This window comes from Phodopus roborovskii, unplaced genomic scaffold (genome assembly GCF_943737965.1).
Source record: "Phodopus roborovskii unplaced genomic scaffold, PHOROB, whole genome shotgun sequence".
In the NCBI taxonomy this organism is placed as follows: Eukaryota; Metazoa; Chordata; class Mammalia; order Rodentia; family Cricetidae; genus Phodopus; species Phodopus roborovskii.
In genome coordinates, this window is record NW_026125489.1 from 1,661,597 (window position 1) to 1,722,544 (window position 60,948).

General features: G+C 49.9%; 3 protein-coding genes across 4 annotated transcripts; 1 reads left to right on the forward strand and 2 right to left on the reverse strand.

The window, feature by feature from the left end:
* Positions 1–6,365: 6,365 nt before the first annotated feature.
* On the reverse strand, positions 6,366–26,197 carry Nemp1 (nuclear envelope integral membrane protein 1). The gene is made up of 9 exons (XM_051176094.1): positions 26,065–26,197; positions 21,074–21,195; positions 20,114–20,333; positions 17,998–18,070; positions 10,133–10,226; positions 9,645–9,759; positions 8,688–8,913; positions 7,867–8,040; positions 6,366–7,110 (listed from the first exon to the last, which is right to left on the reverse strand). The coding sequence occupies exons 1-9, from the start codon at positions 26,189–26,191 to the stop codon at positions 6,939–6,941; spliced, it is 1,323 nt and encodes a 440-aa protein (XP_051032051.1). The 5' UTR covers positions 26,192–26,197; the 3' UTR covers positions 6,366–6,938.
* A 9,549-nt stretch (positions 26,198–35,746) lies between these two features.
* Positions 35,747–41,156, forward strand: Nab2 (NGFI-A binding protein 2). Of its 2 annotated transcripts, XM_051176096.1 has the most exons (7): positions 35,749–36,048; positions 37,361–38,234; positions 38,543–38,676; positions 38,957–39,008; positions 39,099–39,231; positions 39,434–39,625; positions 40,504–41,156. In XM_051176096.1, the coding sequence occupies exons 1-7, from the start codon at positions 35,966–35,968 to the stop codon at positions 40,611–40,613; spliced, it is 1,578 nt and encodes a 525-aa protein (XP_051032053.1). In that variant the 5' UTR covers positions 35,749–35,965; the 3' UTR covers positions 40,614–41,156. The 2 variants fall into 2 exon arrangements, with proteins under 2 accessions (XP_051032054.1, XP_051032053.1); XM_051176097.1 differs by lacking the exon at positions 39,434–39,625 and having other exon boundaries at positions 35,747–36,048.
* Stat6 (signal transducer and activator of transcription 6) lies at positions 41,096–59,114 on the reverse strand. The gene is made up of 23 exons (XM_051176095.1): positions 59,035–59,114; positions 58,376–58,676; positions 54,668–54,804; positions 54,258–54,396; positions 53,902–53,985; positions 51,465–51,603; positions 51,288–51,340; positions 51,030–51,178; positions 49,813–49,944; positions 49,522–49,710; positions 48,888–48,975; positions 48,628–48,750; positions 46,705–46,797; positions 46,255–46,461; positions 44,689–44,783; positions 44,452–44,588; positions 44,000–44,146; positions 43,730–43,793; positions 43,535–43,639; positions 43,355–43,438; positions 42,535–42,603; positions 42,323–42,451; positions 41,096–42,244 (listed from the first exon to the last, which is right to left on the reverse strand). The coding sequence occupies exons 3-23, from the start codon at positions 54,781–54,783 to the stop codon at positions 42,031–42,033; spliced, it is 2,556 nt and encodes an 851-aa protein (XP_051032052.1). The 5' UTR covers positions 54,784–54,804; positions 58,376–58,676; positions 59,035–59,114; the 3' UTR covers positions 41,096–42,030.
* Positions 59,115–60,948: the final 1,834 nt, after the last annotated feature.

Sequence of the window (60,948 nt, forward strand, 5' to 3'; positions counted from 1 at the left end):
CCTAGGTAGCCCAGCCTCCCTGCATTTAGGGAAAGGCTATCTGCCTGGCTTTTGTGGAGGGTCTCCAGCAAAGAAGACTTCACACCCCACTATACCAAGAACTTGGAAATGAGAGCAAAAGAAACGTTATTTGTAGCCAAGGAAAAAGATTTTCCAAGAAAGAGTTGGTGATTTTGCCATGGATGGGAGCCGGCTGTGTGTGTGTGTGTGTGGGGGGGTCCTCCCTAGCAGAGAAACAGGGTCTCCCTTAAAGCTGCCTTTTTATCTTCCTGGGAGCCTCAGAATCCTCAGACTGCCTGAAAGGCCAAGTGACAAAATTGCAAACTCTGTCCACTTCCCTTCCCGAGTGAGATCTCTTCGTGGAGATCCCCACAGATTAAAGTCTGAGCTACCGCCCACATCACGCACGAGCAGCCCCACCCTGTGAGGCAGGCAGCGCAGACTCTTCGTTCTGTGGGAAAATCTAGAGGCGGACACCATGCTTACATATGACACTTAAGCCCTAGTTCCACAGCTAGCACATCAGGAACCGGGCACAGGCACATACTTCCCAATCTTGTCTGCCAAAGTTCTGAGGTTTCTGTTTTAATCATGTCTCAGCGGTAGAATAGCAAATAAGACCCTGCAATGCTGTTTCCTGGGCATTAGTCCAGCGCAAAAAAACAGCTCCCCTGACACGTAAAAGCTTACAAAAATCCAATTTCCCAACATGCCTTCACCCACCCAGGAAAGTCCTTCAACGGCTCTACCTGCTCTCTTTTCTAGGAATTACACACAAAGAGAAAATTAAATAATCTTATCACTTAACAAAGCAGACTTGATTTTCCAACTCTCAGCTTTTGCTGCTCGGTTCAAGGTCCGTGCTCTATCACCCAAGCAGCACTCTGCACACGCCTGGTCCATCAGTTCCATTTCCAACCTGCCCTTAAATAATTTATTGATTTACTACATCTATTTGAAGGGAGGGAAGCAAGGCACAGAGAAAGCTGAGCAGAAGTGGTATCAAAACATAATCCCCCGTTACGGGGGTGGGGCGGGGCAGTGTAACTGTGTCGGAGCCAGGCTGACCGCTGCTGTGTGGAAGAGACAGATTAAGAAAACACTTTCCCAGGACCACACCACTGCCAACTCCCACAGCTGGCGCTGCAGCCTGGGTCTTACTTGCTAGGAGTCTGCAGACTTGGGGCTTGTCTTCCTCTACCCATTCACTTGCATATGTGCCTACTGCACACTTTAAAACAGGATGGCTCCTGCTACCATTCATGCTGGCCTGTCTGGCACCCTCAGTGGGCGCCTATATTCCTAGAGGTGTAAATCTAGGAGCTAAGATGCAGGACGTCCGTGGCTGGGTGTGGTAGCACACCTTTAACGCTGGCACCAGGAAGGCAGAGGCAGGTGGATCTAAGTTTGAAGCTGGTCTTCTGGGCTACATAGGGAGCTCCAGGCCAGCCAGTGCTGCATAGAGAGGCTCTGCCCTTCAACCTACAAAAAAAAAAAAAAAAAAAAAAAAGAGAGAGAGAGAGAGAGAGAGAGAGAGAGAGAGAGAGAGAGAGAGGAGACCCACGGGGAAATATAGAGTGGTTCCATCACTCATCACTCTGTTTTACAACATAGAAAACACACATGCAGTCAGCTAGGACTTCGGTGTCCACCATGCTAAAGTGGGGCAGGCTGGTACTGCAGTCACCAGCTTCCCAGACTAAGGTGACTCCTAATCACCTTCCTTTGTCCCTACCTACACCATGGACGAGGTATGGCTCAGTGCTAGTGGAGTCCCTGAGTATGATGCACTCTGAAAAAGGGAACAAGCCGACTCCATGCAATAGGTATTACGGCATGAACATGTGGGACTTGGGAATGGCTCATGACTGTAGTGGCTATGCAAATGACTCTGCCAAAACTCAGCCCAACTACACAGTAAATACAGGAAAGTTTACTGTCTGTGTAACTTGCACTCTGAAGCCGCCGACAAAGAGACAACGATGAACTCCTATCCTTTTGGCACTGGTTTCTGATAGCAGACGGCCACCTGACCACACTGATTCATGCAACAAGTCCCCCCGCCGCAGCAACTTTTAAACGATGCTAGGTGTGGAGGCTCGTGCCTGTGATCCCAGCACTGCAGAGGCTGAGTATGAGAAAAGGAGTTCAAGGCCAACCTGGGCCTCATGAGACACTGTCTCAAGGCTCCCATCCCCACCCCAGGCTCCACAAGAGTAAACCAGTACTCAGAACAAGGAGGTGTTCATAAAAAAGTGTGTGTGTGTGTGGGGGGGGGGTACATAATATGAAACTATGTATTAATTACCAATTATCTAAAGAATGCTCATTAAGAGATTCAGTGGTAAGAGCACTTGCCATCAAGGCTAATGACCTGAGTTGGATTCCGGGACCCACATGGTGGATAGAGAACCGAGTAACACAAGTTGTCCTCTGATGCCCATGTATGCCCAGCATGAGCACACTCACACACACATTCATATAAACACACAAACCAAATAGTCAAGCATTTTAATACAAAAAGACCACTTTACAGCATATAAAACTTTATTAAAATTAGGTTTACAAGCCATATAATAATAATAAAAAAATACAGGCATCATTTTTGCTTATACAAAGGTAGGGGAAGTTAAGACCCATGGCAAACAGCCATCCCGGGTAACTTTGTTCTTCCTGAACATTCATTAACATTTACTAAGTATAAACGACAAATACTTTATCTAAATAACACTAAGGCATTACGCATTACCCCCAGGCTAAAACTTAGCTAGTGGTTTCTTGGCCTTGTTATTTCAGCCTCGATCCCATAGACATGGAAACTGGCCCCTGTGGGTTTTAACAGGCTTTGAGGTTCACATTAGGGGCAATCTGTCACAGTGATGCTCAAAGTGCTACTTTCACCATTTTCAAGTTCTCATCAAAGTATGAAAGAGGAAGCTGGAGACGGCGCCTCACGCCTGTAATCCCAGCAATCAAAGACTGAGGCAACATACTCAGTTCCAGGCTACAGAGTGAGTTATACAGTGAGTTCCTGGGCTGTAGGGTGGCCTCCCGTTTAAATGACAAGGTGTGTCAGAGGAAAAGAAGGTATGTGGGACGTTTACGGGTCCGGAGGCCCATGTTTGAGACTATGTACCCGCTCCTGACCCTGCTGAGGACAGGGCTAACACTGGTGTTCATAATGCTTTCATGTCCACCGGGTTCGGGTCCTGCTGTGTAAAGCACCAAACACTATTTTGCGATGGGGGTGGGGGTCTCCTTTGCTGCCCCTACCAATTTAAAATACTCAAACTCAAGTGACCCTCTCACCTCAGCCTTACAAGCTCAGGTACACGCTATCAAGCCTGACTTGCAAACCACCTGTTCAAGGTGGTAAACGACATGGACTCCAACAGCAGCAAAATCTCGTTCAGTCACTAAGACACCAGTGGGTTATCACAATTGGGTAAGTTCCCCAAAGCAATCATTTCTACTACAAGTAAGGCTCAGGCAGACTTGTCATGAACAGCTGCTCTGTGTGAGTGCTCAGGGCCCAGCTAAAGTGAGAGCTCAATCTGCCCCCACTGTCCATCCCTGTGCTCTGATAAAATGCTTCATTCAATTACAGACGGTCGTCTCATATGCTAGACCTGAGTGTGAAGGACACTAGAAGGGTACACTTTCCAACCCTCCTCCTTCACCTTGTACCACTCAGTTCAGGAGTTCTAGGGACACAGCTCGGGACCATTCTAACACAGATGTCCATCTCAGCTCATCTTTTCTTTTCTGGAACAAAAGACTGAGGGTGACTACATAACCCATCCCCAAACCCTTCAGGGTTATCAAGGCCTAGGGGAATTCTCTGGCCTATTTGGGACCTTTCGTTCATCAAACCTCTATCATCTATGCCAAGTGGGGTAGGCTAAACAAAGGGAACACAATTAATAGAGGGCTATGCCCTAGGATAGGATATATTTATGGAAAACAGAACAGTAGGACCAAAGAGCCATCACCAGTAAAAATCACCATTGTCGACAGAAGAAAGCAGGTAGGGCAGAGAAACCAGTTACCAAAGGCTCCGAATCCCCCTTGGCTTTGGTCTCACATTCTATTGAGGAAAGCACACTGTGAGGGTTTATGCCAACTGCCCCTGTGCTCCCATTAATGGGAGCCATGCTCTATAAACTCAGGCCAGACCGGTTAGAAGCAATAGATTTCCAATGCTGAGACCCTGAGCCCTGGAACCAATCTCGGCTTGATAGCTGCTAAGCAACGACGCTGACACAGCAGCAGGCATAGCCCCAGCGTCCGGCTCACCCCCCCCCCCCCACCTCTCAGGGATTGACATCAGTCTGAGTGATGAGACAGAGCCATCAAGCAGCCTCTGGGCATTCAGAGGCTTGGAAGCAGACAGACAGACACACAGGCAAGCAGGGCAAGTCTGTCCTTCACTGTCTGAGAGCAGCTCTCACACACACCAGCACTCAGTTCTCCAACTACCAGATGGGTAAGAAAATGAGCTTGGTTTACTCACAGATTCAAACACAGATACAAACAAATGACCTTGAAACGAAACCCGCATTTCACGGAGCATTCCCCACACAGAAGAGCAAAGTCGTTCAGTGATTCCTCATGAAGATAAACATCTAGTCAGAAGCTCTCTCCCCCTAGCAAGCTGCCACCCCCAGGGAGTCATGTGGGCAAAGGCACCAAGGGCTCCCAAAACCTAACACCACTTGTACAGCTGAATTGTTTTTACACTTAAAATATATGGGATATCAATTTCTATAAAGGAGGTTCCAAAACCATGTGTTTAGCGGGCTTTTGTTGTTAGCAGTGGGTTTTGCTTCGTGGTGCCGGGCGCCTGCGGGACAAGCAGGAGTGAGCACCTCTGAGCTTCATGTCTTGTTTTCAGAAGCTCAGGGACACATTCTTACCATACTTAATTCACAAAGACATCTTGTACTCGGCAGCTTTAACCCATGGCACCTGCTCAGACACCACTCACTTCCTCGTCTTGTTCCCCTTTCTACCAGCTGAGGTAGTTGTCACTTTAGGACAATTTAAGGCTATGGGGACCACTGGTTGAAATAACTCACTGGCCACCTGCAGAGGTGTCAGCCAGCATTCTGAATGCTAGCAATAGGGCCCAGGGTCTTTCAAAATGAAATGCTGATAGCAGGCCTAAAGAAACCCAAGGGCTTCCTTCTTGATGACCCTAAGACAATGAGTCTGATGCTGTATACCTGAGTGAGCACCTACCCTCCTGGCTGAAGGAATCACAGAAGTCACACTTCCTCCAGTGTGACGGTGAAGATCACAATGAAAGAACCAAGCAAACGGCAGAAACCGGGGAGTGTGCCCCCTCATAAATGACCCCATTGGCTTCTAAGGGTCTCCACACGGCAAGGGATGGATGCTGAAGCTGACGTCACTATAGGAAGACAGCATCTCCGTCAGAAATGGAACTGTAAACGAGGACAGTAAATTCAGGGGGAATGTGTCTGATGCTGACAGCCAAGAGTGTTGGAGGCAGGAAAATCGCCTGAAGGTCTATTATCTGCCGCGCAGAGTGTTGCAGCATATAAAGACACTTAACAGATAGTTTCAGGACTCTCAATGGCCACATCTAGGAAGATGCAGATGGTGAGATGCACAAACAGGATGGGTACACAAGGAGACAGGGATAAGGAGGTAAGGTTGATTTTGTTTTGTTTTGTTGTGGTGCTAAAGTTCTGATCAGAGCCTGGCATGCCGGGCCAGTAAGCGCTCTACCACTGAGCTACATCCCAAACCCTGGGAGTTTCTTGATTGTGTAGTACTCAGAGATATGTGATTTGATGGGGGAACGAGGTAAACAAGACTTCTCTCTTCCTAGCTATCATATGAGAACCAAGAAAAAAGGATATATAAAAAAGAAGGCAAGTTTGGCACACCAGCTGTGGTGGCGCACGCCTTTGATCCCAGCACTCGGGAGGCAGAGGCAGGCAGAGCTCTGTGAGTTGGAGGTCAGCCTGGTCTACAATGAGTTCCAGGACAGCCAGGGACAACAGAGAAACCCTGTCTCAAAAAAAGAAAAAAGAAAAGGTTGGCACGGCAAAGGCTCAAGATGAGCCCAAGCTACACAGCAAGACCCTGAGCCAGAGAGGAAACTAAAACCAAAATGGTCGGAAGTAGAGGAACTGAATGGTACACACCCCGCAGGGAAGGAAAGAGACCTTTCGTGAGTGGAAAAGTTAGTGGTGAGAAAAGGCAAGAGAAAAATGCAAATGTTAAATAGAATAAAAACCTCAGGAAATATAAGTAAAACTCAAGACTATCAAATTTGTGACAATTCAAGGTTCAACACAACAGCTCCAGAGGTTTTCATGGACAGCCATACTAATAAATATCTGGGGATCAATAAAGAGTTTGTCACTGTGGAGCACTTATTAATTCTAAAACATGAATTTGCTGCATTTAAAAAAATAATTTGTTTAAAAAACAAGACAGGCAACAAATATTTTTTTCTTTGATAGATAAATCAAGGGTTATTCTAAACACCCACTGGAATAGAAGCAGACAGAAGTAAAAATGGTTCACATTTGTAAATTCCCCTTAGAAGAGGCAGCCTCTGGGCTGAATGCATTACTGCACTTAATACTCATTTCTGAGGGTTTGTCACAGTGACAGAGAAAGTCAGAGGACTTTCAAACAAGAGCTACAATATCACGCTGGCTGTGGCCAACCGGTTTCTTCAGGAACAGCAAAGTGGGCCAACAGCTCACCCGTCAGAAGCAAGCTATCACAGCACTCCCTACTTCCTCCACTCATCCCTCAGGGACCCTTGGAGACCAGGGGTAAGCCCCTCAGTCCCTTCATGTCAGTCGGAGAGCTTCCGTACCCTCGGAGACCACACAGCAGGTACACGTGTATCATCAAGGCACCACGCCAGTCTACGGGAAAACACCTGATCCCATCTAAGTCAGGAAGCTGTTCTGGGTGACAGCAGGGAACTCTGAACCCTCCTCCTCTGAGGACAGCTCCTCATCCTCATCATGGGCAATTATGCTCCCTAATCCATATTCCTGCTCGTGAACAGAGACTTCATTTGGCGTGAGGTGAAAAGAACCTTCCATAAAGTCAGCGAATCTGCAAAAGAGAGGGTTGCTCATTAGGAGGCTTCTTGTCCTTCCCAAATGGCTCTCTAAACAACAGACTGAAAGGCTCTGCATGCTTATAGTTCAAATTATACGCAATCTAACTACATTCCTGTCCTCGCTCTGCAGATACAGAGACTGGAAAAGGAAACAGCCAGGGAACAAGGAAGGACGGGCTCAGCGCCAACACGCTGGGCACTGTCATCCTACCTGACAGTGGCTATCCTGTCCTCTTAGTATGGAGTGCTAAGGTTCCTTGAGTCACCATATTCCTGATAAAGAGATTGGGGCATTACCGTTCTTTGCTTTTATGGCCCTATAAACTTCATGTTATCATGTTTCCAAATTAAAACTTCACATGCTCTTTGGTACAACCACTCCCAATCAAAGGGGGTTAGGGAGCAACTGGGGAGAGCCAGGACTACACAGACCATCACAACAACCTGAAATACGAAAAGTAAGTGCAACATCTTCATCAAACGTACAAGGGCCACACTGAAATATGGTACTGAAGTCTTCTCACTGAAGTCAATACTATAATCAAAACAAGAGGGTGGCTAGCTGCCTTGGGGAAACAGGAACTAGACTCTTGCTAATACATGACACAGATAACTTTCCCTTGACTTCTCCTAGGTTAGCAGTAACCAAAGGGCAAAATGTAACACAGTTATCTAGAAGTATGATCTCTGTTAAAATTCAAAGTCATTAGCGAACCATAAATACTTGGCTTATCAGGCCAAGAGTTTACCTTTTTGGAGACTGAATCCGAGATACAGTCTTCCAGGCAGAGCACTCTGGACTATTACAAAAGTCTCGGAGCTCCTGTAAAGCCTTTTGGGTTTCCACCTCTCCTTGTATCCGATACTCCTCTTCTGTCAGGAGGCGAGGGGGGACAGGCTTTGCTATTGTCACACACATCTTTCTGTGCTCACCAAAATAACAGCACACATCAGTGATCAGTAGCCCACATGCACCCTACCTGCACTTGTTCAGGAGACCCGGCACACACCGGGCAGACCAAACCCCGAGAGCCATCGCCCCCCTCCCTATACACACCCTTCCTTACAGCCAACCCCTGCCATGCCAAACTCTCTTATTTTCCTAAACGACAGACAAAGTATGTATTTTCCAGTAAGTGGGAAAGCAACACCACAATGGTGCTATAATGTGGTTCGTGAACTCCGTCCCTGAACTGAAGGCTCCACGTTGATTATCTGCAACGGAACAGCCATTGACATCCCACATTTACTTTTGCAAAGGTAACGTGCTATAAATGACCTCTCAACATAAGACTGGGATCTCTGGGGCAACCTGGCAGTGACAAGACCGGAGCCCTGAACCTGAGGCCTAGGGTTAAAAACTCTGCAGTCTGTACCACCTAGTGGTAACAGGGACACATGACACTTTACTGGATGCTTTTATTTTATAAAAAAAAAAAAGAAAGAAATAGACTCAACTCAGACACAACAAGAGTGGAGACTGCACAATCCTTCTCACTTACAAAGGTTCCTCTGCTGCAAAGTGTCCCACATCCCACATGTCAACACGAAGTCACACTGCCTTAGTCACCTGTAGGTGATGTACAGCCAATGGATTGGGTACTCCAGGTTCTTAGTACACAGAGCAATGATGACGAGAGCGAAAGCAATGTGTGGTATCTGAATGCTGGCATACATGGAGGCCAGGCCCAGCAGCTGCAGCGCCCAGGTCAGCAGGTTGATGCTGCGCTCGTTCTCCAAGGGCCCATACTTGTAGCACACTGCAAAACTCATGAATCCAACTGTGAGGACATAGCCTGGGGAGGGATCAACACAGCACACCCTTCTTCAGCTGTAGTGTGGGAAGCGGTAGTGAGCTCACTAGGCAGCATATACTGAACTAGGAGATCAGAGAAGACCCCTACTCCAGTCTTTACACATTCCACATACACATGGATCACTCTTATTTTTTTGTCACAAATGTATTTCGTTCAAATAACAAAGGGGTCAAGGAGATGGCGCAGAAGTTAAGAGTATCTATGCTGTTCCAGAGAACCCAAGTGCAGTTCTCAGGACCACATGACATCTCCAGAGGCTCTGACGTCGCTACCCCCATACATATATATAATGAAAAACTAAAATAGTCCACTTTAATCCCAAAATATAAAAATCTACATTAATGTTCTCAAATAATATATCAACTTCCTATCAAGAAAAAAAAGTTTCTATCTGTTTGACCAAAGGATTCACAGCAGTCTTACTTCTGAAGGTCCCCAAGCATATTTAAATTACCATTAATAACACCAATTTAAAGGTTTTTAAATTTTGCTTAATGTAGAAATAAACAACAGCAAATTAAAGTTCTATTCTTATCACCAGCATCTAAATTTAAAAGATGATGTTTAGGAGATACAGTATCAGAAATAAGTAGGAAATTAAAATTTTTACAATTAGCCCTCCTTGTTGTCAGGCAACATCTCCTCACAATCAAATTAACCAAACAGCCTAAAAAACATGCACAAAGAAAAGCCAAGTCAGCAATACTTACCTAGAAGATAATGCCAATAACACCTCCATATCTCTTGTAAATTCTTAAAAACTAGCTGAATGAGGTACAGAGAAAAGGACCAGCCTCCGACCAGGATGACGTAAATGGGGCTTCTCTAGACAAAGCAGAGATGAAAGCAAAAGTTATAAAAGAAGCAAAAGGGACTTTAAAAAAAAAAAAAAAAAAAAAAACACAACCTACTCAAAATGCATGGAAGCATCTCTCTTAAAAAGGTGCAGTTTGCAAGGAACACCGGGAAGATGAGATGCCAATAACTGGAAGGCCTAAGTGTGCAACCAGAGAACACAAAGTGGCTCTCAGTTCCCACTGAGCGAATGGTTTCAAATAAAGAGGCCGTAGGCAAAGACAGGACAGACACTGACTCATCAGCCACGGTGCAAATGTCCAGGGCTCTAAGAAGACGGCAAGACAGTCCATCCTGCAGCTGCCCACGCTTCCTCACACCCAGGCGGAGCTGGACCACTTACCTTGGGCATGAACTTGGACAGCATGAAAATGATGATTAACAGAGAGGCCACAATTCCCACGCTCACTCCAGTGGAATAGTAGAAAATCTGACTCCTGCGGACAGAGTATTTTTCTTGACTATGTAATCCTGTAAGCCTTACAAAGCACCGATAAAACTGAACACTTGACATAGTGACGTTTCAAGACAGCAATTAGAGAAGGAATCTATCATCCTTCAAGCCACAGAGCTGCAGGGTGACACAGCTGTTGATAGACTATAGGATCAGTCAGAATCAATAGTTCCTCTCAATCCCCACTCCCATCTCCTTCTCTTTCCAATCCACCACATGGTACAGACACAGGGCACAGAAAAATCAAGCTGGCACTTGGCTGGAGGCTTCCTTGTGCCTGCTGGGGAGCCCCTACAGAGCCTGAATGGGCTGCATAGGATGCCGGGAAGAGGCCCCACCAACAATCTCAGCCTCGGACCCCGCCGCGTGCAGCATACCAACCCAGACAACATGAGCACACTGCAAGTATGTGAGAGGAGCAGACACTTTAGGACTGGATGTGATGCCCATTCCACAGAAGAGGATTCATATCTGCTAATGTAAATGCCACCAAAAGCCCATGGCTGGGGAGTTTGTAGGCCCAAGAGCTAGCCTTGCTAAATGAATACAATGTGTCTATCAAATCACCCTCTATGATCTGAGAAGGCTGTCTCCATGGTCAACGATGACTACAGAGATAACGCCAGCCATAAGTAGGGTAACTGTACTGTACCATCCCCTCCAGGACTCAGGGAACATCCCACTAGAGCTGGAGGAGGACAAGTGGCGAGAACCCAGACACAGGTATTTGTGACATAGATGCTGCACTTACTCCTGGGTGACCTCAAACTCACAGAGATCCCCGAGTCTCTCAAGGGTCCCCATGCCTCATCTCCTACAGCTACCAGGCAACGGGAGCCACTGGTAAGCTGCCCATGCTCAACATCCAGGAGGTCTGAGACAATGAAAAGACCAAACCTAAGAATAATGGGAATAGGAGTAGAATCCCAGCTCAAAGGTCCAGAAAAAACCTTGTTGTTGTTGTTTGTTTTTGGAGACAGGGTTTCTCTGGGACCCAGAAAATATTTTCAACAAAATCATAGAAAAGAAAATGTTTCTAACCTAAAGAAGGAAATGCCTATAAAAACTATAAAAAGCTCACGGAAAACACTAAACATAACACAGAATAAAGAAGAATATTAAAAGCCACAAGGGAAAAAAGCCAAGTAACATTTAACTTCTCAACAGAGGCTCTAAGAGCCAGAAAGGCCTAGACAGATGTCCTGTAGACTCTAAGAGAACAGACATCAGCCCAGATTACTATACCCAGCAAAAGTTTCAATTACTATAGATGAAGAACACAAGATATTCCATGATAAAGTAAAATTTAAACAGTACCTATTCACAAAGTCAGGCTAAGGAGGTTAACTATACTCACAAAAATAGACAATAAATAATCTCAACCTCTCTCTCTCTCATACCACACACATACCCCCAACATAAAAACAGGACTTAACAATCAACAGTCATTGATCTCCCTCAATATCAATGTAATGGATGCAAAAACAGGATCCATCCTTCTGCTGCATACAAGAAACACACCAACACCAAAGACAGACATTACTTCAGAGTAAAGGACTGGAAAAAGATATTCCAATGGACCTAAGAATCAAGCTGGTGTAGTCATTCTATTATCTAACAAAATAGACTTCAAAACAAAGTTAATCAAGAGACAGGGAAAGACACTTCATACTCAAAGGAAAAAATTCACCAAGATGACATCTCAATTCTCAGCATCTATGCCCCAAACACAAGGACACCCATGTTTGTAAAGGAAACACTATTGAAGCTTAATTCACACATCAACCCTCAACGCATTGATAGTGGGAGACTTTAATAACCCCACTCTCCCTATAGACAGGTCATCCAAACAAAAACCCTGCAGCTAATACACACTGGGAACCAATGGACCTAACAGATATCTAAAGAACATGTTACCCGGACACAAAAGAACGACTCTCTACTCAGCACCCCATGGAAGAGTCTCCAGAATCAACCACCTAGTCAGTCACAAAGCAAGTCTCAACACATAAAGAACAATGAAATAACCCCTGGCATCCTATCTGACCACCATCATTTAAAGCCAGATTTCAACAACAGAAAGCCTACAAACGCATGGAAACAGAACAACTCTGAATGATGGATCAAGGCAGAAATAAATTAAAGACTTCCCAGAATTCAATGAAAACGAATGCACAAAATACCCAAATTTACGGGACACAATGAAAGCAGTGTAAGAGCAAAGTTCACAGCGCTAAGTGCCTTCAAAGAGAAACTGGAGAGCTCATACTAGCAACTTAACAGCACACCTGAAAGCTCTATAACAAAAGGAAATAAACCTACCCAAGAGGAGTAGATAGCAGGAAATAATCAAATGAGGGCTGAAATCAATAAAATAGCAACAAAGAAAACAATACAAAGGAACAATGAAACCAAAACTTGATTCTTTGGGGGGGGGGGAAATCAACAAGATAAACAAACCCTTATAAAAACTAACTAGAGAATATCCAAATTAACAAAATCAGAAATAAAAAGGAGGACATAACAGATACCGAGGAAATCCAAAGAATCATTAGGTTATACTTCAAAAATCTAAAAGAAATGGACAATCTTCTTGATAGATACCACTTACTAAAGTTAAATCAATATCAGATAAACAATTTAAATAGACCTCTAACCCTTAGGAGATAGAAGACACCATTAAAAAAGTCTCCCGCCCAAAAAAAGAGCAAGGCCAGTTTTAGCACAGAATTCTACCAGACTTTCAAAGAGTTAATGCCAATATTCCCCAGATTATTCCACAAGACAGAAACGGAAAGAATACTGCCAAATTCATTTCATGAGGCCACAGTCACTTGGATACCCAAACCACAAAGATTCAAGACAGAGATTTACAGACAAATTTTCCTCATGATTATTAATGTAAAAATAATAAAATACTTGCCAACTGAATCCAAGAACACATCAAAAAAATCATCCACCATGATCAAGTAGGCTTCATCCCAGAGATGCAGGGATGGTTCAACATACGAAAATCTGTCAATGTAATCCATCATTGGAGAGATCAGAGATTCAAGGAACATACCTAAGCATAAAGGCAATTTACAGCAAGCCTATAGCCAATATCAAATTGAATAGAGAGAAACTCAAAGCAAGAGAAACTCAAAAGTCAAGGCTGTCTGTCCTCTCTCTCAATGTCTACCTAGAGCAATGTCACAGCAAAAGGGGACCAAGGGGATATATACTGCAAAGTCAAAGTCAAAGCATCACTTCTTGTAGGTGGTATGACAGTATACTTAAGCAACCCCAAAGATTCTACCAGGGAACGCCTACAGCCTGATAAACATCTTCAGCAAAGTGTCTGAATACACGATTAATTCAAAAGCAAAAATCAGAAGGCCTTCTATATACAAATGACAAATGAACCAAGAAAGACATCACGATAGCTACAAATAATATAAAATATTTTGGGGTAACTAACCAAGCAAGTGGAAAGACCTATATGACAATAACTTCAATTCTCTGAAGAAGATATCAGAAGACATCCCATGCTCATGGATCTATAGCATTAACATAGCAAAAATGGCTGTCTTACCAAAAGGAATTACAGATTCAACATAATCACCATCAAAACCCCAACAAAACTCTTTACAGGCCTTGAAAAAATACTCAACTTTATATGGATAAATAAATAAATAAATAAACCAAAAAACCCAGGATAGCTAAAACAATCCTGTACAATAGAAGAACCGCTGGAGGCCTCACCATCCCTGACTTCAAGCTGTACTACAGAGCTATAGCAATAAAACACCACATGGTATTAGATTAAAAACAGACAAGCTGATCAATACAATAGAGTTGATTAATCCATAGTGGCTGTACCCTTTGGAAGCTGCTCGCCTGTACTTCCTGCCTACCCTAGTATTGTTATCTTCCTTCTCAGATCAGACTGTCACAATTACTGCTCTCTTTTCCTAAATAGAAATACTAGGTACCAGAATTAAATTTTCTAGAACAGGACAACTCTATAGTGATCTCTGTTATGCCTTCACCTAGATATATCATCACTGGATATGTAGTACTTGCCATTTGCTCTTGCTGCCTCGCTGATAATAGGTCTGAAGTGTGTTATGTTCTTACTTTTCCCTTTCCTAGAGCATACTCGATATTTACTGTCTTTGTATATAGTTTTGTAGCAAGCCTAAATCTTTTCTTTAGACTAAAAGGGGAATTGTAGTGAGGAGCCTCCCTGCCTGCACCTGTTGCACTGACCACAGCCATTGGGGTGTAGGGACAGGGGAGGGTGTGGCCTGGGGGACTAGGTCTGGGGTCCCTGACCCCCAGCTTGCTCTCTTGCTTTCTGGTCAGAGGCTCCGGAGGCATCCTTAGGATGGGAACCTGCGGCGGTCATCTGTTTCTGGTGTAAGTGATTTCTCCCCGAATAAACATCCAGATTCTCACTTGCCACGCTTAAGTCTGCACTCCCACCGGCAATGGAGGAGCGTTCCCCTTGCTCCACACCCTTGCCAGCATGAGCTGTCACTTGTGTTTTTATCCTAGCCATTCTGACAGGTGTAAGATGAAACAGAATGGGTTGGGTGAAGAGTGTTGGGAACGATGACTGGAATTAGGGGTCAAAGTGGCACACAACCTATGGGAGCACCCAACCACTACTAGTGAAAATTGAAACCCACATCACGAGAGGGAGCCCAGCCAGACACTGCCTGGAGGACCAGGAGCCAGAGCCTGGATAAGCCAACCAACAAGGGTAAAATCAAACATGACAGACCAATAAGTAAATAAAGGCAGTGAAACGATTCCTAATGATATCATGCTATTCTTGCAGACCCAAACCTAGCATACTCATCATCAGAGAGGCTTCATCCAGCAACTGATGGGAGTTGCAGAGACCCTAGCCAAATATTAGGCAGAGCTTGGGGAATACTGCAAGAGGGAGAGGAAGGATTGTAGGAGACAGAGGGGTCAAGGACACAAGAAAACCCACAGAATCAACTAAGCAGGGCTCACAGGGGCTCACCGGAAAACAGGGAGCCCGTATGAGTCTGAGCTACATCCTCTGCATACATGTTATACTTGTATAACTTGGTCTTCTTGTGAGCATGGGGGCTGTCTCTGACTCCTTCTGCCTATTTTGAGGACCCTTTTCTTCCTACTGGGTTTCCCTGTCCAACTTTAATATGAGGGGAGGTGCCTAATCTTATTATAACCTGACAGGCCATCTTTGGTTGATATCCCTAAAAAGGCCTGCCCTTTTCTGAAGGGAAAGAAAGAGGAGTTGATTTTTGGGGAGAGAAGATGTGGAGGGTAGGGACTGGGAGGAGAGGAGGGTGGGAGGGAAAACCCGCAGAGTGGAAGCAATATATGACAGATTAAAAAAAAAAAAAAAAAAAAAAGGCTAATTGGGTACTGTAGTAAACATGATCAAAATGAATTATGTACATTATGGACATGTCAATAATGCAACCCATCCTTATTTATAATTCGTATATGCTAATAAAAACATTTTTAAAAGAAACAAAATAACTCTTCTGAGGTACTGGACAGCTTGTCTGGGGAGAGAAGGGACAGGAGCAAGCCCAAGTAGAGGCTGGAAAGTGAATAGGGCAGACTACCCAGACACACAGAAGTCCTACTGCCGTTCCAAGCTCTTTTAGTCACTTTCCCCTGAATCTGAGCTTCTCTCGGGGGCCCTGAAATAAAGAACTTCTCTCAGTCCAATATGGCTCAACTTCAAATTCCAATTGTTTCACTCAATATTTACTTATCTGTATATTTCTTATTTAAATCTTTTTCATACAAAAATACTAAGACAAAACAAGTAGGCGCACAACCCCACCCCCCAAAAAAACCTTCAAGGAGTTCTTTTTGTGTTGGTGTTGGCCAAATACTCCTGGGCATGAAACCTGTCCTCAAGTATGGTTGCTACACAGAAAGATCCTTTGTTAAGAGAAAACGTATTTTCCTTTTCCCAGCAGGCATAAACTGCAACTAGTTTCTTGGTTAGGGGTGGAACTTTGCATCCATTTCCCCTTCTCAATGCTGGGATTTTGAGTGGTTTGAATTTGTATGGTGTTGTAGAATATTACTTTAAGGTATCTTACATTTGTTTATGCTCTGGAAATTTGTTTAATGAGGCAAAGATGTGCTGCTTTTGTTTATAGTGCATCTGTTTAACTCTGAAGCTGTGATTCTTTGTTTACTTATCTAAAACACCTGACAGTCTAATAAAGAGCTGAACGGCCAATAGCAAGGCAGGAGAAAGGATAGGTGGGGCTGGCAAGCAGAGAGGATAAACAGAAGGAGAAATCTGCAAGAACGAAAAAGGAATGGCGAGAACAAGGAGAGGAAGATGTCAGGAACCAGCCATCCAAAGAGTAAGAGTCAAAGAAAGATTTATGGAAGAAAAGGAAAGGAAAAAGCTCACAGGTAAAAGGTAGACAGGATAATTTAGGTTAAGAAAAGCTGGCAAGAAACAAGCCAAGTTAAAGGTAGGTATCCATAAGTAAGAATAAAGCCTCCGAGTCATGATTTGGAAGCCGGGTAGCAGGCCCTCAAAGGAGCCAAAGAGCAGAGTAAAAACAACGGTGTGGGCCTTGTTAATACGCCATCACCCGCTGTGTCCTGCAGACACCCGCCACCTGGTGCTGGTGCTCTCACAGTTGCACCTCCTCTCCACACTTACCTGCTCAACACAAAATATAACACAAAAATATAACTTAAGCCCTGAGCTGGAGGGGAGAAGCTTGATAAAGACACCTGTTCAGGGGTAAATGCTCCAGTCTCTCGCTCTTCTGGTAATTGCTATGTGGTGCAGAGGAAGCTTCTCTGACGTGGACTGAATAAGGCACTGATCAACTGTATAGCAATATGTCACCAGGAGTCACTTTCCTGCTATGTCCTTTCAGCAGAACAACACTGGAGCCTACGACTATCTACTCTCAGGTTCTTGGCTGTTTTAGCAGCATTGGATGTAAGTATTTCATCTCAGTGAGTGGGCCTTTATATTAGCGCACATCACTTCTGCCTATCACAGCTAGTAGGTTTCTAAAAATAGAAAACGATCAAGTAATTGATATTTGTTTTACATCTGTGCAGCATGAAACCCATCAATGTACAATTTAGCAGCAATTTCATTATATAAATCTCTACAATAACATTACTTCTAATTGATAATCAACTTTATAATACTAGGTAATTAGTTAACCTAATGACGTTACCTAATGAGAAAGTGCATTAATTAACAGTCATATTCAAATCAGGAAAAGAATTCTATCTTTAAAATACCCAAGCAGGGCCAGAGGGATGGCTGGGCTCTTTCAAGTGTTTGTTTCTCTTTCAGAAGACCTGAGTTCTATCCCCAGCACCCAGGTCAGACTGCTAACAATCACCTATAATTGGTCCAGGGGACCCAATGCCGTCTTTTGGCCTCTGCAGGTACCGCACACATGGACAGAGACACACAGATAAACAATTTAAAAAAACAAAAAGAAATATCTGGGTTTGGTGGTATACACCTTTAATCCCATCACTTAGGAGACAGAGGCAGCTAAAGTTTGTGGCCAGTCTGGCCTACATCCTGAGTTCTAGGCCAGCCAGCACTACATAGTTGAGACCCTACCTCAAACAAAATAAATCTGAAAAATATCCAAGCAGGCAAGATCTAAGTCACACAGGTCCTGGAAAAGGGAATTGCAGTAGTACTTAAAATTCTTATAAGTCAAACAATATCAGTGTCTTATCAAGTCCACACTTACCTGCTCAACAAGTCTCCACAAAAAAATAACATAAGTCCAAGGAGGAAAATAAGGAAGAATTTGGGGTCAAATCCTAAAACAAATGAAAATTTTGCTTAGTAGAAGAGCCAATAAAAGGTGACATCAGTATTACTGGTCAACTACAGTAAATAGCCCAACTAAATGGCAGTATAGATATCACACAAATCCTGGGCCTCCTTCCAAATAGAAACTGTAATTAGGTTTCTGTCTAGTATGGACCTTCCTGAATATCTTACTCTTATTTTGACTTCCTCTACTAAGGCTTATTTAAAAAACAAACAAACAAACCTGGACTAAGCTAAACATGATGCCATCATCATCTCACATACTCACACACTTGTCACAGGCGGGGAACTTGAGAAAGGGCCTACAACCTTGGGTGTGGCCCATGTCCGCCATGTGGCCTTCTGGCCCGACCACACCTCCTTCTTTGCTTCACTATACAGCACTGTGCTGAGAGTCCCCCACCCCGCCAAACATCTCTCTCTCACCCAGACCCCAGCAGACACTGCTGACACACCAGAGCATTCCATGGCTGTGACATTCAAAAGCCGAGTCTAAGGAAGGCCCAGAAACAGACAGGAGCTGAGATAATTAAATGCAGAAGGAACACGGACAGACAGGCCAGCCCTACTGTTGTAGACTACTACTTTAGCCAAGCAAAGATGTGCTACAGTGTGTGCTACAGAAGTTACTTAACTGTGTAAAGGGGTGTTGCTTTTGTTTGTGCGGCATTGTTTAACTATGGGAAGGCATGCTGCTGATTCACCTTGCCTGCCTAACTCAAGGATCTCTTCTGAAGACAGAAAGGGGGGCTACGGGAAGGATATAAAGTAGATTAGTGAATCTACTTTTAAACTAAAAGGCAACTGTTAAATCTCAAACATTTTACATTGGTATGCACTTTGGTATATTGATATAAGTTTATTTTTGTTACAGCATATATATTTATACTCTTATTTAAGGTATTGTACCTAAGCAGTTCATTTAAAAATGTAAAGTTCTAGTTCTTGAAAGCTATTATTAAACCATTTAGGATGTTAGAAATGCAGGTTGGTTAGTAGTCAAATGTACCAGGCCTTTTCTTATCTTTTCTTTCAAGACAGGATTTTTCTATGTAATAGTCCTGGCTACCCTGGAAACTCATTCTGTAGACCAGGCTGGCCCCAAACTCACAGGGATCCACCTGCCTCTGCCTTCCGAGTACTGGTATTAAAGGTGTGCGTCACCAACCGGCTCAGGCTTTTTCTTTTTGTCCGTTCAGCTCTTTATTAGACCAATCGGGTGCCTCAGGCAGGCAAGGTGAGACAGATGCAGCACATCTTTACATAGTTAAACAGATGCAGCACAAACAAAAGCAACACACCCAGTTAAAGAGATATTCTGCAGCACAAACTAATGGAACGTATCGTTGCCTTGTTAAAATAATTCTCCACAGCTGGGAGGCGGTGGCGCACACCTTTTATCCCAGCACTTGGGAGACAGAGGCAGGTGGATCTCTGTGAGTTCAAGGCCACCTTGGTCTACAAGAGCTAGTTCCAGGACAGGCTCCAAAGCCACAGAGAAACCCTGTCTTGGGGGGAAAAAAAGTATTTCACAACACCATACATAACCACAGAACCCTACTGTACAACCACTGGAAGGGCATAACCTTTTGGTAGCAAAACCAATCAGGATCTGATGAACTGCCTCCTCTAAAATTCTCAGAAGCCTTCAGAGAAGGAAATCTTCAACACATCGAGCAAATGAGCCTTAAACTATAGTGCCCTCAGCTCTAATAATTTTACTGCTCACTCTTCCCGTCTTCTCCAGAAGGCATAGACACAACTGTCTGACAGAGTCCAGTAGTGCTGGCCAATCAACTCAGGGCCTGGGAATGAGTAACTACTGAGCCAGACCTTTCATTATTCTGGGCCTAAAGAGTCTTATGTGTGGTGGAGTCTCTATAAGCTGTCTAGAGCCATGGTACAGTAAGACTGTAGTCAAATGCAAAATGGAGTTGTCTTGGCCTGCCTTCTCTGTCTCAGTAACTATACCCTCCAAAGCTGTCCCAGCTCATCATAGAATCCATCAAAAAAACAGAGGTGAGACTTACTCCGGGTCACAATGACACTGTATTTGGTGTCCTTCTCTATAATCTCAACTTTGAGGCAGGTTTTTGTGCTGTACAGACCCACGTTAACATAGGTGTCATTCAATTTCTCTTTTAAAAAAGAAGAAAAAAAGTTCCAGATACTAAACTGCTCGAGCTCCTTCAGCTTCTCCTCATTGTCCACCTGGGTGACTCGGACCAATTTGGAACTATTTACCCGGACCTGTAACATAAATGAAATTACGATGAAAATGTAGGAAATTTTCATAAACATAATTTTCAAAACACCCTTACTGGAAATATACAGAGGCAGCCAAAACATGATTTGGCAAATGATGCTGCTCTAATAGACGCAGCTGCTACAATTTCTTATTACATGGTCTGACTATTAGGCCAGAAAGGGAGTGGGAGGGAGTGGAGTTCCCAAGCAGACAGTATCAATACAGCTATTTACGAAATCACACAAAGCAAGGACCTGGAATATTAAGAAAATTACCAGTCATAAACAGCCCCAGAAAACTGAAAATGTCCCCATAATGACAGGCTGAGAAGTTGAACGCATTGTCAGAAATCACTGATTATGGATAAACATTGGTTATAATGTGCCCCAGATAAAGTATGACTTTTGTTTCCTCTCGTGTGCTGATGTGAACAGCACACACCCTCATCAGTCTCCATGTTTACTGCATATTCTCTGCGACTCTCCAAAGGCTGTCTCTGTTCAATCACGACTACAGCCAGAAACACTTCTTGAGTTATGAAAGAGTGGGTACCAAAGTCATTCTGCCCAGAGGAAGCTTCCCTCACAGAATCAAAACAGAAGAGGGACCACAAGACAAGTTTACATTCAGACAAGCACACCACATCCCAGCCCAAAGAAGGCACGGGGCATTCAAGAGGCTTGAGTGTGCACACTTAAGAAGGGGAGGGCAGCGCAGACACCCAGGGGAGGGCTCCCATTACCTGTATCCGGGTCCACATATCATACCATTTGGGGACAAGCACGTTTTTATAACAGAACTGTTGACTGGAGTTCATATCAACCTGGGACTCCTGTAGCAGGATCACATTTACACCAACTCCAGCTTTATGGGGAAAAAAGAGACACAGATTAAGTAGAGCCAGGCCGTGGTGGCCCACGCCTTTGATCCCAGCCAGCACTCGGTAGGCAGAGGCAGGGGGATCTCTGTGAGGCCAACATAGTCTACAAAGCAAGTTCCAGGGCAGCCAATGTTACACAGAGAAACCCTGCCCCACCCCACCCCCCAAAATAACCAAAAAGCATGAAAGCCCACCAAGGTAAAAAGTCTTTTTTTTTTTTTTTTTTTGTAAATAATTATTTACTCTGGTGGGGGTGGGACTGTCACGATGTAGAGGCCAGAGGACAATCTACAAGTCAGTCCTCTTCATCCACCACACAGCTCTTATGGATTCAATTCAGGCCTTTGTACTCGATGGGCAAGCACCTTCACCCACTGGGCCATCTTGATAGCCAAAATGGTTCTTTGTGAAACTAAGTCTAATTTTTCTTTCATTGCTAATTCATAAGGCTTTCTTCGATTAAGCTACGCAAATGTACATCGCTACTGAGAGACATCCCAACCCAAACTAAGGCTAACTTTGAAGTGGGTAAAGCATTTGCCCCTCCTAAAGACCTGAGTTCATTCTCCGGAACAGATAACACCACGCACAGTAGTACACGTCTATAATACCAGTGCTCCTGCAGCAAGATGGGGTTGGAGACAGACTCCCAAGAAGACTGTGGCTGCTGTAAGTAAGCAGCAGCAAATAAGATCTAGTTTCAAACAAGGTGGGAGGGGACGGATCAGCACCCAAGACTCCCCCGACCTCCACACAAATACCACGACGTGCACATACCGAAGTGCAGGTGCACGCACGTGCGCACACATCAAACAAGAATCCATCACTACCTTCAAACAAAATGCAGTCTATTTACAAACTCAAAGTAAAACCATCCATTGCCAAACCAACTTACACTTATTAGCAACTACTCTCTCACCTTGTAAAGGCCATTATATTATCAAGTGAGTAGTGAGATAGCAAGTAATATGCTGATAATACCAGCTATCTGAAAAACTTAATGCAAGGAAAAGCACCTTTAACTTTAAAATTCAATGGGGCATCGCAGGGTTGCACTCCTTTAATCCCAGCATTCAGAGGGCAGAGACTGGTGGATCTCTTTTGAGTTTGAAGCTAGCCTGCCTCAAGATGTACGATGAGTGTTGGAGAGATGGCTCAGCAGTTAATAGCACGAGCTGTTCTCCCAGAGAACTCCAGAACCCCTGTGGCAGCTTACAGCCACCTGAAACTTCAGCTCTAGGGAATCTGATGCCCTCTTCTGCCCTCAATGGGCACCAGGCATGCACATGGTCCACAGATACACATGCAGACAAACACCCATACACAGAAAATAATTAAAGAAATTAAATTCTCCAATGTCTTAAAGAGATCCAGTAAGATAGTTCTGCAAGTTAAGGCACTTGCCACCAGGTCTGAAGTTTTATCCCAGAACTCACTCTCTTCAGTGATTACCTAACTGCACTCTTCCTCCAAATAAAAGCTTAACCTGGCCCACTTGGACTAAATTCCACCTTAACCCACTGAGACATTCAGCTGGCCCCAAAACCACCATCTTTCTGGGCTCCAATAGGTAATTCCAAACCCATGGCCACAGAGATGTCCCTTGTGACAAAACACATGAGTGCTTCGATCGGGAAAGGGACTTGCACAGAGAAGCATGGGCTGAGTAGGACTAGCCTGTGGGAAGGTAACCACAATCAGAACAGATTATGCACATGTATGAATCTGTCAAAGAACAAATCTTTAAGTTATTTTAAAAACCTACCTTCAATCAGTGGGTGTAGGAAATTACTAGTAAATTACGTGCTGGGACAAACCATTATTTGAAAAATAAAATCCATCCAGATCCTCACCTCACACCAAATGCCAATACAAATTATAAATCAAAGACAGGGTTACCTTAGTAAGACCCCCATTCAAAAAATAAAAGGGCTAGAGCTGTACTTCAGTGGCAGAGCACTAACACTGAGTGTGTGAGGCCCTCCGTTCAATTGCCAGTTTTGCTAATAATAATCTAATGTTTATCCTCCAAAATCCAAAAATATCAATTTAACTTTAGAAATCACTTTTTATCTTATTATTACTACTATTGTGCACATGTATGATGTACATGAATGTGCACCCCCTGGCACTCATGTAGAGACCAGATGACACTTTTGGAAGTCAGTTATCTCCTTCCATTATTGGTTTCATAAATCCCATTCATGGCATCCATTCTGTATGGCGAATTCTGTTTATCCTAGGAACCATCTCACTAAACTGGAATCTCTTAAGTATAAATCCAAATACTGAAGTCAAATGAGCAACACACACACACACACACACACACACACACACACACACACACACACACTTCTTTTTTTTTAAGAGGGGCAGTGGCTGGAGAGATCGATTACTGGTTAGGAGCACTCATGGCTCTGGCAAAGGGTTCTATACACCTGTGGCTGCAGCTCCCGGGGATCTGACACTCTCTTCTGACTGCAGCAGGCACCAAGCACATGGGTGCAAAAACAAACACTCAAACATGAAATAAACGCAATTAAAGCCAGGCGGGGGCCTTCAGAGCGAACTCCAGGACAGCCAGGGCTACACAGGGAAACCCTGTCTCAAAAGAACAGAGAAAGAAATACACCAAAACCTTTCATTTTGAAGTTATATAAAAATCCTTATAAATAAAAATCACAGTGCTAGAGGTGTAGCTTGGTAGAGCTCATGCCTGGTATGTGTACATGTCCTAAATTTGATTTCTAGCACACACACAAAAAAATTTTTTAACAAGTTTATAGCTAGGCATAGAGGTGGACATGCTTATAACCCCAGCACACAGGAGGGAGAGACTGGAGGGCCAAGTTTTTAAAAATCACTCTCTGATACAAAGGGGTAACCCAGGCTATGAACACCTGCCTCATTAAAGACTAATAAAAGAATAAGAGGCCATGAACAAAGGTCATGAATCCTAAGAACTTTCAAGCCTGGAGCTGGGGGGGATGGCTCAGTAGCACAAGGACCAGCGTTCAGATGAACAGCTCCCACACACAGCCAGGCACCCTGAGTGGCAAGCACCGAGATAATCCCAATGCTGGGGACAGACCAGTGAGGGAGGCTGTCTCAAAACCAGGGTAGACAGGGCCTGAACTAGACAACCCATGCTGTCACGCGCACATGGACTCTCCCGGGTGTGCTCAAACCCAAGCACACACACACAAATGCAACAAACTACAAGGGTTTGCCTCTTCATATGCCTGTGTTAATAGTTGCCAAATAGTCTAAAACACAAATTATTCTTACAATTAAATGTCTCCAAAATTTCCAATGACAAGAAGCCCACCCTTGGATAGAGTTCCATTTTACTGTTGGGAGTGCCCTGCTACACTTTTTCCCCTTTACAGCTGAACCCACACAATCGGGTCACCAAGCTGTCCCTGGAGAAGACCTTTCTTCTACTGAGGAAGCCCCCTGAGCCTCCCCTCTCAGAAGGAACTTTGAAGCCCGGTTGTGATGCTTGTAACCCCAGGATTCTGGAGGATGAGGCAGAAACAGGACTACACAGTGAGCAAAACAGCCTGAGCAACAGGGTAAGACCTTGCCTCAGCTAAAAGGGAAGGACAGGGAAGCAAGCAGGCAGAAAAGTCTGGTTAGGTTTCTCTTTTATTATTTGTCTTGAGGCAGAGTCTTGCTACCTAATGCCAGCTGTCTTGGAACTAAGTAGGCCAGGCTGGCCTCAAACTCAACAGATCCAGCTGCCTTGGCCTCCCGAGCCCTGGGACTAAAGTCCTGTGCCACAATGCCTGGCTTTTTGCTGTAGGCGTCAGTCCCTGGTACCCTGCAAATGAAACTTCAGAAAAGGAACCTGCAGATTGTTCTCAGTATCTTATTTCTTAACAACCCAAGGTCGGATTTCAAAAGTTCATCCAGGTAAGAGTCCTTGCAAATGCTGTTCTAGGCCTTGCATCTGCAAAAGCATCCGTCCTGGATACCTACTCCCTAGGCAAAAAGAAGTCTTCCGGCCCCTTTTGAACAAACATGCATCTCATGGGTGTGTTAAACTTATCTTACAGCCACAGCGAGAGCATGTGATAGGCAGGAACGGAAGGGGGCGATACGAACACATAACGTGTGGTTTATAAGCGCTGATTATTTCCTGGAGTCGCTACTCCCTCCAGTGGAAGTTTGCAAACATCGCTTATTTTCCCCGTCCGTTATTTAACAAGGGGGGGAGGGTGGAGAAAGGGAAAAGAAAAATCTGTTTCTTACAAACTTTTCTTTTTCTGGACCGGAGCACAAAAAATAAAGTTTCCTACCCAGCCCTGAGTAGATGACCGTTCAGCAGCAGGTACCTAGGATGTATGTGCTTGAAGTGAAATGAGCAGACTCGGGAAAGATGCCCCACTCGAAGCTGACGGATGGATGGGTGGCCTTTCTACCTTTCCTGGGCAACTGGACTATGACCATTCCGGGGCTATTGCGGAGGAGGGTCTTAATCAGCGCGGCAGTCACCCGGCCGTGGCGGCGCACGCCTTTAATCCCAGCACTCGGGAGGCAGAGGCAGGGGGATCTCTGCGAGTTCGAGGACAGCCTGGGCTACAGAGACACCCAGACTCGAGAAACCATCCGGGTCAAGTCCAGCCCATTCCACCGTGCCGAGACGGACGACACACTTCGCGGAGAAACGGTGCCCACGACCCCTCCGCAGCCCCTGGGTCCGGACGAGGCCGGCCCGGCAGCGCGCCCGCCCGCCTCCCTCCCCCGGCATCGCCCGCCAGGACCAACGGGCCGCGCCCTCGGGAGGAGCCCGCTTTCCCAAAAATAACATCCTCGCACCCGCCCCCTGGCAGCGGCCGCCCGAGCGGTACCTGAGCCGCACACCGCGCAGCCGAGGACGACTAAGAGCAGCCACGCCGCCCCGCCGCCCCCGGCCCCCCGGCACCAGGGCCCGGCACCAACCGCCGACCACTCCGCCACTTTGATTCCTCCCGCCATGACTGCCTCACGCCGCCGCCTCCTCACGTGCTCCTCCTCGGCAACTGCCTCCGGATAGGCAGCGCCGGCAGCCAATCAGCGGCGGGGCCCGCCCCACGCTGCAGGCGGGGCTTCGCGCGCTCCGGCCTCCCGCGCTCCCGGGAGCCACGCCCCTTACAGCCCCAACCCTCGCAATGGCAACAGGAAGGTCCCGCCCCTTAGCCAACCTGTTTCCGTTCCCCCCCCCCCGGTTTATTTACAAGCGAGACTGACGGCAAGCTGGCCCAATAGGAAATCAGAATGGGTGAGGCCGTCCTGGACCGCACCTTCCCGTCTAAAGAAGCGCTCATTTATTAAAAGTTCCTGCTGGCTTCCCTCTTTTCTACGTCGGTCTCTCCATGAGAGGCAGGCAAACGGTAGCTCGCTCGCTCTTTACAAGGCTCGCAAAGACGAACAGTTTGTGTGAGGCACAGATGATTGACAGCCTGCCCCGGAGCGGTGAAGATCACCGAGTCCAGGACTGTGCTGCGCTGCGCGGTTGCGTAGGCTTCGAGCCTGGTGGGCAGAGCACGTTAGGCGTGTGCAGGGCCCTGACGCCGGCCCCCAGCACTACAGAACCAACAGAACCAGACGACACCAAAAATAACTTGTTTTCGGTTTCCATTCTTTTTGACCGGAGATGTAGCCGGACCATGCTCAAGGCCCTGGTTTCAGTCACCCGGCGCCGCAGAAATAAAGCATAAGCCCCGGGGTGGGTATTGGCTTTGGAAGGAAAGAGGTAGAGACAGGTGAGAATTAAGACAGGGTTTGTCTTCTCTATTTAAAAGGAAGCCAAAGCTAGCCAGGCGGTGTTGGCACACACCTGTAATCCCGGCACTCGGGAGGCAGAGGCAGGCGGATCTCTGTGGGTTTGAGGCCAGCCTGGTCTACAGAGTTGAGTTCCAGGATGGGGCTACTACACAGTGACACCCTGTCTCGAAAAAACCAAAAAATTAAAAATAGATAATAAAACTAAAAGACTAAATTCTAGCAATGTATTTGTGTATGTAAATATATCGATACAAATGCATGTGATATATATAGATCCTATATATACACATATGTATATGTGTGTGTGTGCGTGCACTTTCCTTTTTTTTAGATAGGCCATATGGCCCTGGCTGTCCTAGAAAGTGTATAGACGGGTATCTAGCGTTCAGCGACCCTTCTTGCTTTTACCTTCCAAATACTGAGATTACAGGCATGTGTCACCAGCCTGACAACACTTATTTCTTTGTATGCTTTTATGTTTTTCTTTGAGGGGGGCTTATTAATTTATTTGTGGGGATGTTGTTTTGTTTTTTGAGACAGGGTTTCTCTGTGTGACAACCCTAGCTGTCCTGGAACAGGATTTATAGACCAGGCTGGCCTTGAACTCACAGAGATCCTCCTGCCCCTGCCCCTGAGTGCTGGAAGTAAAGGCATGGGACACTGCACCCAGCTTTAGATTTAATTTTTATTTAATGTGTATAGCTGTTTTTCCTGCATGTATGTTCGTATGCCACATGTATGTAATGCCTCTGAAGATGAGCAATGGTCTGTGGACCTCGTGGAACTGAAGTTACTGACAGTTGTTAAGGTGTTGGGAACCAAACCTGGATCTGGGTCCTCTGCAGTAGCAACAAGTCCTCCTAACCACTCAGCCATTTATCTTATTTTGGATCCAAGGTCTCATGTATCCCGGGTAGGTCTCAAGTTCACTATGTAACTAAGGGTGACCTTGAACTCCTGATCTCCTACTACAACCCACAAGTGCTAGATTGGAGCAGGCCAGGCCTCTCCATTTTCACACAGGGGCTTCCCCTTCAGTCCTCACTAATTTCAGGTTTGGGGACTAAGTACATACGATCACCAGCCACCCTGGATGTGGTGCCACACGCCTTTGATGCCAGCACTCCAGAAGCAGAGGCAGGCGGCTCTCCGTGAGTTCATAGGCCAGCTAGTCTACAGAGCGAGTTCCAAGACAGCCAGGCAGTTACTTAGAGAGACCATGTCTCAAGAAACAAACAAACAAACAAAAAAAAAAAACTGTGCAGATGATGTTTGATGAGACTGGTTATACATCACACTTCATCACCCAAGTGAGCATTGTATTTCAAGGTAGCAACTGTTGAAAGACAAAAAAGTAAAGTTAAAGAAACCCCTCACTTGAAATGAAGGGCTAACCTGGAAACCAATATCTGTTCCTTGGAATTTGCTAACTTCCCCTCACAAGGCCCTGAGATGGCAGGATACCAAGAATTCACACTGTCCCTCCTTTCTTGTGAGTCAGCAGGTGGTGACTAGGGTCCTTAAGAAACAAAGTGATAACTATACCTCCGGTTTGCCCAGACAAGATTAATTAGCATACCCTGAGGCCCTAAGGTCTGCTGACCCTAATAGCAAGACCATCTGGCCTCAACGGGTCACCTACTCAATGGACAGAGGGTCCCACCCCCTCCCTAAGCTTGTGGGTTTGCAAACACCTGTGCCCCAGGGGGTGGTGCTTCTCTCTAGCCTGCGTGCTGGAGGAGCCCGTTTGCGCAAACGATTCCTGTTCATTAAAGCCTCTTGCGTGTAGCAGCAACTGGACTGGACATTGACTTCTTGGGGTACCTACCGAAACTGGGAGACTCCTCATTCTGAGGGTCTTACACTGTATCTTTTTTGTTTGGTTGGTTTTTGTTTTTTGTTTGTTTGTTTTGGGTTTTTTTTTTTTTTGTTTTTTTTTTTTTTTGGAGACAGGGCTTCTCTGTGTAACATCGATAGCTGTTCTAGAACTCTCTTTGTAGACCAGGCTGGCCTCAGCTCACAGAGATCCACCTGCCTCTGCCTCTCTGGTGCGGGGATTAAACGCATGTGCCACCACCGCCCAGCGCATATCTTTCTTTTAATACTGACATTTCAAGAATCACCTTCAGCATTTTCTATAGCAAAAGCTAATAAATATTCATTATCTACAGGTGGATCTGACTTATGTAAATAGCCAAAAGAACTCAAGCCAAGGCTGATGAGTAAATAGGGTATGAAGTATGGATGGGAAATATGCTGGAGAACCCTTTAGGATTTAGAAGGATAACATGGTACACAGTCACTATCAATAAAAGAACAATCCCAGGGCCATCCACAACAGCCTAGTCAGGGTTCCTGTAACAATATAAGTGAATATGTGTGCTAGGACAAATGAGCAAAAGTGTGCCTCGTGCCCATTTTGTTCAAGTCCTCTGTCATAAAGTGACAGGCTACATGGGCCTGGTTTTAGTTGTTTGTTTGCAGTTTTTTCCTATGTTGGGAACCAACAAGCTAGGCAGGTACTCCATGAAGCTGAATCCTCAGCTCCCAGAACTGGGTTTTATTACCAAGTAAGTTATGAAAAAAGTTGTGTATCACCGTTTCTTGGGTGTAACAATTGTGAAGGATTGCCGGACAATGGTGGCACCTTTAATCCCAGCACTCAAGAGGCAGAGGCAAGCAGATCTCTGTGAGTTTGAGGCCAGCCTGGTCTACAAAGCTACACAGAGAGGAAACCCTGTCCTGAAAAACCAAAAGAAAGAAAGAAAATTGCAAAGGACTGAAGATGGTGGCTGATGGATGTAACTGAACCAATCCATCACCAAATCCTATGGTTTTGTGTTCTATCTTTTGAATCTGCCCTTTCCCTCCTCTGGTCACCGACCCCACCCAGCTCCTTCCCATTCTGACTGGCATTGTCTTTTTCTTTTTTTCTTTCTTTTTTTGGTTTTTTCGAGACCAGGTTTCTCTGTGTTACCTTGGAGCCTGTCCTGGCACACTCTGTAGACCAGACTGGACTGGAACTCACAGACATCCGCCTGCCTCTGCCTCCTGGGTGCTGGGTTTAAAAGCATGCACCACCAATACCTCGCTCTGACACTCTGACTGGCATTTTCAAGTGGGAAAGTCTTTCACTTTCTTTCAAGCTATCTGCCATAATTTAAAAAAAAACTTAGTTGCTTCTTTACTTAAGGGAGGCTATTCGAAGGTCAGAGGACAGCTTTTAAGAACTGGTTCTCAAACAGGTGACCTGAGCAAGTTGGAGCTCACTTCCCCAGTCTGACAGCTGGGGAACCAGTAAAGGACCAAACAAGGCTGCCTCAAGGGAGGCCTCACCGTTCCTGGATGGGGGTGGGGGATAGGATGATGGGAGGGAGGTGGATCTGGGATTGGTATGTAAAATAAGATTGTTTGTAATTTAAATAAATGTATTTAAAAAACAAAAACTGGTTCTCTCCTCCACTGAGTCACTGAACAGAATGGAATTTTGTCTTCAGGCTGGGAAATGGGAGACTTCACTCACTGAGCCACACTTTGTCGGGAAAACAGTTGCATCTGTATGCCCATGATTTGGACAGATGACCAGAGAACTTTGTGGAATCCATTCTCTTTCCACGGGTCCTAGAAACTGCCCAGGAGCCATGTGGTCGGCCTTCCAGGGTTTCTGTAACCTGTAGTGCGAAGGAAGCCCTACAATCTTACCGCACCTCTAACCCGCTGTAAAGAAACAACGACAGCTGGAGGGCTGGCTCCTTGGTTAAGAGCACTCTGCTCTTCCAGAGGCCCTGGGTTAGAGTCCCAGCATCCATATGGCAGCTCAAATTTGGAGGTTTTTGGTTTTGTTTTTCTAGTCCAGATGCGTGAGTGTCTGTATGGACATGGAATGTGAGTGCAGGTGTCCACAGGAGCCAGAAGGGGGCGTCAGATCCTGCGGTGGTGCTGGAGTTACAGTTGTAAGCCACTTCAAGAGAACTGGGCACTAAAGGCAGGCTCTCCTGATGGGCAGGAAGTGCTCTTCACTGATGAGTCATCTTTCCAGTCCTGTCTTAAAAGCTCAGTAGCAATTTAACAAAGAAGCTTCACAGCGACTGTTTAAGTCATCTCTTAGTGCACCCTCAGAGTATTTTATAAAAGGAGGGACAGCCAGGCAGACTGGCACAGGGCTACACAGTCTCAGTGCTGGGAATACAGAGGCCAAGTTCAGGGTTATCCTGGGCTACATACAATCCTGTCTCAAGAATTAAAAGAAACGTCTGAGAAATTTTTTCTTCCAGTTAATGTAGGGGGTTGGTCAGCAGTTAAGAACACTTGCTCTTCCAGAGGACCTGAGTTCAATTCCCAGCACCCACAAGGAGCTCACAACTGTCTGTAACTCCAGTCCCAGGTATCCAACACCCTCTTCTGGCTGCCTTGGGCACTGCACATAGGTGGCGCAGACATTCATGCAGACAAAAACCCATATCCATGAAAAATTACAGAAAATGAAAAGCAGAATACAATATTAGGTTGGATATTTTTATGACTGGTCTGGTCCCTAACACAACGGTCTGCAACCATTCTGAATGTAATGGCCATACACGCTTCTTCATTTCTAACAGCCATCACCCACAGGAGTGACTTCCTTTCTTCCTGGAAAACTTCTATTCATACTTCCTGCATCAAATCCTGGTCCATTGGTAGGACAGATTGATGGCAAGGTGGGGGAGGGGTATTGCTAGCCTGAATTCCCACAAAAGACCAGACCTCTCATCTCTTATATTTGTCTCCTACTATTCATTGTGGTGGTGGTGTTTACATGTTTTTGTTTTTAAGATTTGTTTATCACATATACAATGAACAATGTTCAGCCTGCATGTATCCCTGCAGGCCAGAAGAGGGCGCCAGATCCCATTACAGATGGCTGTGAGCCACCATGTGGTTGCTGGGAATTGAACTCAGGCCCTCTAGAAGAGCAGCCAGTGCTCTTAACAGCTGACTGAGCCACCTCTCCAAGCACTATGGTTACTTTTACCAGCCTCTGAGTTCCTTATAGGTGTAGGCTTGGGTGACTTTTGAGAGGTAAATACTTTTTGCAAAGTAAATCCAAAGGTCACACTTCGTAGATGAATTCTGGCACAGTATTCAAAAGGGGGTAAGGAGGGTCATTACTTTACATTTGTATTTTTCGAGCACCAGCCAGGATTTAAGCCTTCTACTTAGAGTACTTGGCATTTACTTTACCAGCTTAATGGACATCTCTGGATATCAATAAGCCAGACTTGGAGGGCTTACCATAAACTAGCCAGGCAGGGCAGAGAAGCCTGTCACAGTTTTTCACACCTTGAATTTCAGCACTCCAGTGGCAGAGGCGGCTGGATCTTTGAATTTGTACCTGGTCCGGTCTTCGCACTGTGTTCCAGGCCATCCGGGGCTGCAGAGTAAGGGGGTAGGAGGGGGGAGCACACATCTTTAATCCTGACACTAAGGAAGGAGAGAGGCAAGGAAATCTTTGTGGGTTTAAAGCCAGCCTGATCTACATGACCCAGGATAGCCAGGACTATGTAGAAAGACAAAACAAAATGGGTCAAGGGTCAGAACAAGCTGGAGCAAAGGTCCGAGGTTTAGGGAGCACTGCTTTTTACCAAGGACCGAGTTTGGTCTCCAACACCCACACAGCAGCTCCCAATTATCTGTAACTCGAGTTCCAGACGATGCAATGCCTTTTCTGACCTCTGTGAGCTCTTTCACGAACACGGTACACATACATACACTGGGCCACACAGTATTTTTAAGCGGTGGGTAAGCTGGAGAGATGGCTCAGGAGTTAAGAGCGCTTAGCTGGCCCTGCAGAGGACGCAGGTTCGGTTCTCAGCATCCATGTGCCCGCTCAGTGGGATCCTGCCCTCAGGTGGTGCATATACATACACTCAGGCACACAAGCACACGAAACAAAGCGTGTTTCTTAAAGGACAGAGAAAACAATGTCATCCACAGCGGGTGGGAGGAATTAATTCCGCCTGGAGGAGGCCAGGGGAGGAGGGCCCAGAAGGGAGTGCGGTCCGAGAAAGGTGAGTTTGAGCCAAACCTTGCAGAGTTGAGTCTTATTTGGCAGGGTGAGGTGATGGCGTGGGGGTTGGAGTGAGCGGGGCAATCTGCTAGATGAAGATCTCCACGTGCCGCAGAAGACGATCCTGGCACGCAGTATCCTCTCTCCTCCTCCACCCTTTCCCTAAGAAATACGGCTGGGGATACTGTCTCCCTCCCATTGAACAGATCACTGCAGACAATAAAGGGAACCTTACACTTTGGGTTCAACGACATCAGTTGCTTTATTTTGCCTTTGAGACTCTGAGGGTATGGAGAGCAGGGGAAGCAGGTTTAAGGATGTGGTCTTGAGAGTTCGGGCACTGGGAAAAAACGAAGTCCACAGCAGAAAAAAAAAATGGGGGGGTATTTTTGTCCCCACTCCCTTTTGTCAACCCCCAACACACACCTGTCTGTGCCAGCGCGCGCGCACAGACACACATTTTGCTGAAGGCTGGAAATTCCTTGTTCTGAGCGGAAGAGAGTAGGCGGGTGTGTGGGGGTGGTAACTGGGAGGGAAGCGAAGAACAGACATCTCTGCCTCTGCTGCGGGCTGCGGGGGCGCGCTGGGCCTCTGGTGGGGCCTGACGAGCCAATGTTGCTCTGTGTGTGTGTGTGTGTTTTAATGTATTTTAAAATACTCACATAAGGACTCGGATGCAATCCTACAGACAGATATACAGGTAGTCATAAAGAAACAAACACTCAAAATAGTGTCAATAGTCTTCGATCTGACCAGCACTCTACAACTGAGTTTCCACGCAGGCCCTAGTTGAAACCTCATGGCAAGTCTTGAGAAACAAAGCTACAAATGGTACTAGGTAGTTTCACTCACACACAGGTTCGCATCGGGACCCATTGTGACTGTCAGAGGGGCCCGGGCCTCAGAACCGGCTTCTCCCTCTTTGCTGACCAGGCTCACACCGAGCTCCCGAGCAGCAAGCCCTAGCCTTCCCCGCCCCCTACCGCTCCACTGGCTGCCCTCTCTCCCCAGACCCCAGGACTCCGTGCCACCCCGAGGGTGGGAGGGGAGGGGGTGCCTGGAGCAAAAGCAGCGTGGGCGGAGGATGTGCGTCATGGGGAGCGTGGGCAGGGGGAGGGCGGGGGCACGAGGAAAGCCGGGACCGGCGCTGGCAGCCCAGACTCCAAAATAACCGGACGGGGTGGGGGGAGGGGCGCCACACACCCCGCAGGGATGGGGCACCTCCGAGGGAGGCCGACTCACGGCGCCTGAGGGCGCCACGGGGGATCGGGAGGAGGACGGTGCTCCTCCTCCTCCTCCCCACCATCTCTACTGAGTCGGGATGAAGACCAAACCCCGAGCTGCTGAAACCGTCCCCCCTCGATAAAGAGCCATCCCTCTAACTGGAAACCCGGAGAGATCCCCTGGCCAGTCTGGAATGAATGTGGAATGTGGACCCCGCCCCGGCCCACGCCGCCCACGCCCTGCCAGGGCGAGCCACTCACAAGTGCGGAACCAACCGAGGGGCGGGGCTGGGCTTCGAACTAAAGGGCCGGCGCCCGTGGCCAGGACGCCGCGCTTCCCACCGCCCTTCTCCCCGAGGCCTGCGCGGCCCCCGCGTGCCCAGCCCCCCTCCCCGGCCCTCCCCGCCGTGGGCGTGCGTAATGGGAACCAGATGGGGCTGGGAGGAGCGGAGGGGGCTGGGCTCCTTGAAGGCACTCCTCCATGGCGGGCCGTCAGACTCCTGGCTCACCTTCCCTTAGAAGTCCGCTGCCACACGACCCCAGAAAGACGTAGCCGCCCTTCCCCGGCTGTGCCACCCAATCGTCCAAGCAGCGAGGCCTGGCCAACAGAGCAGGGCGCCACGAATAGAGGAAGGCATGGTACCCCCCCACCCCTGCCCTACCTAGCAAACCCCGACGTGCCTAATGGACAGCCGAGGGAGTTGTAGCAGCTTCTAGCGTGACCCACCTAGGCAACTTGGACAACTAGGTGCAGCCAGGGAGACGATCAAGGTTTCGGGGGGGGGGCGCCTCTTCAAATTACAACTCTTAGGGCCGGAGAAGGGTGCCGAGGCTCGGCAGGAATTCCTGCGCAGCCCCACGCCCGCCCACAGGATTTTAACCCTAAGCGTGCATCCTAGGAGAGCCGAGCGGGAGGAACCGCACACCCGAGCCTTCGCTCGCCAACTTTTGCCGGCTCGCTCCTAGCATTGAAACGAGCAAGCGGCGCGGCCGGGGTGTGTGGCACGGGCGCCCGCGCCGCTGTTTACACGCGTGTGCACGTACGTGCGCTTCGGTGTCTTTGTATACTTGTGCGTGGTTGTGAAACCGCGCTCTCGGCTCGCAGGGGTAGGAGTGGTGCAGGGAGTCGGAATGTAGCCGGCGGGGTGCTCACGTGGGTACGTGGGCGCAGAGAGGGCCGGCTGTGCATCCGGCGTGGGCGGCACGGAGCGCCCCGCCCCGCCCGTTGGGTCCCCAGCCTCCCCCCCCACCCTCCCCAGCCCGGCCTCGGTCACCTCGGTCCCCAACTCGGCGCCCGACTCTCGAGTCCCCGCCTCCGCCTCCTGCCCCACACCTTTCCCCCACCCCCAAGTCTCCTCCTCTCAGTCCCCGCCGCAGCCTCTCGGAGGCCGGGAGGCCTAGGGTCCCACCCCCCGCCTCCGGTCCCAGCCCCCGGTTCTGCCCACGCCCTCCTCCCGCCAGCCCGGCAGCCAGCGCAGCGCCCGGCCTCGCTCCCCGTGCGTCCTGCGGGGGAGGAGGCGCGGAGAGGCGGCGAGCGCAGCCGGGGAGGTGGGGGCAGAGGCGCACACAGAGGCGCGGAGGCTCGGAGAGAGGAGACGTGGAGGGAGGGACGGAGCCTGGACAGCGGTGGACCGGGGACGCGCGCGCCAGGCAAAGCGCAGCGCGCAGCAGGCGCCGGGCACCGACTGGGGAGGCGCGGGTGAGCTCTGGCCGTCCATGCACAGAGCGCCCTCTCCCACAGCCGAGCAGCCACCTGGCAGAGGGGATAACACCCGCCGGACTCCGCAGCCCAGACTCAAGTTAGTGGGCAAAAAGAGGTGTCGGGGAGTGGAGATGGGTGGAGCTGGACTCGGGAATGGGGTCCGGAGGATGGAGGTCGAAAAGAGGACGTGGGGAGGCTGCATGGGGGTGGGAGGTGGAGACTGATCGAAGAGGGGGTAAGTGTTGGAATTAGGGAGCCTTGAGAGCAAGCACAGACCCTGATGAACCTGGATACGCCAGAGTACTGCCTTATTTTCATTCCAGACTTGCTCAGTGGGCATGACCTGGCACGTGAGCCCCCTCTGGAAATAATGTCCCCAAGCGCCAGGGGAAGGGAGAAGCCCCAGACCTAGATCTGACAGCAGAGCGAGGGGTGGGGGCGCTTAGCTGGCTCCGTCAGTGTGTCGCTGTAAGGTGGCACCATCCCTAGGTCCGGGTTCTTTTGGGTTAAGGGGCCTTCTGTGGGGCTTGAAGGGGGCGTGCTTCAGCGTCTCTTTTCATTAAATGACCACAGTTTTCCGTGGGCAGCCCCTTCCTCAGGAGGCCTTCAGCCCCTCCCGCACTCTCTTCAGAAGATTAGGGTGGAAAATAAGGGAGACGAGAGTAGGCGGGAGCCCCCAGGCGGTTTCGCCCACAGACGCTGCCTCTGTAGGCGTGTGTGGGAAGAAGAGCCCCGGAGCAGAACAATCGAGGCTTCCCTCCTCCCCCACTGCCTGAGAAGAGAGGGGCTTGCTGAATAGTGGGAAGGGTCGCACAAAAGGACGGGAGCAACTGGAGGGCACCGGGCACCCTGAAAGTTGGGACAGACACTCGGAGGGTGGACAACTTCTACTCCCAGGAAACTGAGCGCAGAGCCGGCCGAGGGTTGGCTGAAGAGCCAGGGAAGGGGCCACACCCCTCCCTCTCAGCCACCTGGCGAGGAGCAGCCCCTGGCTTGCTAAGTTAACTGTAATGTGGGATGTTTGTTACATGGAGCAGTGTTGAGGCTGCTGAGTGTTCAGGGGGAGAGGGGAGAACTGTGACTTAGGGAAAAGTAGGTCTGGTCGGTTCAGGGAAGTGTTAGTGGGCCTTCCTTGTTCAAGGCCGTGCTGCCCCAGACCAGAAAGATCAGAGTAAAAGATGAGGTAAGGGTCCCCCCCCCCCCGTAGCTGTAGATAGGGGGCCAACAGCACGGGCTCGGCTGCTGTGCCTCTAAGCAATGCTCGGTTCTCAGAGTACTCAGCCTTGGGCAATGGGCAGAGAAGGCATTGGAAAGGAAGGGTGAGGCGGAGGCAGGGAAGCAGAATTGCTAGTGTGGGTTGGTACCCAGCGGACACTTGTACTCACTGCCCCCCTGCCCTTCCTTCTCAGGGCAAGTGCCCCGACCATGGCACTGCCTCGCACCCTGGGTGAGCTGCAGCTGTATCGGGTCCTGCAGCGTGCCAACCTCCTTTCCTACTACGAGACCTTCATCCAGCAGGGAGGGGACGATGTGCAGCAGCTGTGTGAAGCTGGTGAGGAGGAGTTCCTGGAAATCATGGCACTTGTGGGCATGGCCACCAAACCACTCCATGTCCGGCGTCTACAGAAGGCTCTGAGAGAGTGGGCCACCAACCCTGGGCTGTTCAGCCAGCCGGTGCCTGCTGTACCCGTCTCCAGCATTCCACTCTTCAAGATCTCTGAGACGGCGGGTACCCGGAAAGGGGGCATGAGCAACGGGCACGGCAGCCCCGGAGAAAAGGCAGGCAGCGCCCGAAGTTTTAGCCCCAAGAGCCCCCTTGAACTTGGGGAGAAGCTGTCGCCACTTCCTGGAGGGCCTGGGGCAGGGGATCCCCGGATCTGGCCGGGCCAGAGCACTCCAGAATCTGATGTTGGAGCAGGAGGAGAAGAGGAGGCTGGGTCTCCCCCTTTCTCTCCACCTGCAGGGGGAGGAGTCCCCGAGGGGGCTGGAGCTGTGGGCATGCCTGCAGGTGGGCCTGGGGGTGGTGCAGACCGCCTGGAACCGGAGATGGTAAGGATGGTGGTGGAGAGCGTGGAGAGGATCTTCCGAAGTTTCCCCAGGGGTGATGCCGGAGAGGTCACATCCCTGCTGAAGCTGAACAAGAAGCTGGCACGTAGTGTGGGCCACATCTTTGAGATGGATGATGGTGACAGCCAGAAAGAGGAGGAGATCCGGAAGTACAGCAGCATCTATGGCCGCTTGGACTCGAAACGGCGTGAGGGCAAGCAACTCAGCTTGCACGAGGTGAGGGCAGGTCCTCAGGGCTGCCCTGAACTCCTGAGGGTCAGCCCATTTGCCTCTGAGAATGCTTGCATCTTCAGACTATGGACCGCTGTCCCCGTGGCCACCCAAGTCCCCTCAGACACAGAGCAGGCCCTGGTTGGCCGCTTTGAGTCCCTCCCTTCTACCCCTCAGGAAGGTCCTGGGTTGTATTTAAAGCAAGCATCCCTTGGATGGCCTCCCCCTCCCCTTCCCCTCCCTGTGGTGAAGGGGGGAAGCCAGGGGTGAAGGGAGAAAGAACCAGGATTCACACTGGTGTCCTCTTACCACAGCTGACCATCAACGAGGCTGCTGCCCAGTTCTGCATGAGGGACAACACGCTCTTACTTCGGAGGGTGGAATTGTTCTCGCTATCCCGCCAAGTGGCCCGAGAGAGCACCTACCTTTCCTCCTTGAAGGGATCCAGGTGAGACCCCCTTTCCCTGGGCCACTTTGGTTGGAACCCCGCCAGAGTTGGACGCCCCCCTCCCCCTTAGTTCAGGCAGCTCTAGGCCTGCTCTCCACCCACGGTCTTCTGGTGCCAAGTCAACTTGTCTGAGGCCTGCTCTTCACTCCCAACCCCCCACCATAATGACTGAACTGGAGGTGCCTATCCAGCCAGCCTCTTGGAGGTTTCCTGGCCAGACTGTGTTCTGTCTGCACCCTGGGACCGACCCTCCCTAACGCCACCTCCCCTATTCTCCTAGGCTTCCCCCTGAAGAGTTAGGTGGCCCACCGCTGAAGAAACTGAAACAAGAGGTAGGTTTGGCGTTAGTGGGACAGGGCAGAATAGCCAAGCCTAACCACTGCCTCGCTGTGTTCTCATTTCCCAATTGTGGGCATCCACAGGTTGGGGAACAGAGTCATACTGAAATCCAGCAGCCTCCCCCAGGCCCTGAGTCCTATGCGCCCCCATACCACCCCAGCCTAGAGGAGGACAGCGCCAGTCAGTCTGGGGAGAGCCTAGATGGCCACTTGCAGGGTGAGCGCATTACTTCTGCTTAGGGAGGAGGTGGGGGCGGGCGGGTGGGTTCCCGGAGTGAGCCAGGAGTCAACTGCCTGGAGCAGGGCTGGGAGGTCTGGCTGGATGTGGGCAGAGGAGCCTATGGGAATGACTTGTCGGTTGAGGGTGGGTACCGTTGGCGGCAGCCCCCGCCTGACCTGACCAGTGCCCATGCCCACAGCTGTGGGGTCGTGCCCAAGGCTGACGCCGCCCCCTGCTGACCTGCCCCTGGCATTGCCAGCGCATGGGCTGTGGAGCCGCCACATCCTGCAGCAGACACTGATGGATGAGGGGCTGCGGCTCGCCCGCCTCGTCTCCCACGATCGCGTGGGCCGCCTCAGCCCCTGTGTGCCTGCGAAGCCGCCTCTCGCAGGTGAGGCAGCCAGCAGTGCTGTCCCTAGACACCCCATGCCCACCCAAGGGCCCTGGTTTTCTAGGACCAGAGGGGAGGAAGAGGGATCCAATAGGATTGTCAGAACAGTAGCAGGGGTTCCAGCTAGCCAGACTTTAAGCAGGGGCAAGCTACTGCTGGGTTGTTTACGATGGGTGGGGAGCGTTTGGCCCAGGTGGGGATCTTTGGGGGGGGGTGCAAACAGAATGAGGGGTGAAGGTGAACAGAGTCAACAGTAAGAGAAGCCCGCCTAGAACTGCCTGATGCAGGGGTGTGGAGTCGCGGGGATAGGGTTCCCCAGCTTGGAAGCCAACGAGCCCAAAGCTGGGCGCTTTGTGTGTGGATAGGAAAGGAGTGGGCCGGCAGAGGGCCGGGCAGCCTCTGGGCTGAGAGTGACGCAGCAGACAAAGCCACCAACCCTGGCTTGGTATTTTTAAACTCTGCGTGGGTGGGAAGTGGGGGCGGGGACTGGAGGGGGGGCTTTTCTTGAGGGAGAAGCTGGGAGTCTAGCTTCCTGTGTTTCCCCTGATTTGGTTACTACCAAAACCTCGGGGAGAGGGGGCTCTTGCAGGGCAGGTGAGGCCTGGGACGGGGCCAGAGATGAGTGGTGGGTGGCCGAGCCTGGGAAGGGGGAGGGGGCAGAGGTCAGAGCCAAGCCGCCCCCGCAGCTCCCGACAGAACCAGAAATTCCAGCAGAGCAGAGGCGGGCGAGACAGAGAACGAGAGAGACAGAGAGCTACACACAACCAAAATAGGAGGGAGCTGCGCGCCCTTCTCATTTTTCTGTGCTGGCCTCACTCAAAACGACCCATCGGCCCAGCTTCGGCCCGTGCCTCCTAACCCACACATCCTTCCTACAGAATTCGAGGAGGGCTTGCTGGACCGGTGCCCGGCCCCAGGACCTCATCCTGCCCTGGTGGAGGGTCGTCGGAACAGCGTGAAAGTGGAAGCCGAGGCCAGCCGGCAGTGAAGGCGGGGGTGTCTCAGGCCCAGGACCCAGACGTCTCCGTCCTCGAACTCCAGTCAACGCCCTAGAAGGATCCTTCTGCTGCCCTTCTGCCACCCATCTGCCCCATGGGCACAGGACTGTGGGGCTTCAAGCAATAACAAGCAGAGGCCTGGACTTAGGAGGGTGCAAGGTGCGCCTTCACCCGGCTCAGGGGCGGGGACTTTGCCTCCGGCCTGCTGGGCATCTCCCTCCCTCACCCCACACACCCATTCCCCCCCAACACTGGGTCTCCCTCCCGTTTCTTTGTGCTTCTAGTTTCTTTTAACAAGTGCTGCGGTTTGCCCACCCATCCTCATCACCCCCGCACACCCCCAGCGGTTCGTTCTTGTACTGTGTGAGGGTCCCCCATAGTTGCCTCCACCAGCCCCTTCGAGGCCTGGGTTGGACCCTGGGCCTCAGGCCAGCAGCACCTGTCGAACTCTTAGAGTGTCTTTCTTTTCAGATCGTGTACAGTAGATTATTTATTTTGTTATTTTGGAATAAAATTTATTTTATGGCTTAGGATCCATGACACCCCCTCCCCCTTAAGAAGGTAAATGATGGCATGAGGTGTGTGAATGGAGAGAAGCCGGCAGTGGATGGAAAACAGGAGACAGACAGCGCCCAGGGCTTTAAGCGGTGAGGCCTGTACCCCCATTCAGTTCCTCGGGCTCTAGGAAACAGGAAGCAGCGAGTTACCAAGACTATAGATAGCTATCTATATGCATGTCACAGCCACGTAGTTACACTCCCAAAACGGCATCGGGTTACTCAGCCTTTCAAATGTGTGGTCACACAGGCAAACAGCAGAGATACATGTCCTGTGTGGTCATCAGCGGGTGCGACATCTGTAGGTTAGCATGTCTCAGGTAAACATTGGCACAGCTACACACACAAGCCTAGCTCTTGTGAGGCTTACCCTCAACTGTCACAGCCTCTTTTGGGCAAGAATTTGGGGTTTTTAATCTGAGCAAAATCCTCCCCTGCTTCAATCCTCTAGGTCTATGCCCTCTCCGAGGAGGCAGGTGGTGTCCTGTGTTTCTGCATGCGTGTCCCAGGCCCTGGCTCAACACAGGAGCCCCTGGTACCCTAGCCTGTGCTTGCCTAGACCCCTCCTGCTCTGTGTCTTCTGGTCCCTGTGTGTGTGTGGGGGGGGGTGTAGGCATGACAGTGCCTGTTACATCAGAGTCTGAACATCCCCTGCCCCGTGCTGGAGAGGGGGCCCATGATGTGTTTGGAAACACAAGTACAGTGGCTCCATATGCCGCCACCATGCCTTCCAGTCAGTTCTTTCCTTCTGGCCAAGGAACAGCTGGAGATGGGAGGTGCCTGCATGAGCAGGTGTCCCGAGCAGGTCCATAGAGACAGAGAGGCTCTGTCTGGGCTTCTCCAGCTGGGATCACCAACTGGGATTGGTCCGTAGGTCCAGGTGGGACATTGAGATCCCAGGTTGCCCATAAGCAGATGGTTGCAGTAGGGCCTGGGCCCCAATTCCTCCTGCCTCCCCTTGGCCCTCCAGGAGCAGCTTGGTGAGGTCCTGTTCAGTGGGTGGCAGGAGGGGAGGGAACATGTCTTCATGGATGGTTCTGTTTCCTAGGCCCACTTCCCCGACCCTGCAAGGAAGAGGGAAAAATATTGGTGCAGGCAGGGCAGCCACTCTCCCCAGCCCTCACTCCCAGGCTCCTACTCACCAGGTGCCCTGGGGGAACCCTCCCACAGGCTGAGTTAGGCAGCTGTCTTCTGCCATGGTCACGTCTGGGCAGAGCAAAGGTTCAGGGCTGGACACAGCATGCTCCTGGGACTGACATTGTAGCAGGCCCCTGCCAGGGGTCAGAAGAGGACATTAGGAGGGGGCAGACGGAAAGAATGGAGATGGTGGGGTCAGGAGGGTTTTGCCACTTACTGGGGGTGAGGCTGGTCAAAGGGTAGGCTCATCTGGCTCATGTTGGGGGGCATTTGCAGGTGAGGCGGCCTAGAAGGAGAAAAGAAGAAAGAAACCGGGCAGAGGAAGAGTATTGCAGAGTCTACACCCGGGCTGGGCCCGACCCTGACTTGGCATTTCACTAACATTCCTTAAGCGAGCCATTTCTGTGACCCTAGATCAGTTTCTTCCCCTGAAAAATGGTGTGCGTTGGTGTGTCCAATCGCCCGCTGGGATTCAAGGAGTGTGCCACCACCGCATGGCCCAATGTTTCATGAGACTGAACTATGGCTCTGTCTCCCAGGCCCACTCCACATCAACGCCCAGGAAGACAGAAAAGCCCTTGACTCAGAGCTGATTAAGCAGCGTAATGCTACTTGGGGGAAGAAAAAGTCTGGTCCATTCCAAGGATCACGAAGATTAACAGATAAAAACCACCACATCCTCTGTGGTGCATGCGGCTCGGCGGTAGAGCATACACTCGGCGTAGGTTCAGTCCTGAGCTCGACCCCCTAGCATCACAACTTTCATGCATACACACAGCAAGTTAGTTACCGTACATCTCACAGGCAGGAGAGAACACACTAACAGTGTTTGCCGTAAGCGCCCAGCTCGGCTCCACACATTACAAACTCGTGGAATTAATCTCAAAAAGTGCTTGGCCCTTGTGCAGTAGGGAATGCCATTATTATCATCGCCGGCGGCTAAGTAACCTATACGCAGTTCGCAGAGCCTGGGACTCAAAGCCCACTGCCTGCAATCGGATGCTGCCCCACCGCACCCTCCCTGGGCTCCGACTTACTCCGGGAAGGCTGGAAGTACACCGATGGACTCTTCTAGAGGGAGGGTTTGAAACGCGTGAATGGAATGAGGCTGCGGCGGGTACCTGAGGGAAGAAAGTAGAGCCTGATGCAGGCCCCTCCCCCGAAAACCCTGTCCGCAAGAGCCAGCCCCTCCCTCCTTTGCCTCTCAACCTCCTTACCCCATATCTGAGCTGAGTTGCATGGAGCTCTCAGAGGCCATTGCAAGATCATAGGATGGCACCATGGTAGGCATAGGGGGCTCAGGAGTAGGAAGAGGCTGGTCCCTGGCAAAGGGAAGGAAGCACACATGACTCCTTCCTGCAGGTGTAAGCACCAGCCCCGTCTCCACCCGCTACCCACACCATGGCACTAACCTCTCCACAGTCATTTTGATGGCAGTGGAGACGTAGCCCCTCCCGTCCTTCCCCATCTGCTCAGCTGTAGTGGGAAGGAAGGAACTGCGGTGAACCCCACTCTCAGGGAGGCGGGAAGGGGGAAGGCTGATGGGCGGGTGGAGGCGGGGCCACACAAAGCATGACAGGCAGCAGGAACACACAAAGAGGGGTGTTAAGTGTGGCTGGGCCAGGGAGAAAGTGGGCCACAGGAGGGGCCAGAACCACCCGCTCACGCTTGTAGTGGCTCACGCTTGTAGTGGCTCCGGAAGGCCTCATCCTTGGGTTTCTTGGGGTAGAGATTTTTCAGCTGAGCGAGATCCCGGATTCGGTCCCCCAGTGAGCGAATGGACAGGTCTTTAGCAGAAAATGGCTGGATGTTCTCTATCTGTGGGGAGCCTGAAAGAGGAATGAGGCCCTGAGGACTCCTCTGTCCAAACTTCTCTTCCCCCAGCCCCACACGGGACCCATTCTCAACCACCATGGCATGTGAGAGAGGGTCTAGCCTGGAAGTCTTGCCTGAAGAAGACCCACTCATCTCCATTGCCATGGGAGTTGAAGGTTAGACCATAGGAGGGCAAGAAGTCAGACCTAAAGAAGAACTTCCTAAAGATCGGGTGAACATCGAGGATAGCCAGGGAATTTCCTTCCCCAGAAGCCCAAGAGAGTGCAGCGTGGGCTCGGGGCTGGCTGTGGGGACTCACCATCCTGACCGCGGATCACATGGGCAATGGTGATGCCGCCGATCTCGGAGTCGCTAAAGCGGAGGAGGAAAGTCCCATCTGGCTCGTTGAGTAGAAGGCTTGTGACGTACTGTTTGCTAATGAAGCCGATGATCAGCCTGGGCAGGGTTAAGGAGGAGACATGGATGTGGACCCCAGGTGTGGCTGGTGAGGGGGCCTCAGGTACAGGTACGGGGCTGCCTGAGGCCAGGGACTCACCGGTCTGACCAATAGCTCCTGAGGCATCGTTTAGTGAGGTCTAGAACACCGTCAAACCACTGCCAGAAAGTAAAGCCTCGGCCCAACAGGATCTCCTGGAGGGTGGAGAAGAGCAGAGGGGGGGGGGGACTGAGCTGGATGGAGCTAGCTCAGAGCTGAGAGTATGAGAGTCAGATTGAGAATCTAAGGCTCATCAATGGCAACCACTTACCTTGAACACATTAGCCAACCCTTAAGCCTTTTCTGTATGCTAACTTATTTGGATATAACGATAATTCTAGATATAACACAATCATCGTTACAATTTAATGGCTGTTGAGAAAGGTAAGTGACTTCCCAAGGTCCACATTGCTAGCAAAGGACAGAGTGGAGATTTTTTTGTTTTGCTTTTCCAGACAGGGTTTCTCTGTGTAACAGCCCTGACAGTCCTGAAACTTACTCTGTAGACCAGGCTGGTCTCAAACTAGCAGAGATCTGCCTGCGTATGCTGAGATTAAAGGCATGTGCCATCACCATCACCGCAAAGCCAGAGTGGAGATTTAAGTCAAGCAGTCTAGCTTGGGAGTCCCTTGTAACCACTGTGCTAAACTCTGTCCTCAAAGGGGCCTGCCCTGTCCCTTTCAGTCAGGCATTCTCTGGTCACATGACCTTCTCCCCCACCCTCCCAACCCCCATCTTCCGTTTGTTTGAAAGAGAAATGACCTACAGTAGGAACCCGGGGAAGGTAGCTAGCTGTTTAGGTGGATGTGACTAACAGTGGAGGCAGGCACTCACCCTTTTCCGTCCTTATAACCGATTCAGTCCTGAGCCATCTCATTTTGGAGACAGAAAACTCAGTAGCTAATAGGAAAAGTCAGAAATACAGGGCTCCTGTTGGGCATGGGCACTCATGCTGGCAAATTTCTGGACCTAGGCTGGAGGCTAAGGCTGGAGGAGTTTGAGGTCAAGGCCAGCCTGGGTTATACAGTGAGTTTGAGATTAGCCTGAGCTACAGACCAAAAGAAAGAAATCTGGGTTTCTATCTCAGTTAATATCACTTGCTGTGAGACCGTGAACAAACTACGGGAACTCACTAAGCACAGGCAGGCTTTTCATCTGTGAAAGACACACAAATAGCACCTACCCACCCATAAGGGATTGTAATGGACTAAGCTAACACACACACAGTGTGAAGCTGTGCCTGGTATGTAGTGAGCTGTCAGCACACACGGTCTTGCGTGATTTCACTCAGATTTTGCAATAACTACCTTTTAATAGGTCAAAGCCATTTTTCAAATCAGAGCTCTGTTTGCACACAATCAATCACTGCTAAAAACAAGGGAGAGAGAGAGAGGATGGATGGATGGATGGATGGATGGATGGATGGATGGATGGATAGGGGCCCCAGACCAAAACTGAGGGATGCCAGAAAAAGTCACCAAATGGACGAGTTTTCTCTCTGGGCCACGCTGTGATGGAGGCATTGTGAAGGCCCTAAAAGTCTATCCCTGGGCGGAGGCTAGAGAGGTCTTCAGTGGCCAGAGGTGAAAAGCTTGGGGTAGGAAATGGAAAGAGCAAGCAAGTGACCTTGTTGAACTGTGACCAAGACACGCAACGGTGCTGGAAGGCCTCCATGCTCAGGCTGTTGTCATTGAAGATCTTCTGGGCCAGGAAGAGGAAGTGTTCTGGTAACAGTCCCCGGCTGGTCCCCACCTCAGCCATGAACTTGAGGTTCAGAGTTTCACACATTTTCTCCCAGGGCACTCTCTCAGCGACCACAAAAGGCACGCGGTCCTGTGTAAGGGGACAGAGAGAAAGCATGGCCAAGCTCCCTCCAGTGGCCTTCGTCCTTCCCAATTCCCTGAGCTGCCTCTCACAGCATTGTTGTGCGAACTGGCTCACACACATAGTGATTTCTCAGTAGCTGTTAGTGGGGCCATGGCCCAGACAACTGTTAGGAACAGCGTGGAAAGATTTCAGAGGCACAAAAGCAAGAATCCACTGTGCCCCTCTGTCCCATTGCGGGTCTTTCCTTACCACCTCAGAGAAGGCATTGTCCCACAGGATGGTGGCTTTGGCGTTGTTGTCTTGGTTACCGTGAACAATAACCACCAAGGGCAGAGACAGGGCCTAAGGGGTAAGGAAAGAAGTTTATATCCTTAGCGGGGTCAGTCACAAGTGTCCTTGAAGAGCAGGGTTTGGAGAAGCAGTTGCAAGTCAAGTCAGTGGGACAAAGCCGGACTTTCAGGGCTCAGATACCAATCTGAATGCCTAGAAGCTGTGTGACCTGGGCAAACTACAGAATCAATGACCCAATGTCATAGTCATCTGTAAACTGAGGCTGGTTATCTAGGAATATGTCCTGGTTGGTTTTTGCTGTTGACACAAGCTAGAAGAGGGAACCACAGTTGAGGAAATGCTTCTATAAGGCTGGACTGTAGGCAAGACTGTGGAGCATTTTCTTAATCAGTGATTGACGCCGGAGGGCCTAGCTTATTGTGAGTGAAGTCACCCTGTCCACGAGAGTTCTCTGACCCCGCTGGCCCTGCCGCCGCTTCAGCCCCAAATAAACACACAGATGCTATGTTAACCATGAAACTGTTGGCCGATGTTTAGGGTTTCTTACTGGCCAGCCATGTCTTAATTATTAACCCATTTCTATCAATCTATGTATTACCACGAGGCTGTGGCTTACCCGGCAACGCCCCGGCACGTTGTTACTCCTTCAGCAAGCATCATGGCGACTCCATGGGAGGCTCTCTCTGCCTACCTTTTCCAGAATTCTCCTTGTCTCCTAGTCCCACCTATCTTCCTGCCTCATTGGCCAAACAGTGTTTTATTCATCAACCAATAAGAGAAACATATATACAGAAGGACATCCCTCATCACCCCTGGGCAAGTGGTCTTGGTGTACAGAAACAGGCTGAGCAAGCCATCAGGAGTAAGCCAGTAAGCAGCATTCTGCCATGGCTAGGTTCCTGCCCTGCTTGAGTTCCTGCAACTTCCCACAGTGATAGACATGACCTGGAAAGGTAAGAAGTAATGAACTTTTTCCTCCCCAAGTTGCTTTTGGACATGGTCTTTATCATAGCAATGGTAACTCTAAGACAAAACCACCAGACTGTGTGTGCTTGCGTATCACTGGAAACAGTGCCTTGTTCTATAATTAGTTCCTGGCGTGAGTGTGGATGGACACAAGGGTGTGTATGTGTATCACTAGCTCAGTGCCCTGAGCACTGATAAGAGGTAGGCAGGTGTGCTGGCAAAGGCCTGCAATCCCTGGCACAAGGTCTTGACCTTGAGCTTAATGCCAGCCCAGACTACAGAAAAAAGGGGGGGAAGGGGAGAGAGGGGGGAGGAGATGGAAGAGGAGCAAAATGAAAACAAAATGAGATAAAGAGTTGGAGGGTCAGCAAGATGGCCCAGTGGGTAGAAGTGTTTACAGGCAAGCCTGGTGACCCATTAGATCTCCAGAACCCAAGATCTGCAGAACCCACATAAAAGTAAAAGGGCTGTTCTCTGATCTCCTGTGCACTGTGACATGGACATGCTACCCCCTAACACACAATACTGATAATAATATTTAAAGGAAAGAGTTTAAAGCCAATGTAGACTACATAAAACAAAACAAAATTGAGAAGCAAAACGAAGCCAAACAAAATACCTTGATTGCTACACAAGCCATTCTTAGGATATGTCCTTAGGTGCTGTTCCTCTCAGCTGTTTGGTCCTAGTGTATTATCCCAGAAACATGGGGTATGAGGCAGTCATGAGGATGACCCGGGTCCCAGCGTGTGTGAGAGAGGACACGGGTCCCAGGGTGTGTGTGTGTGTGTGTGTGTGTGTGTGTGTGTGTGTGTAGGACATGGGGTCCCAGCATGTGTGAGAACCCGGGTCCCAGTGTGTGTGGAGGAGCGGGTCCCAGCGTGCGGCAGGCTGGGGTCAGGGGTCACCACTCACCTGAAGGTGAATGAGGTGTTTGCTGGGGCCCAACATGAAGCTGGTGGAAAAGACCACGGCGCACTTCTCTTCGGTGACAGACTCTGTGCCCTTCCGCTCACAGCGCTTGATTTTCTTCAGGAGCTGCCAGGGTGAGGAGAGGGGAGCATGGGGGAGCCTGAGCGCAAAGGTCCTGAGGGGGCTTCCTCTCTGGGCCCTCGGCACCCTTTCCACACCACACGCAGCCTGCAGATGGCCCTCCTGCACCCTAGGCCTCTCACCAGGTTCTTGAACAGGGCGGAGCAGCAGTTCCCCGGAATGCTGTTCTCCAGAGGCACGGTGTTGTTCATGATCTCCCCTGTGCTCTCCCTGCAGGGGACGGGGGTGTCACTGTGTGATGCGCCTCACCTGTGCTGAGGAGCTTGGGTCCTCGGGGAACAGTGCTGACAACCACCACTGGCCCTGGCTCTCCATGTCCCTCTCTGTCTCTGTCTTCCTCTCCCAGTGAGTGGAGAGTGTGTGTGTCTGTGTGTATTTATATGTAGTGCTAACACTGAACCCAGGACCTTGGCGTGCTAAGCAGGAATCCTACCGCTGACCCTGTTTGTTTTTAACTTTTATTATCACTGCTGACGTACATGGCCATGGCGTCGGGGGTGAAGTCAGGGGACGCCGCCTTTTAGCAGTCAGTTCTCTCGTCCCACTTTTACACGGGTTCTGGGAATCAAGTCATTGTCACCCAGCTCGTGCAGCAAACCGCGCTGCGCCATCATGCTGGCCTCCCTCTCCTTGGGTTTTTAAGATGAGTTCGGAGTCTCAGAGCTCCAAAGGTTCCTCCCCTCGGCTCTGCTCCTCCCAGCTCCTCTCAGCTGTCACCTCACCAAACTTCTCCAGGCCAGGGCCAGCACCACTTACACTGCGGCCCCAGGCCCTTGTGGCAGGCTTAGTTCTCTAGCCTGTTTCTCTGTCACCATGTCGGCCCTGACCAGTGGAGGCTTGGCTGAGGTCCCCAGGAACTGCAGGCCCAGCAGGAACCGAACTCCAGCCTGGAACTTGGTTTGTGTCTTCAGGACCTGGGGGGGCTGCTTCTCTACCAGGAAAGAGCTGGAAGAGTGAGGGGGGGGGTGAGGGCCCGGGTTCTCTCCTAGTGGCCTCCTTTACTCCCCGGGGTCTGCTTACAGCCAAGCAGGGGCTTATGGTGAGTACCTGGTCACGAGGGCTCGAAGGACTTCATCCAGTCGGCTTACCAGCGATGCCCTGGTCTTGGGTTCGAGCTCCCCGCCGGCTGCCCCCACCTCCTGCTGCAGCTGGGAGTAGATTTCCACCAGGCTTTCACACCTGGGGCCGGGGTGGGTGTCAGGGAGCACAGAATCCAGGCTGTGTTCTTCAGCCCAAACCCAGAACACAGGATATTGTGCAAGCAGGCACGGGGTGGGTAGGGAGTATGGCTGCAAGGCAGGTGGACTGAAGGGGGTTCTAGGCTCTCATGAGGTGCTCACTCTCAAGTCCTAGACTCCCTGTGGAGAGCCCAGCGGCCTCTTCCTACAGTTCCAGTGCCTGAGGGACTGTGTGCTTTAGGGGAAATTGGAAAGTACCATCACCAGACAGACCAAATAGAAAAAGGTTTTTCAAGCCAGGCAGGGTGACTAAACATCTATAATTCCAGTACTTGGGAGACTGAGGCAGGGGGAATGAAGTGAGTTCAAAGCTAGCCTGGGTTATATTGTGAGTTTCAGGACATCTTATAGTAGAAGATGCTGTCTTAAAAACAAACACACATAAGCTTTGTGGTGGCAGCAAATGCCTTTAATCCCAGCACCGGGAGGCAGAGCCAGGCAGATCTCTAAGTTTGAAGCCAGCCCTGTCTACACAGTGAGTTCTAGGACAGTCAGGACTACACAGAGAAACCCTGCCTCAGAAAACAAAACAAAACAAAAAACCCAACAACAACAAACCCCAAACAAACAAAACAAAAAACCCAAAAAAACAGATGGGTGGTGGTACACATCTTTAGCCCCAGCACTAGGGAGGCAGAGTCAGGTGGATCTCTGTGAGTTCAAGACCAGCCTGGTCTACAGAGCGAGTTCCAGGACAGCCAGGGCTGTTACACAGAGAAACCCTGTCTCAAAAAGCCAAACCAAACAAAACAAAAAGAAAAACCAAAACCATACAAACATACAAGCGAGCCACCTCATTCCTCTGGACAAGGACCTGAACAGAGAAATGAGGCTCACTCTCTGTGTCTCCTCGACTGAGCTACTTGCGAAGGATCTACGTGAACAGCCTTGCCCAGAACTACAGGAACTGGCTTCTGTGAGTCTTGGCTTTCTTCAGAGCCATCTCCTCAGTTCCCTCTCCAGCAGACACGATGGGTACCCACCCACCCAGCACGCTCCCATCCCAGCAGCCCGGTCGGTGGTTACCTTTTCTGTAGTCCGGAAAGGCTCTCCTCAAAGGGTGTGCCATTCCCTGCCAGCTGCTGCTGCCGCTTCCAAATCTGGATCCTTTTCAGCACCATGGCCTGGGTGGCCTCCAGGTCCCCAACTGCCCCCTGCAGCATCGTGCTCAGGTCCTAGTAGCAGAGAGGAGCCTGAGCTGGGGCCACACCTCAGTCTGTGCCCATCAGCTCCATCCTTCCAACTCACTTGGAACCCGTCTCTGCCGCTCCATCCTTTACTCACCTCGCTTGGGCCTGTGCCATTGGCTGGAGTTTCTATCAAGCTGTGCAGAGACACTGAGGGCAAGGGCAGAAGTCAGGGACGTAAAAAGAATGGAGATTCACTCGAAGCAGAGATCCAAGAACAGGTCACGTCTAAACCCTCCCCAGACTCCTTTGGGATCCGGGACTTGGACCCTACCTTGTCCAGCCTTGGTCCCTTGCTGCAGAGTTTCCCTGAGAAGGCGGGTCTCTCGAACTCGGTGCTGAAGCCTCCCAAGGGCTGTGGTGAACTTGAGCTCTTCCTGCTTCTGGTGGAAGGATGCTGGCAGATGGCGGAACTGGAGACATGAAGAGGTAAGTCACTCCCCATTCCTCTGCACCCCCCTCTACCCCTCCTCGAATCCCCTCAGGATAAGACCTTTCATTTTCCTGGTATAACTAGCCTCTTAGCCCTTGTTCTATCTGAAGCCACCCTAAACTTGGTTTGGGGTTCACTCCAGCCCCAGGAACTTCCTTTGGTTACCCTGGAATAGACCACCGAGTCTTTTCTGAGTTTATATTCTTCCTAAGTTTTCATAGCTCCAGCTAGCATCCACTGGTCCAGGAATCCAGGGCTGGAAAAGTGTAATTTCACTCACTAACACTCCTAGTGACCCACTAGGAACATTTTTGCTTCCTGTTACTGCAACATTAAGTTCTGCTGGACCCGAAGCTCAGACATCCCCCCTGGCCACTTTGGGCTTCCGATGTCCCTAATCCAGCAGGCTAAGAAAGGAATAACAGGGTTAGGAGGGGTGACTGTGATCCAGATTACCACGGGGAAATTGGATCGCCTCTCCACAATGGAGGTAAGAGAGATTATGTCTGGAGTGTAGGAGATCCTTTAGGGCATCTCTTGGTACTACCATACCCGTCGATTAAAGTTCGTGGGAAGCTACAACAGCCTAAGCCAGGCAGGATGACAAAGGGCATAGACCCCTCAGGAATAAAGGTGTGGGTCACTCCTGCAGGGAAAGAGCCAGGACCTGCTGAGGTGCTTGCAGACAGTGGAGGAAATACAGAATGGGTAGTAAAGGAAGGTAGTTATAAATACCAGCTAAGGGGCTGGAGAGATGGCTCATCAGTTAAGAACACTGATTGCTCTTCCAGAAGACCGGGATTCAATTCCCAGTACCCACTTGGCAGCTCACAACTGTCTATAACTCCAGTTCCAGGGGGATCTGACACCTTCACACAGACATACATGCAGGCAAAACACCAATGCATATAAAATAAAAATAAATAAATTATTAAAAATAAATAAGGCAGGGCAGTGGTGGCACATACAAACACTTGGAAGGCAAAGACAGGTGGATCTCTGTGAGTTTGAGAGTAGCCTGGTCTACAGAATGAGTTCCAGGACAACCAGAGAAACCTTGTCTCAAAAAAACAAAAATAAATGAATTAAATAAAATAAAAAACCAAAAAAAAGTGAGAGCAAGAGTTATCAGTGCTTATAATATTTAAGCTTGAGATACTAAATGTCCCTCAAGGGATAGTGCCACCTATTGTATAATGGGTTTGTGGTTGTACATGGGATACCCATATCATGTTAGGTATAATTATGACCTGGGTATTGTTTTCATTTGGAAATTAAGCATGACATAAGGAGAGATGATTGTGTGTCAGCTTAACAAGGGTGGACATGTTGGTTGTCAATTTGACTATACCTGGAGTTAACTAAAACCCAAGTGGCTAGATACACCTGTGAAGGATTTTTTTTCTTTTTTTTTGGGCTTTTTGAGATGGGGTTTCTGTGTAGCTCTGGCTGTGTTGGAACTTGCTGGGTAGATCAGGCTGACCTCAAACTCGGAGAGATCCACCTGCCTCTACCTCCCGAGTGCTGGGATTAGGGAAGATCGCCTTTAATCTGGGCCACGCGGTCTGCTGGCAGCCAACATAACGGACGTGGAAGGGGGAAACTTGCCCTGTTTGTCAGCTTGTTACTGCTGGCAGTCAGTTCCTTCGCTGGCATTAGAGCCTACTTCAAGTCTGGTGTATACTGGTATACAGAAGACCAGCTGAGACAGCCAGCTTTATGGACTGAACAACTAGTAGACTCTTGTATGACAGCCATTGTTGGACTAGCTGGATGACAACCCATTAGCCATATGTATGTATGTATGTACGTATGTGTGTGTATGTATATGTATATACAAGTATGCATATACAGACGTGTGTGCATGCATGTGTGTGTATTCACTCTATACGTTTTATTCCTTCAAGGACCCTGACTAATACAAATGGGAAGGGGGTATCACTGTTGGGAACCAGCAGTCTGCTGACCCCATCCCTTGATGATGGGCGGGATGCTCATGTCCATGTCTCCTCTAGGTCATGACTTACCTGGCTGCTCAAGCTTTACCTGGCTGCCAGGAGACTCAGTTACACATGGGCAAGTTTCCCTTTTAAAGCAAGCACGCCAAGCGCACCTCTCTCTTGCTCTCTCTCTCTCTCTCTCTCTCTCCCCTGCTTTCGGTTGGCCACCAGCTACCCCCCTTTCTCTCCCCTCTCTCAATAAACTCCACGTGGGCGCTGAATCTCGTGTTTGTGTTTTATAGGCAACAGTCTTACCAAAAGAACAACAATCACAATACCTCTTCTATAACAGCTTTTTTCTCCCCTTGAAGTACTTGTCTAATGATGGCCACCAGCTGCAGGGGGTCCCTCTGGTAGATGCTCTATAGAAGTGAAGGAGACCAGCAGTTAGGTTCACTCCTACCCGTGCCCCCTCCCTCACCCAACTCCTCCCCGCTACTCTGTATATGAGGTGGAGAGCTTAACTGCAGGCTCTCAAGTCTCATACACTGGCATGCTTTAAAAACCGATTTGCATGCCAGCTAGCGCCTAACCGCAGGAATACCATTTGCTTCCAAAGTCTGCCAACCAACTGACTTTCTTCCGGCATCCAGGGCTCACCCCACCCCAACCTTTTCCCTTCCCCTCTGCCCACCTCCAAGGTGCTGACATGCTGCAGAATGGGGCCTCCTTTCCCCTGCTCTCCTGCAGAGGTCTGAAGACGCTGGATAGTGGCTGAGAGCAGGGCACTAGCCATGTTGTAGCAGAAGGCATCTGAACCAACCAGGAACTCCCTGTGGGGACATCACGGTCAGGCCGCCTCAGGCCAGGGCTCCCTCAGTGCTTCTGAACCTCCGCCCCAGAGCGAAGAGCCCTTTCCTCTCTCGGTGGTTCTCTGCAGCTGCCACCCAAGCCTCTTGCTTGCCACTCCCAGCCCCAGTCCCAGCCCCGACTCCCAGCCAAGTCTAGGCCTTTGCCTACACACTAACAAGTCCTCGATTCCGAATTCTGCCAGCAGGAGGGCGCTAAAGAGAGTAAGGGAAGACCTGGGGAGGCAGAACTCACCAGGGTTGGCTCTCCAGCCAGTCAGCCAGGAGATGCCGAAGGTGCTGGGGAAAGTCAACGTAGAGCCGTTGCAGTTTTTCTGGGGACATCTTGGAAATCAGACCCCACAGAGCCATGGTCTGGGGTGTGCAGGGCGCCTGGGAAAGGAGAGCAAGGCCATTCAAAGAGACTCCCAAGAAACTCTAGCTTGTGGAGCAGCCGCCGCTCTTCCCTAACGATGGCCCTGCCAAGAACTTCCCTCAGTCTTGCTGGGCCTAGAACATTGCATCTTTTCTTAGCTGTAGATTCCTTCTAGTTTCTCATGAAGTCCCAGTGAGCTGAGTTAGGGTGTGAGGTATCACACGCCTTCTTCCGTAACCTTTCCTTTCTTCCATCATTTGATCATACCCATGGCCACGGGCTCCCTTGGCCAATGCCTGACACAGGGCAATACCTTCAGTAGCAGACAAGCCAACCTGAAGAAAGACAGCCAGAGGGTGGGGTGACAAGAAGATGCAAGACAGAGGGGAAGACAGGCGGTGTCCACTGGGGCTCAGGACCTGCTCTGGTTCTGGGGGTAAAAAGAGTGTACTCGAAGTTCTTATCGTGACATATGAGGGCTTTGATGAATAGGGCACTCTGATGTTTTGCTTAAAGACACTTGGCTCTGTGGATCACTTTGCTCCCGAGCTCCCGGGATCCTCTTGTCTCAGCCTCTCTTATGCTGGGATTGCAGGTACATGGCTCGGTACCTCTGCTCCTTCTAAACATCTGAAAGCACTGGGCAATTTTAATTTTAGGGGTGCCGTGAAAAAACGCAGGGCCTAGTATATGCTACGCAAGCGCTCTGAGTGTATCAGAGGGCCTCCCCATGCAGGTCAGGCTGGCCTCGAACTCAGGATCTGCCTGCCCCTGCCTCCTGGGTGCTGGGTTTAAAGGTGTGGGACATAAGATTCTCTGGTCTCCACTTCCCAAGTGCTGACATGTACCACCACATTTGACTCCGATTTTAGTTCTCAATCTCTGTGACACCAGTGTCAGGAAAGGACACTCCAAGGTGTCCTTTGGATACTTGAGACCATGGAGAGAGCCTGAAACAGCATGCAGCAACTGCTCTTATATCTATTATATTTTCTCCCATATATATATATATGCAAAGTTTAATACATAAATTGGACACATAAAGAAACAATAGAATAAATTATACAACATAATTTTAAACAAATTTTAAAATTCATGAGTTCCTTTTTACGTTTTCCATTTCTTATTCTCAGAGCGTAGCTTACTGTAGGTAACTAAAGCCATGGAGAGCAAAACCATAGGTAGGGAGGGAGCACACAGCAGTGTTGATGGCTACTATGGAAGGCAAAGGTTCTACTGGGCCTATGCTTCCTTTCTCCCTGCCACGGGACCCTAACGGTGTCCGCTGAAAACTCTCAAAATTCTAAGATCCTATGAGACAATTTGAAAGAAGCCACCATGGAAAGGTGTCTGCCTAACATCTATAAAACTCTAAGTTCGGTGCCCAACACTGCCAAAATCACCAAGCTTGATGACGAAGATAACGGTGTGCACTGTTCCATAGACATATCATAGCTCATTGGAACCTCACAACCTTGTGTGGTTATGGAAGCCGTGTGTGTGTGTGTGTGTGTGTGTGTGTGTGTTTTGTATGGAGTGGGGTGGTTAGGGAGGAAGCCCAGGGCATCATGCATGCAACTACGTAAGTGCTCTATCCCTGAGCTACATCCCTGTCCACTCACAACAAATTTTTTAGTTTTCTATTATTTAATTTTAATAGTGTTTTGCCTGCATGTATGTATGCCTCTGGAACTGGAGTTAGACAGTTGTGAGTTGCCATGTAGGTGTGGGAATCAACCCCAGGTCCTCTGGGAGACCAGCCAATGCTCTTAACCACTGAGCCATCTTTCCAAGTCTATTTTAAAGTGTGAGATTATCCTTTTTCCTAGATGAAGAAACTAAGGCTCAGGAGGTTATTTAACTTGGCCAAGGCCACTGGCCAATGAGGTAGAAATCGGTCTCTGTATCTCCATGAGGATTAATCACTAAACTGTGCTGTTAGGATTCCTTCCAGCTCAGAAACCCAATGCCTCAAGAAAACAGGGCAGGAAGAAGGGGAAGGGGAGCAGAGAAACAACAGGATTGGCCAACCTATAGTTTGGAGCCAGGAAGAGTGATGTAACATGACCCCCACCCCCCAAAAAAACCAGGAAGAGTGATGTAACATGACCCCCCACCCCCAAAAAAAACCAGGAAGAGAAGAAAAAGGAGAGAGGAGGTAGGTGCAGGAAGAGAGAGCTAGCTCCCTTCTTTTCCAGGGGCCTCAAGGTGGGCTGGGTAGCTCAGTGGTTTCCCAGATGGCTCTCAGTTCACAGGTTTTCATAGTGTCCTCTCAGAGAGGAAGAGGCGGAGGAGGATGGATGGAAACTCCCCGGGTGTCCCCAAGTCCTCCTGCTTCTTGAGCCTCTCAACTCCCCAAGGTCTCCCTGATTGAAGAAAAAGAGGCCCCTTCTCAGAACACTGCTACCCCTAACGATCTTGATTTTCTCTCCCTCTCCCCGACTTCTTACTCCCCCCCACCACTCTGAGGACTCTGGACCAGACATTCTTCGCTCTCGATCTGCCCACCCCTTTGGGTGGGGCATCCTAAAGAGTCACTTAAGGCTTGTTTTCAGTTTCAAGGGAGAATTCTATTCTGTCTGCTCCCAGGCTCTGGCGGGCTCAGACCTTTGGCCCAACCCTTACCCTCCTGGGGACTGGGGACCTCCAAGCCACCAGCAGCTCCCATTTCCCCTAAATCCCCTTACAGACTGACTCAGGTCTCATCCTCCTCCCTTCCCAGACACCACGATGCCCGTCTTTCTCCCCCTGAGCACCCGGTAACGGCGCTGGCCAGGTCTACAAGTGGGGCCAGGACACGGTTTGCGTTCAGTCCCGTAGGGAGGGACGCGGGGAAGGCGGAGCCACACCGCAAGGGGCGGGGCCAGCGTTGCCATCCAGAGTCCCCCTCCCCTCCGCAGGGGAAGCCCGCCAGCCCAGGACCTTCTTCAGAAGCTTGGTGGCCCGGGTGCTACCCTGTGGCCTGTCCCCCTGCACTCCGAGTGCGCTGGCCGAGGGACCCCAGGGTCAGAAGTCAAGGGCTTCTCTGAGTTGCCCAATGTGTGCCTGTGGCGGTGGCGGTGGGGGCGGGAAGGGTGCGAGGAGGTGGAGCCAGGTCAGCACGAGGAGGGTTAACCCCGGGCCGGCCGCCCTCGCTCCCACGGGGAAACCTCAGCCTTTTCTGCAGCCGAGCGAGCAGTGCGCGCCGAGCGAGGGGGAAGTCCCCCCTCCTCCGGGCACCATGAGGTCTGCCTCTGGGTCTCGCTCATCCTCCAGCCACACCCTGAACGGGAACCTTTCAGCGGGCATCAGCTAGGGGTGGGACAGGCTGGGGGAGGGGGAGGGCGGCCCAGAGGGCCCCTCCGCCCCGAGACTCTTCCGTGTCCCGGGAGGGGCAGCGTCGGGGGAAGCGGAGGGGAGTGTGGAGGCCTCTACCCAAAGTTGGCAACTGCCAAAACCCAGTGCCACCAGCCACTAACACCAGCAGACACCATTTCCAGGGCACCAGCCGCCCCGCCCAGGGGAGGATCCCGGGAGGCCCCGAAGTCCACCCCCCACGTTTGCCCAAAGCCCCCCACCCACCCTGCTCGCCCGCAGACAGCCCCTCACCTTGGCAGCCCCTCCGCTGTCTTCTCCCTCTCTCAGCGGGCACTGCCGGGCCCCATGGGTCTGTAGCTCTGTCCAGCGGGTTCTGGGCCGGCCCTAAAAACTCAGTGTGTGCACGCACACATCCCACATCACACACATACACACAGGCGCGCACGCACACACAAACACACACACACACACACTCGGCCCCAGGCCTTTCTCTTCACTGTAAACCCTGGCTGCCCCGGCCTGCTGTTTCCGGCTTCTCTGTCTGCCCAGGTCCCTCCCTGGAGCTCTGACGACACAGAGAAGAGAAAGTGGGCTGGAGGAGGAAGAGGAAGAAAGTGGGGTGAACGTGTATGCCTGCCGTGCCCGGTGGGGAAGCACGATGGGGCGGGCAGAGCTGGAGCTCGGCTGAGTCACTCGCTGCAAGGAGGCTGACCTCCTCCTCTAGCCCCCTAACAATGATCCACTTTTTCCTCTGCAAAGTCAGCTCCTATCTGGGAGAGAGGCACGCCACCCTCGACCGCCTAGCTACCGTGCAAACTTTCCCCGGGTGGGAGGTTGGGGCCCCGGGGGGCTGTGCCCTGGGGCAGCTGACCCCACCGGGCCGTGCGCCCCCTGCGGTGAAGGACCCTGAGAAGTGGCCCGGAGCCCGCGGCCCCGAGAGCTAGGCTCACCTCCTTGCTAGGCGGGAACGCCTTAGAGGTCCCGTGACGCTGTAAGGAGGAAGTGGGGGAGGGGAGCCCTTAGCTCAGAATTCTAGAAGACTCCAGGGGAGCTGGAAGGGAAAGGGATCCACACCGGGTACCAAGCCTCAGACCCTAGTGATAGCCGCTGAGGGTTGCCAGAAGATTCCTAGGGGCCAAGCTTGTATGTGAATTTGCAAAGTGCCCGTCTATTTCTGGAGTAAACACGGAGACACACCCAGTACAAACGTATACTTTCCCTAGCCACAAGACTGCACGCACACAAGCACACGTTCACACGTGTAGTGTCAGGCTCGCACACATGTCAGCACTCAGAGCCACTTAGAGTCACACACGCAAACACACGCGTTCACACATGTAACGGCAGGCTTGCACACATGTCAGCACTGAGAGCCACTTAGAATCACACACACACCTTGTTCGGCTACTCATGCACACGCACACACATCCACACGTTCATACATGTAGTGTCAGGCTCTCACACACATCAGCACACAGTCACTTAGAGTACACACACACACACACACACACACACTTCTGAGTCACCACAACCGGAGGATTGTTCTGTAGTTCTTGCTGGGGGAGGATAGCGAGGCCCCCAAACCTGATAGTCAAGGGATGTGTGGAAGGATGGTGTCTGAGGGTGTCGGTGTGTGTTAACTTTATTTTTGTATCTCTTCTTGCCTTTCAGGGCCAGGCTGAAGAGCTAAAGCCAGTCTTATGCTGCCCCCTGGTGCCTACACTGATTTCTCTCCTACAGTGCACATGTAGACGACCCTCCAGCAGCTGGCTGGTAGGAACAATTTGCCCATGTGGTAATAGTCGTGGACTTTGAGCAGGGGCTCTTTGTGTAAAAAGGTGGCGCTAACTGAAAGACGGGCTGGTTCATTCTCTGTGAAATGGAGCTCACAGAGTCACTTAGCCCATGCAGGTGTGAGAGTGAGTATAAACACAGGCTTAGAGCAGTGTTGGTGTGGAATAAACAGGCTTTAGGCACCTTGGTTGCTGTTGCCTAATTATTTGATATTTGTTGTTGATGTTTTCTTTGAGACAAGGGCTCCTTAGGCCAGGCTGGCCTTGAGATCGATCGCCGCATAACTAAGGGCAAGCTTGAAATTCACCCCCTGTCTCCAACTCCCAAGTGCAGGGCTTGGGTTCGTGTGGTGCTACTAGTTGAACCCAGGGCTTTTTGCCTGCCAGGTAATCATTCTACCAGACGGAGCCACATTCTCAGCCTGTCACACTATTGATTGAGGTTTTTTGTTTGTTTGTTTGCTTTATTTTGGTTTTTTTGAGACAGGGTTTCTCTGTGTAGTCCTGGCTGTACTGGAACTCACCCTGTAGACCAGGCTGACCTTGAACTCACAGAGATCCGCCTGCTTCTGCCTCGTGAATGCTGCGATTAAAGTCATCTGCTACCACCACCCCCCCCCCGGCCTATTTGATTGTTTTTTAAGTGTGTGGTTATATTGTATGCATGCATGTGTGCCTCATGCAAGCCTGGTACTCTCAGACACTAGAGGAGCACATCACATCCCTGGGACTGGAGTTGCAGGTGGCTGTGTACGACCACATGGGTCTTGGTAATCAAATCTAGGTCTTGTGGAAGAGCAGCCAGAGCTCTTAACCACTGAGCCATCTCTCCAGTACCAGACACTGTTGTTATGGCCCAGAATATATGTTAGCTAGTTAGGAAAGCAGGTTCTCTATCTCACCTGGAGGTTCTTGGACTGGGGAAGGGTAATACTATTGCCTCAAAGGCAGAGCCTAGAAGAGGTATGTCTTTATGAATGTCTTGGGTCTGGAAGCAGGGGTGGAGATGGCAGGCAGGAGTCTGTCCAGAGACTGGTCCAGCAAGTAATGCTTACCCTGGGGTATGAGCGT

What these genes read in the sequence shown, in the direction of transcription:
- Nemp1 (XM_051176094.1), bottom strand. Translation starts at nt 26,191, where the DNA reads ATGGCGGGAGGAATCAAAGTGGCGGAGTGGTCGGCGGTTGGTGCCGGG. An exon ending in CTGCGCGGTGTGCGGCTCAG is followed by an intron (nt 21,196 to 26,064) that starts GTACCGCTCGGG and finishes TTCCCCATAAAG; the next exon opens with CTGGAGTTGGTGTAAATGTG. An exon ending in CGGATTCAGTCTCCAAAAAG is followed by an intron (nt 7,111 to 7,866) that starts GTAAACTCTTGG and finishes TCTCTTTTGCAG; the next exon opens with ATTCGCTGACTTTATGGAAG.
- Nab2 (XM_051176096.1), top strand. Translation starts at nt 35,966, where the DNA reads ATGCACAGAGCGCCCTCTCCCACAGCCGAGCAGCCACCTGGCAGAGGG. An exon ending in ACTCCGCAGCCCAGACTCAA is followed by an intron (nt 36,049 to 37,360) that starts GTTAGTGGGCAA and finishes CTTCCTTCTCAG; the next exon opens with GGCAAGTGCCCCGACCATGG. An exon ending in AGCAACTCAGCTTGCACGAG is followed by an intron (nt 38,235 to 38,542) that starts GTGAGGGCAGGT and finishes CTCTTACCACAG; the next exon opens with CTGACCATCAACGAGGCTGC.
- Stat6 (XM_051176095.1), bottom strand. Translation starts at nt 54,783, where the DNA reads ATGGCTCTGTGGGGTCTGATTTCCAAGATGTCCCCAGAAAAACTGCAA. An exon ending in AAAAAGCTGTTATAGAAGAG is followed by an intron (nt 51,604 to 53,901) that starts GTATTGTGATTG and finishes TCATGTCTCCAG; the next exon opens with TTCCGCCATCTGCCAGCATC. An exon ending in ATCAAAATGACTGTGGAGAG is followed by an intron (nt 43,640 to 43,729) that starts GTTAGTGCCATG and finishes TCCCTTTGCCAG; the next exon opens with GGACCAGCCTCTTCCTACTC.